This window comes from Bombyx mandarina, chromosome 24, assembly GCF_030267445.1.
Source record: "Bombyx mandarina strain Sakado chromosome 24, ASM3026744v2".
Lineage (NCBI taxonomy): Eukaryota > Metazoa > Arthropoda > Insecta > Lepidoptera > Bombycidae > Bombyx > Bombyx mandarina.
The window spans coordinates 7,992,791-8,064,879 of NC_143230.1; the positions used below are offsets into that span (position 1 = coordinate 7,992,791).

At 39.1% G+C, this 72,089-nt stretch overlaps 2 protein-coding genes across 5 annotated transcripts; one reads left to right on the forward strand and one right to left on the reverse strand.

Annotated features, from left to right (window-relative positions):
- Positions 1-7,448: 7,448 nt before the first annotated feature.
- Positions 7,449-31,425, reverse strand: LOC114247116 (uncharacterized). Of its 3 annotated transcripts, none has more exons than XM_028179977.2 (10): positions 30,957-31,425; positions 27,299-27,414; positions 25,011-25,129; positions 21,957-22,123; positions 19,599-19,817; positions 18,133-18,252; positions 17,316-17,480; positions 16,118-16,198; positions 14,991-15,122; positions 7,449-13,707 (listed from the first exon to the last, which is right to left on the reverse strand). In XM_028179977.2, the coding sequence occupies exons 1-10, from the start codon at positions 31,209-31,211 to the stop codon at positions 13,609-13,611; spliced, it is 1,473 nt and encodes a 490-aa protein (XP_028035778.2). In that variant the 5' UTR covers positions 31,212-31,425; the 3' UTR covers positions 7,449-13,608. The 3 variants fall into 3 exon arrangements, with proteins under 3 accessions (XP_028035778.2, XP_089594079.1, XP_089594078.1); XM_089737953.1 differs by lacking the exon at positions 30,957-31,425 and adding an exon at positions 29,353-29,605; XM_089737952.1 differs by lacking the exon at positions 30,957-31,425 and adding an exon at positions 29,273-29,362.
- Positions 31,426-34,112: 2,687 nt separating this feature from the next.
- On the forward strand, positions 34,113-58,076 carry eRF1 (eukaryotic release factor 1). Of its 2 annotated transcripts, XR_016325306.1 has the most exons (10): positions 34,113-34,963; positions 36,646-36,821; positions 37,478-37,716; positions 38,581-38,811; positions 40,399-40,554; positions 41,579-41,679; positions 42,747-42,840; positions 43,809-43,956; positions 47,848-55,555; positions 56,608-58,076. XR_016325306.1 is itself a non-coding variant. In XM_028179980.2 (9 exons), exons 1-9 carry the CDS (start codon positions 34,881-34,883, stop codon positions 56,691-56,693), a joined length of 1,314 nt encoding a protein of 437 aa, XP_028035781.1. In that variant the 5' UTR covers positions 34,113-34,880; the 3' UTR covers positions 56,694-58,076. The 2 variants fall into 2 exon arrangements, 1 of the variants encoding a protein (XP_028035781.1); XM_028179980.2 differs by lacking the exon at positions 47,848-55,555.
- The last annotated feature ends 14,013 nt before the right edge of the window (positions 58,077-72,089 follow it).

Here is a 72,089-nt window from a genome sequence, read left to right on the forward strand (position 1 = left end):
ATCGTGACTAGACTTGCGCAAAACATCACTTCCCAATGTAATGTAGACTTGCGCAAAACATCACTTGCCAATGTAATGTGATATGACATCACTTTTACAGACAGGTGATATTACTCGAAAACATTACACATCACTCTTAACATTACTCGGTGCGTTCAATAGATACTGTGACGACGAGTACATTGTATCTATACACCCGAATCATTACTTAAGTGATGTGTTCATACACATCACTTAGGTAATGATTCGGGTGTGTCATTACAGTAGTGTATTACAATACAAAGTATGAACTTTGTATTGTAATACACTGTTAAATTACTTGACAGAGATTGACTTACTTAATAATATAATAATTTTATTTTTTACTTAATATTATTTATTGCGGGATGAACGGATTTCATATGGCGACTTAGACTGCAAATTGAGCTCGACAATAATGTTAATATACGAGAGCAGTAGATGCATTGTTTCGGCGCGGTCTCCTCAAAGTGCATCCAAAGAGGACTGTACTTTCATTTAGACGCCGTTCTTTCTTTCACTTATTAAACACGCATTAAAACAAATAATAAAACTATTTTCAAACAAGTGCTTAAGTAATTCAAACACAAAAATTAATATGAAATATTACTAAACAATTACGAGCGACTAGCGATTTTACAAAAGTTGCGAATTAAAAATTAAGTAACTACTTGCGGGGAACTACTGGCTGGCCGCATGAAAAATATAAACACAAATACCTATATTAAAATTCAGACGTACCATAGGTATAAAAATGTACCTAGCGGCCAGGGCATACGGTTCAAAATCACTAGGAATAATTCCGTGTCGCTTGCTCATTTATTTTGGTCGATCGGTCTGTCTCGCTCGCTCGGTTCCGTTCGTGTAATATGCAACATTATACGACAAAGAAAGAAACATGTTGGGTGATATAGTCGGATTTTTTATTAGACGAAGTAAACTGACGTTTACTGTGTTGTCAGTTTTTGATGAAATAAAAATAGTGTTGTGACAAAGTGAACGATTGAAAAAACTCCTGAATTAATGAAATTGCCTCGATTGTCTAGTGAATAGTTAGTGTGCCGAACTGCCGATATCGGGCACGGGGTTCGAATTTTAGCCGTGTTTTGTACATACCAACGAGTTTTCGACGAAACATTATGTTCCTATGGTATCTACCTGTACTAAATACCGAGTGTTTTAAACATTAAGAAAAACATTGCGAGGAAGTTTGTAAGACTGTCCTATTTCCAATGCATCATATAGTTGAAACTATAGATGTATAAAATATAACAATTATAGGTACATAGATAATGAAAATAAAAAAAACTGATTGTAGTTACATACTACTAGTAACATATTATTATATTGGATCACTTTAATACAATTTTATTGTAAAATATAAATAATATTCTTTTATAGTTTGAAATTAATGATTAACTCTTCACACTCATTGTTCATTTATGTGATTGAACGAGAACTGAACGCATCACTATTACTTTAAATATAGCAACATTATTTCACAAAGTGACATTAGCTACTGTCAGCTGGCTTCGTCTAATTAAAAATCCGACTATAGTGTGATGTTTGTTTCCTTCGCGTAATGTGTGATGTTGCATTACATCGTAGAGTAATATTACCGGAGTAATATCACTCGCATTACTTACACATGTCTAATCGTGACCCATTCGTATAGTGATCGGGTCATAAAAATTCGATCTTTTCAATCATTTCGGTCACAGTTCGTAATAGTTCGTATGTATCTATTTAAAATAAAAATGACCGACGGATTGCGCGATCGATCTCGTTCTCACGTTAGAACGAGAATAAGGAGTAATAAGGACTATGCGTAAGACTCCAAAAAGGACAGTTTTTATTTTTATTCGTAATCTGTATTGCTATAAAAAAGTAACAATACAATTATTATTTTTAAGATTTATTATCGTCACTTAAAATATTTTAGTAAAAGTACTAACATACACAAACAACATACTAGGTACCGGGAATATACCGAAACGCTATCGCAAGTCAGTACTCAGAGTCACCAATGCAATGATTAATTCATTCATTCTCAAAATTAAAATTCACTCCCGCGATTGACAAGTCGCGTGCGACCCGAAACATCCCGCGCAATCCGGTTTATTTTGGATACAATCATGCACTGCGTGAACAGGATTGTATGTATGTACTTAAACGAAAGAGATAGAAGATATTTTAATAGCTACGTCATTTCGTGATTGAATGCACGGAATAATCGATTAATTAAGCAACAAGCTACGGTAATGCTCCACAAATAAAGTCCAATTTCGTTTGTGATGTCACCTGGTGATCGAATCTCTGGAAGACCGAATCTTTCAAACACCGACGACCCGTTCACTTACGTATGGGTCGAGATCGGGTCAAAAAGATTCTGTCAATCGCGATCGACACAGGACTACTAAAACCCCTTTTTTTGAAGTTAGCATTTTACAATGCTAACGAACTCGCGCGTCAGCGCGACCAAGTTTATGAGTTTCTACGCGACAATCTCATCGACATCCTTCTGGTGCAGGAGACCTTCCTAAAGCCCTCGCGTCGCGACCCCAAAGTCGCGAATTACGTCATGGTTAGGAATGACAGACTCTCCGCCCCCAAGGGCGGGACTGTCATTTGCTATAGGAGGGCCCTGCACTGCGTCCCTCTCGATACTCCCTCGCTCTTACATATCGAGGCGTCAGTGTGCCGCATCGCGCTGACGGGACACCAGCTGATCGTCATCGCATCCGTCTATCCCCCCCTGACAAACCCCTCCTGAGCAGTGACCTCGAGACACTGCTCGGTATGGGGGACGCGGTCATTCTGGCAGGCGATCTAAATTGCCACCACACTAGGTGGAACTGCCATCGCACGAATGTGAACGGTAGGCGTCTCGACGCGTTCATAGACGACCTCACATTTGAGATATTCAACCCCCCGACCCCCACGTGCTATCCGTACAACGCCGCGCGTCGTCCGAGCACAATAGATCTGGCACTGCTGAGGAACGTAGCTCTGCGCTTGCGCTCCATCGAGGCAATGTCAGAACTCGACTCAGACCACCGACCTGTCGTCATGCAGCTCGGTCGCCCACTTAACCGCGAACCAGATACGAGGGCCATGGTGGATTGGAAGAAGCTGGGCACGTGCTTAGCTGACACCGCTCCACCAATCCTCCTCTGCGGCCCGGATTCAACTCCATCCCCCGAGGACACAGTCGAATCCATAAACATCTTCACTGATCACGTCTCGACGGCGATCATAAGATCTTCAAAACAAGTCGATGTGGAGGACTGCTTCCACCGCATTAGACTTTCCCCCGATCTTAGGGACCTCGTAAGAATCAGAAACGCGGAAATCCGGGCCTACGATCGATATCCCACGGATTCAAACCGGACTCGGATGCGTCGCTTACAGCGGGAGGTCAAATCCCGCTTAATAATAATAATAATAATAATAATAATTTATTTATTTCTCTCTTAAAGGTACAAGGTACATACAAATTCAAATGGAAAATAAATTAACCTTATAATTTATTTTGTAAGCCTTTGAAAGAGCTGAAGTCTGTACTAGGTTCAAAGACCTGTATTACTGATCTCCAGGCTCCCTCCTTCTTAAGATAGATTAGGTTAGGTTAAGTCGTGAACAGATGATGCGGACTAGTGTTGAGAGATCATTAGGTGTTATATTTTAAGAAGGTCATTTTACGTGTGTGTGCGTGTGTGAATGTGTGTGTATTTGGGTGTGTGAGTGTGTGTGTGTGTGTGTGTGTGAGTGAGTGTGAGTGTGTGTATATATGAGCGTGTGCGCGCATGCATGTTGTATTGTGTATGTGTGAGTATCTGCATCTATGCGTGTTTATTATTACTATTACATAGGTATAAATAATATAAATATAATAATATAAATAATTATTTGCTTAATTGGGCTCGAAAACAAAAAGCAGATTACTTCACAGTCTGGAGTAAGTTCTCTGTTTGCTCGTAGTCTAGGTCGTGAAGCCAATTTGTTAGTGCATGTTTGCATTGGGTCTGTGTCATGGGGTATATATTTATGAGCTTATTGATTTTATTGTATATGAAGCTACTTAGGAAGCCATAAAAGCGTTGAGCTAACGATGTAGAAACAAGTGTTGTGGGACGCACACCATACCCGCGCCGCTGACTTACGAGCAATGTCGGATCGTATGGAGTTTTCGAGTGTGTAGTCATAATAAGATTAAGAATAAATAATTTACGGACAGAAAGGACTTTGCAGGTTTTGTAAAGATCATTTGTAGGAAACCTATAAGGGAGCCGCCATCCAACTTTTAAAATTAAGCGACGCCCGAAACTAAAATTGGGATAGTTATTTAAAAGAACTCGCGCCCACTCACCAAGCATACTGGCGACTAGCTAGGACCCTCAAGTCCGAAACTATCGCCACTATGCCGCCTCTCGTACGCCCCTCAGGCCAACCACCGGCTTACGATGACGATGACAAGGCGGAGTTGCTGGCCGATGCACTGCAAGAGCAGTGCACCACCAGCACTCAATACGCGGCCCCGAACACACCGAGTTGGTCGACAGGGAGGTCGAGCGCAGAGCTTCCCTGCCGCCCTCGGACGCGTTACTCCCCATTACCACTTCCGAGGTTAAGGAGGCGATCGATAGCCTACAACCACGGAAAGCTCCCGGCTCCGACGGCATCCGCAACCGCGCGCTAAAATTGTTACCAGCCCAACTAATAACGATGTTGGCCACCATTTTAAATGCTGCTATGACGAACTGCATCTTTCCCGCGGCGTGGAAAGAAGCTGACGTTATCGGCATACACAAGCCGGGCAAACCGAAGAACGAAACCGCGAGTTACGCCCCATCAGTCTCCTCCCGGCGATAGGCAAACTATACGAACGGCTCCTTCGTAAACGCCTCTGGGACTTCGTTACCGCGAATAAGATTCTTATAGACGAGCAGTTTGGGTTCCGCGCCAGACACTCGTGCGTCCATCAAGTGCACCGTCTCACGGAGCACATCTTACTAGGGCTGAATAGGCGGAAACCCATCCGACAGGAGCCCTCTTCTTCGATATAGCGAAGGCGTTCGACAAAGTCTGGCACAACGGTTTGATATACAAACTGTATAACATGGGAATGCCAGACAGACTCGTGCTCATCATACGAGACTACTTGTCGAACCGTTCGTTCCGATATCGAGTCGAGGGAACGCGTTCCCGCCCTCGTCACGTCACAGCCGGAGTCCCGCAAGGCTCCGCCCTCTCCCCGTTACTATTCAGTTTGTATATCAATAATATACCCCGGTCGCCGGAGACCCATCTGGCGCTCTTCGCCGATGACACCGCCATCTACTACTCGTGTAGGAAGAAGGCGTTGCTTCATCGGCGACTTCACTTGGGACAGTGGTTCCGGAAGTGGCGCATCGACATCAACCCCACGAAAAGCACAGCGGTGTTCTTCAAAAGGGGTCGCCCTCCGAACACCACGTTGAGCATCCCTCTCCCGTCTAGGCGCGTCGACACCTCCGCCTCCACCATTCGCCCAATCACGATGTTCGACCAGCCCATACCGTGGGCCCCGAAGGTCAAATATTTAGGCGTCGCCCTCGACAGAAGGATGACATTCCGCCCTCATATTAAGATGGTACGCGATCGTGCCGCCTTCATTTTAGGACGTCTCTACCCGATGATATGCAGGCGAAGTAAAATGTCCCTTAGAAATAAGGTGACACTACAAAACTTGCATACGCCCCGTCATGACCTATGCAAGTGTAGTGTTCGCTCACGCGGTCCGCACTCACTTAAAATCCTTCCAAGTTATTCAATCCCGTTTTTGCAGGATAGCCGTCGGAGCCCCGTGGTTCGTCAGGAACGTCGACCTCCATGACGACCTGGACTTAGAGTCCACCAGTAAGTATATGCAGTCGGCGTCGATGCGCCACTTCGATAAAGCGGCACGACACGAGAACCCTCTCATCATGGCCGCCGGTAACTTAATTCCCGATCCTGCGGACTGAATGGAAAGCAATCGACGTCGCCCAAAACACGTCATCTCGGATCCTCCCGATCCACTAACGGCACTTCTAGGTACTTCAAGCACCGGTCACCGTTCTTGTCGAATCCGTCGCTTGCGACGAAGGGCTCGACGAGTAAATTAACTCCCAGACGCCAGATCTTCTCAGTGGCTCGCGTTTCCGATCCGGTGGTAGATTCTGCGAAGCACGACTCTTGCTAGGGTTCGTGTTAGCATCGTCATCAGGTTTGAGCCCCGTGAGTTCACCTACTAGTTACGGTTACGCTGGAATAGCCTCTCAAGGCTACCAGCTTAGGTAGGAAAAAAAAAAGAAAAAAACTGTGCACCAGACAAACAACCCGCTACGTTTAGCGGTTCTTGTAGCATCTTACAAACTTATGGGGTCCCAAGTTCCAACCCAACACTCTGCTGATTGTCGTTTTCACGGCATAGGCATTCCCCCCTGCAAATCACTGCTGATAAGTACAGTGCAGGGGGGTCGCCCTTCGGCGAGTTAAGATAAGTCCCGGGGACGTCCCCCGGGCACCCCATACAAAATGACGGACGAGGACACCGCGATTTTTTTCCTATTCGTCCGGGAATAATGGGAATATTGCCCGGACATAATGACGCGATTCCAGGCCTACAAACCCAGTCCTACAAGCCCAGTCTAGTACCGTACCCGCACGCACTGATCGCCGCCGCGCGAAGGTCCCTCTGGTACTCCCCGAGTCGCCGCTTTCCCCCCCACCCCCGCGCCCGCAGTATCGATCGCGTCCTCTGAGGCCGCTAGCTCCGGCTCCGACACCGAGTCGGAAATGGAGCACGAGTCCGCAACCCGGAACCTCGGATGGTTTCATAACCGTCGCACGCGGTAAGAATCGCGCCCGCGCTGTGGAATCGTCCACAGCATCCAAACAACCGAAGGCCGCGACGCGCTCGCTCGCTTCGTCAAACAGAGCGCGTACTTAGCGCTGCGTTTTAACGTCGCGCTCTTTTCATGTCACACAAATTGACTAGATGAGCCCAACGCTCCTTGACGCAACGCCTTCGCCAAATCATAGTGCCTTTCGATACCAAAATTTGAAATGTGAAAATTTAAAAGTATTAAGATGTCGAGTGATTCAGATTTTTTTTTCCCTACCTAAGTTGATAGCCTTGAGAGGCTATATCAACGTCGCCTTAACTAGTAGGTGAGGTCACGGGGCTCAAACCTGACGACGTTGCTAACATGAACCCTAGCAAGAGCCGTGCTTCGCAGAATCTACCACCGGATCGGAAACGCGACCGGACAATTTACTCTCGATTTTTTTTCATGAACGAGATCCTAAGCAAATTGATAAAAACAAAAAATAAGTCATAAAAACGCTAAACGGAACGTCCACGAGCCAATACCATCTTTTAATTTCCTCTTCAAATAAAACACAAATTAACTTTTAAAATCGTATATTACTTACAATTTCATTTCATAACAAATACACTACATTATTTACATTACATACTATTTATGTATAAACAAAATCGCTTAAATATAATTTAAAAAATACATACTTATACACTTTTTTTACATCTCTATTTGTTTGTTACCAAATATAAGAAAAAAAAAACGAACTTATCTGCCGTCATTATAAAATAATGTCGAGGTTCTACGTATTTGATTTAAGCGCCATTTATCTTTGTAATTAAAGGTCCAATTTGTTTGGTATTAGCGACCCGCCCTCGCTTCGCTTCGGAAACTGTAATTTATTATTGAATTCTCCACTATTTAATGGATGATATTACACATATAAACCTTCCTCTTCAATCACTCTATCTATTAAAAAAAACCGCATCAAAATCCGTCGCGTAGTTTTAAAGATTTTAAAGATTTAAAGCTTCGTCAAACAGAAGCGCCATAGCGCTGGCGCTCTGTTTGACGGTATGTTACCATAGTAGTACAACACATCTCGGCGTCATAGCGCTGTCAGTTTAGCGCTCTGACGCGCGCTAATTACGCGTTCTGTTTCACGAAGCCTTTAAGCATACATAGGGACAGAGAAAGCGACTTTGTTTTATACTATGTAGTGATTAGCAACAACAGTTCCATGTTTTTAATCGAACTTTAATTCATTTTACTCCATTAAAAGATCTGAGCAAGCTTTTGGGTTACATTTTTTTTTTCCAAATTTTATTCTTTAAATGGCTCTCCTGTAAAGTTGCAAAAGTGTCGCTTAAACCAAAATAACCTTTCACCCTTCGATATATATATATATAACTAGTCAGGTCATAAGTATTGTCACACAGTAAAAACTTTTCTTTTAGAATGCTGGCCACAAAAAAGTTTATTGAATTCGAATTTCGAATTGTTCATGAAAATAAAAATGTATACTTTTAGAATTTTCACTCATTTTTAAATATGGAGTGGACGCCTAAAGAAGACCGTGTTGCAGTTATTGCGTTGCATCGTTGCGGTTACGCGCCAATTCAAATTTTTAACATACTGAAAAATTTGAATGTAACCAAAAGATTCGTTTATCGTACCATCAAACGATACAATGAAGACTCTAGTGTAGATGACAGGTCAAGAAGTGGTCGCCCTCGGTCTGTTAGGACTCCAGCAGGGATAAAAGCTGTGAAGGCGCGAATTCAAAGAAATCCCAAACGTAAGCAGAAACTGTTGGCCCTTCAGATGGGGTTAAGCAGAACCACGGTGAAAAGGGTGTTAAATGAAGACTTAGGGCTTCGGGCATATCGAAGAAAAACAGGACATCGTTTGAATGCTCGTCTAATGGACCTGAGACTGAAGAGATGCCGCGCTTTGTTGAAGCGGTACGCGGGAAAAAAATATCGGGAAATTCTTTTTTTGGATGAAAAAATTTTTACCGTAGAAGAGAGCTACAACAAACAAAATGATAAGGTGTACGCACACAGTAGTGAAGAAGCGAGCAACTGTATTCCGCGTGTCCAACGAGGTCATTTTCCATCCTCGCTCATGGTATGGTTGGGAGTTTCTTATTGGGGCTTAACAGAGGTACATTTTTGTGAGAAAGGTGTAAAAACGAATGCAGTTGTGTATCAAAATACAGTCCTGACGAACCTTGTGGAACCTGTTTCTCATACCATGTTCAATAACAGGCACTGGGTATTCCAACAAGATTCGGGCCAGCTCATAGAGCGAAGAGCACACAAGACTGGCTGGCGGCGCGTGAAATCGACTTCATCCGGCACGAAGACTGGCCCTCCTCCAGTCCAGATTTGAATCCGTTAGATTACAAGATATGGCAACACTTGGAGGAAAAGGCGTGCTCAAAGCCTCATCCCAATTTGGAGTCACTCAAGACACCCTTGATTAAGGCAGCCGCCGATATTGACGTGGACCTTGTTCGTGCTGCGATAGACGACTGGCCGCGCAGATTGAAGGCCTGTATTTAAAATCACGGAGGTCATTTTGAATAAACTTTAGTGTCATAAGAATCTATGTTTTGTTAAGTTCATTTTGGTATATGAATGGTTACATAATGAATAAACTTGTTTCAATTATTTTACATTAAACATGTGACAGAATTTATGACCTGACTAGGTATATTTCAGTGTTTCGATACAACTTGAAACTGTCGATAGAACACTGGACCTATTGTATAAAATTATCGTATAATCATCGTATCGCATCGTATGATGCCCATACACATAAATTAGTTATAGACCAGCAACTCAAACACTCAACAAAAATGTTTACGGGCGTCGGCCACTAGATGACTTCGCTTCGATTAGTTTCTCATTGCTCCTGTAGATGGCAGTAACATATTACCTATCTTATCTTTTATTTTTTTATGAAGAATTTTGTAAATTTTCAGAAATCAGAAATCGATATAAATTTATCAATTTGTCTATAACAAATAAATACTTGTATGATTTATTATTAATATTTAATGTTCTGTGTTTTGTTATACGATAATTATTAAATGCCTTAACTTTAACAACCTATAAGTTTAGGGGCATCCGCTACAAGATGTCGCTAGTTTCCATACAAAAAAAAATGTCTTAAAGTATTGTAGTTTCAGGGCCATCGGACATCTTTAGTATAGTAAAAACTACGTCAACAGATTTGCATACGTTATAGCGATTCATTACAATTCTAAACTAAGTATCTAATAATTATAATATATCAACAATCTATAACATTAAAACAATATTTTTTTACTTCATTTATTACATCGTTACAAAAACGGTATATATGTAAAAAAAAACATATTTATGTTCGTTTCTTTTAGTTTTCAATAATAATCTACCTCCCCGGTCGTATTAATATTGTGCGAGGTATTCTCAAAGTCTTTGTGCATTAAAAATTAGTAATTATTTATTATGGCTATATGTATATTAGAAGTGTTTGTCTGATTTATTTTTGATTCAATAATTGATTTTTATTTATTGTTTAAATGGGTGGACGAGCTCACGGCCCACCAGGTATTAAGTGGTTACCGGAGCCCATAGACATCTACAACGTAAATACTCACCTCGAGACATGAGTTCTAAGTGACAGTTTTACAGTACAACGGCTGGCTCACCCTTCAAACCGAAACGCATTACTGCTTCACGGCAGAAATAGATAGGGTAATGGTACCTAACCCCTGGGGACTCACAAGACGTCCCACCACTAGTATAAGAGAGTCCATATCAATTTAAATAATATTCTATGCAAACGAACCTGTACCTTTCATAGAATCATACATCTTTGGATGTGGTGTGACGTGCATCGATCCTCAAGGGAAACAAAAGAAGACAAAGACAGCGTTATCTTAACTATTATATTTTTGTAAAACTTCATTCATATTCTGAGACTTCTTGAAACATTTGTTCCTTCGATCCATCATGACTATTAGACAGCTCAAATTTCACGAAAGATAAAAGACGAAGAAGTAAATGTATTCGTATAGTATGTAAATAAGAATTTAAAAAATGTGTCGGTACCTACTCTCGCCCGCGTACCATAATACCAACGATTAAAATTAATATTTCCATTCAATTTTCATTCAAATTCATTTTTCAATAAACATTTACATACATACAAATATTATTTGGTATTTCTTTATTTAATTATTACAAATATAATAACGTACATACTTAATGTGTAGTTTAACTGAAATAACTCAATTATGTTCATAATTAATTTATGATAACGAAATATTTGATATAGATAATGTTAACATATCAAATAAACATAAAAAAATACATGTCGTTTTTGTGTACCTTTTAAAGGGAGTATTCGTCTCACCACTCCGTCTCGCCAGTCTCACGAAATCATTCTTAATGACGTGACGTCATACGATAACGAATTTTTATGCTACACTTTTTTGGGCAACGAATTGATGACGAACACGCGCTTCCGCTATTACGATGACGTCACTGGCAGAATAAGCTCCACGTCGCAATACACGTACAGGCATGAGCTATCCGTAGAGGGTTCAGCTGTTGTTCACGAATTAATAGTCTATTAGATATTAGCCAATTAAATCTGACGGAATTTCGTCACAAAAAAAAACACAAGCGAATTAAAGCCTTAACTACTCAAATCTGTTCTTAGAACGATTCAATATCGATCGAGTTCTTTCTGCTAAATTATTTTAAATACTAACAACCGTTTCTTAGAAGGAAAACATTTCTTATATCTATCTATGTACTATGTACATATTTGTCTAACTGTAACTCTAACATTTCAATCAAGAATACGTTACGTTACATCTATTTTATATCAGTTTATTGGTTTTATCGTCTTCGTAAAGCTCGTGTATGCCTAGACGACACACGATTTTTACACAAATTCATAATCGTATTATGAATAAATTTTTTTTTCTTTTTCTTTTATACAAAAAAAAACATATTCAGATATTATAGCCCATCGAATAACAATGAATTCCAGATGATTAAATAAATTATTATTGTTCTAATTACCAAAAATTTTTTTTAAGAATTTTGCGCTGATCATGTTGAATCGTAATATCGTCATATTTTTATAAATGCGGGTTTGCGAGGACGGGTAATTCTTAGTCTTTCACGCAAAAACCACTACACGGATTTTAAATCACACATACATATATGTATAGTTATAGTAGCCCAGTAATTAAAACAACTAAAGAAGCAAGACAAAAAAGTCTCTCTCTATGACGCGTTGCAATGGATCTGCTACTCTGGGCTTAGTGCGAGTTTTTTAACATCAACATCATCGACATCTACAATGTAGACGTTAGTTTTATCGTACACCGAGTGCTCTAACGCATTATCTACTGCTTCGCGGCAGAATTAGGCAGGGGGTTGGTGCTTACCCGCGCGGACTCACAAGACGCGCCAGTAACAAACTTTAACTTTTGTCGTCGTGGCCTAAAGGATAAGACGTCCGGTGCATTCGTGTTGAAGCGATGCACCGGTGTTCGAATCCCGTAGGCGGGTACCAATTTTTCTAATGAAATATGTACTCAACACATGTTCACGATTGACTTCCACGGTGAAGGAATAACATCGTGTAATAAAAATCAAACCCGCAAAATTATAATTTGCGTAATTACTGGTGGGTAGGACCTCTTGTGAGTCCGCGCGGATAGGTACCACCGCCCTGCTTATTTCTGCCGTGAAGCAGTAATGCGTTTCGGTTTGAAGGGTGGGGTAGCCGTTGTAACTATACTGAGATTTTAGAACTTGTATCTCAAGGAGGGTGGCGCGTCTACGTTGTAGATGTCTATGGGCTCCAGTAACCACTTAACATCAGGTGGGCTGTGAGCTCGTCCACCCATCTACGCAATAAAAAAAAATAAAAAAAAAAACTTGTAACAGCACATGACCCGCCATTCCACGGGGTTGGCCAATTTTTTTTTTTTGGTAATCAAAACATCTGTGGCGTGACGTTTGAAGCAAATAAATTTTATTTACCAAAATCAATTGTTTTATCGCTTATAATTAATTATTGACTATGTATGATCATCCTCGTGGATCACTGCCGTCTAAACGACAAAAACATTTAAAAAAAAATTGGTATTATATCGCACCTTTCAAATTATAGAGACCCAACCCAAAAAATGTGTTTTATTGAAAAACATCGAATTTTTTTATTGCTTAGATGGATGGACGAGCTCACAGCCCATCTGGTGTTAAGTGGTTACTGGAGCCCATAGACATCTACAACGTAAATGCGCCACCCACCTTCATATATAAGTTCTAAGATCTCAGTATAGTTACAACGGCTGCCCCACCCTTCAGACCGAAACGCATTACTGCTTCACGGTAGAAATAGGCAGGGCGGTCGTAGGCAGATGTAGAGGAAGGGGACGGAATGAAAGAGACCGACAGATAAGTTTGTCTCTTTACAAGCCACTTTTGGTCATTTGATTATTAAGAGTCACTGAAAGGGGTCGTTATAGGTCCATTTTTTTAAAATTAAAGTCGAAACACAAAAAATTCCGAAATTGATCTCTTTAATTCTAAAGGTGCGATATATTAATTAGGTATTACATAATAATATTATAATTTGAGAGCCACTGGTCAAATCGATTTTAAACGAAAATCGTTTCTATTTTCGCGTCTATAAAGTCGGAATTTTTTTGCTCTATTATTTAATTTAACTAAACGAAGTAGTACAGGGGATATAGATAGCGCCACCAGCTAACAGATGTCTCGTCATCCGACCGATCGCCATCTTGTTCCGTGGATGTTTGCACGGCCTATAATTTAAAACCTTTAATTTCAATTCCATTAAATACCATCGAAAGTATAAAATACCAACACATCGTTACAAAGAGTGGCAAGCATCAACATGTATTGAAGATTGTTTTTCCAACGGTACAATTAGTAGGACTAGCCGTCTCTGTCCCTGGGCATTACTTATGAGCAACGGTGACCATTCACCATCAGATGGGCCGTATGTTCGTCTGCCTACAATGGCAATAAATTTCGTATTAAAATTCAATTTTTTTTTTGTTTTGCCAACCGTAGTGTTTTACATACAAAATAGTTGGAATATGAGAGAATTATGGAATCACTGAACTAGTCTCGAACTGGCCCTACACTCCAACGCACTGCCTCTAGTAAAATATATCGAGAGGTGAAAGGCTTTTTTGTCTAATTGACATTTTTGCAACTTTACACGAGAGCCATTTAAAGTTTGAAATTTGGAAAAAATATCATATCAACAAAAAACTTCTTCACCTCTTTGAATGGAGTAAATTTAATTGAAGTCCAATTAAAAACATCGAACTATTGATGCTGATACCAAATAAAACGGACCTTTAATTACAAAGATAAATGTCGTTTAAACCCACCTAACCTTTCACCCTCGATATTGAAGTTAATACTACCGTAGCCGCTTAACACCAGACGGACCGTAAGCTTGTCGAAAAGTCCATGCAAAAAGACAATAATAGGTGTTGGTGTATTAGACAAGTATTCAGTGGTAAAAAAATATGTTGTGTAGTACTTGCGATTTAGTATGTTTTTTTTATTGCTTAGAAGAGTCTACGAGCTCACAGCCCATCTGGTGTGAAGTGGTTACTGGAGCCCATAGACATATACGACGTAAAAGCGCCACCCACCTTGAGATATAAGTTCTAATGTCTCAAGTATAGTTACAACGGCTGCCCCACCCTTCAAACCGAAACGCATTACTGCTTCACGGCAGAAATAGGCAGGGCGGTGGTACCTACCCGTGCGGACTCACAAGAGGTCCTACCACCAGTAATTACGCAGTAATTTTGCGAGTTTGATTTTTATTACACGATGTTACTCCTTCACCGTGTAAGCCAATCGTGAACATTTGTTGAGTACGTATTTCATTAGAAAAATTGGTATCCGCCTGAGATTCGAACACCGGCGCATCGCTTCAACACGAATGCACCCGACTTCTTATCCTTTAGGCCACGACGACTTCATAATCAGTAGTATGTATAAAGAATTATCAGTAGTGTCCTATAGACATCAATCGTTTTAAACATTAAAATTTATCGCTCACCTTACTAACACGAGGTCCACTCGGCTTGTCCGCATTAATTCTCGACTTAGCATCGGGTGGGTCGGTCTGTGTGCTCTGATCTCGGGTTTTCGTCTCCTTGTTTCCATTCAATTCTGGACCTTGTTTCGATGACTATAAGGAATACACAATTTCGTTTTGTTTATTATCTCCTGGCTAAACCATTACAAGCAGTTTGAAGGTTCTCGTGGCTTAATGGTGGTAGGATCTCTTGTGAGGCCGCGCTGGTAGGTACCCTAAGTATTTCTGTCGTGAAGCAGTAATGCGTTTCGGTTTGAAGGGTGGGGCAGCCGTTGTCAAGGTGTGTGGCGCATTTACGTTGTAAGTGTCTATGGACTCCAGTAACCACTTAACACCAAGTGGGCCGTGAGCTCGTCCGTACATATAAGCAATAAATAAATAATAGTTTAAAAAAACTAACAAAATACGCTTTTATAGAAAATCCAACTAAAAAATAGAAAACAAATTTTAATAAATTTGAATTAAATTTAGTAAAAAAAATGATTTTATTGTAAAAAAGCGTGGGGTGCTTTTCAGGATATTATCAAAATAACCCTTCTACTCATATCTGTTCATAAAATATTTATAACTACTGATACCATGCACCCCACGCTTTTTTTACAATAAAATATTTTTTTCTTACACTATTTTTAATTCAAATTTACTAAAATTTATTTTCTATTATATTTTTTTTAGTTAGTTTTTCTATAAAAGGATAAAAGGTTTGATTTTTTTTAAAAATATTATTGATTTTTCATATTTTAGTTGAATTTAAATTTTTTCAATATATTTTTTTCATTTTTTTAATATCGAATTTTCATCGGGTCCTTAATAAGTATACCAGATTTCGAGTTAATCCGACGTTTTGATGGGGGTCAAAATCATGTTCAAAGATTCCGTTACATACTAACATACATACGTCTCAAGCTAATAAAAGCGTATTAAAAAATATATTAGTGTATTGTCATCGGTCCTCGATAAATCTACAAAGTTTGAATGAAATCTGGCCGCTTAAAGTGGGTCAAAATCACGTCTAAAGGAGTCGGTTACAAAGATACAAACATACATACAAGTGAAGCTAATATAAAGCGTGTAAAAAAAAACCTAACCTCCATGTCTTCTTCGTTGACTTGAGGCTCCTTCTCGACGATTACGTTCGAGACTTTGCCCGGAACGAAGTCCGGGAGATCCTGAAAAGAAAAATTTCCTTACTCGAAGCCCCCGGTGGAAGGAGGCTTCCCGTGACTGCAGACAGTCCCACCGATTGGAAATTCCATATCCCGACCAGACCGTCGGGGCTCGATCAATCATTGCTCGGTGCTGCTAAAGGTCATGTCTTCAGGGTGGCAGACGAGCTCACAGCCCACCTGGTGTTAAGTGGTTACTGGGGCCCATAGGCATCTACGACGTAAATGCCGTCACCCACCTTGAGATATAAGTTCTAGGGTCTCAAGTATAGTTACAACGGCTGCCCCACCCTTCAAATCGAAACGCATTACTGCTTCACGGCAGAAATAGGCAGCGCAGTGGTACCTATCCGCGCGAACTCACTAGAGGTCCTACCACCAATTGAAGGCATGGATGCTTTTTATTTAAAGGGTTTTATGACCTGGTAACCTTTAAGTCAAGTCTTATTTTAATTTTAATGAAAACTGCACTATCACTTTATTTCAATATTAAATTATTTTTATACCGTTTTTAATATATTTATATTCCGGTTTGCATGAATGCGATGGAGCACCAGACCAATAGAGAGACAACAACATCAGAGTGTTAATTGACTTTCAACCTCACAATCATTTATCTGAATATTCGAATACAGCAAGCACCCAGCAATATCACATATCGTTCTTTAGAAAGAGACAATCGGCTATTCTCGGCTTCGTATAGCGTCATCTCTGTCGCACGAAACACTAACAGCCAACAGTAACAACGTCAAGTTTGAGCCCCGCGAGCTCACCTACTCGCCCGATTACGCTGACATAGCCTCTCAAGCCTATCAGCTTAGGTAGGATAAAACAAGAACTGACAAATTGAACTTGAACGAAATCACTTTTTTTTTCCTACCTAAGCTGGTGGTAGCCTTGAGAGGCTATTCCAGCGTAACCTTAACTAGTAGGTGAGCTCACGGGGCTCAAACCTGACGACGTTGCTAACACGAACCCTAGCAAGAGTAGTGCTTCGCAGAATCTACCACCGGATCGGAAACGCGACCCACTGAGAAGATCCGGCGAGAAACTCAGTGGGCTGTGTCTGTGGGAGCTAAGTCTAGCACATATGGAGTTCATCTATCAATGTTTACCGTACCTGCTGATCCTCCACGGCGGTGCGCTCTCTGTAATTCATCGCGGCCGTCCTCATCCTCTGCAGGTATGCGGGAGCCGCCCGCCCCGTGGCCCACGTCGCCACCCCTGTGGGCAACCCGCCCACAGCTGGCTCGTCATAATACGTCAACACAAACTCCATCCCTGTCTGCGGTCAACATAACAAATCAAGCCTTCGTGTACGAGGAATACTGTACACATCGAGGGGTGAAAGGTTATTTGGTTCAAGCGACTTCGATGTGTGGACGAGTTCACGGTCTATATAGTGTTAAGTGGTTACTGGAGCCCACAGACATCTATTTTTTTTTCTACCTATGCTGATAGCCTTGAGAGGCTATTTCAGTTTCACCCTAACGTTTGTAGGTGAGCTCGCGGGGCTCAACCGGAGAGTTGCTAACACTGACCTTAGCAAGAGCAGTGCTTCGCAGAATCTGGCACCGGATTGGAAACGCGACCCACTGAGAAGATCCGGCGAGAAACTCAGTGGGCGTGTCTATGGGTTAATTCGCTCGTCGCCCTTCGTCGCAAGCGACGGGTTCGACGAGGACGGTGACCGGTGCTTGTGGTGCCTAAAAGCACCGTTAATGGATCATGACATCTATAACGTAAATGCCACCAACCAAGTTGAGATATAAATTCTAAGGTCTCAGTACAGTTAAAACAGCTGCCACAAACTTCAAACCGAAACGCATTACTGCTTCACGGCGGAAATAGGCGGGGAGGTGGTACCTACCCGCGCGGACTCACAAGAGGTCCTACCACCAGTTACATATGTCATATTTTTACCGGACAAGACTTACCTGGTCGACTCCGTTCAGTGTCTTGATGACCATGTGACTCCAGTACTCGGAGACCCTGATGGCATTCTTGGTTTCCGGTACGTTGGGATGCTCGCAGGACTTCGACACTATTATGTAGACCTGATCAAGAATTGGGGAGGCATTTTCAATGAATGTGTTAATGAAGGAATTAGAAAATTTTTGTTGCTTTTATCACTCAGGCTCACGGTCCCCCTGCTGGTTTATAGAGTCCTTTGGCATCACCAACATAATGCCATCACCCGCCTTGAGACGCGAGTACCAAGTCTCAATTGTATAGCAGAACGGTTGCCTCACACTTTAAACCGGACGGATTGATGGTGCCTACCCGTGCGGGCGCATTAGACGCTCTCCACTAGTAAATAATCAATATCTACTGCTTCAGGAACTCAAGATTTTGTTTTGTATTGCTTAGTTGGGTGGACGAGTTCGCGGCCCACCTGGTGTTGAGTGGTTACCGGAGCCCATAGACATCTACAACGTAAATGCCGCCACTCACCTTGAGACATGAGTTCTAAACCTCAGTTTTTACACCACAACCCACCCGTTCAAACCGAAACGCGTTACTGTTTCACGGCAGAAATAGGCAGGGCGGTGGTACCTACCCGCGTGAACTCACATGACGTCCTACCACCAGTGTTCTCACATCAGCGCTTTACTTTTTTTCAACAAGATCCCACAAAACGTTCAATTACTACCTGTTCATAGATTTAAGAAAACTGTCAAGGAACGTTTGTGCAACAAGACATATTATAAAGTTAAGGATTATTTACTAGATGGCACTACGTGGGAATGAGGCGTTCGCTCCTGGCCTTTTCATTTTTCATTATTACTATTATTATTATTTTAATTGTATTTTTTGACTTGTTTTTTCGTATATTGTAAATATTTTAGTTAATTAAAAAAAAAATTTTTTTTTGAGAAAAAACAACAAAAAACCCGCTGAGTTTGTTTCGCCGGTTATTCTCAGGACATTCAACAAGTGTGTTACTCATATACTGATATCTAAGTTGAAATAAATGATTTTGAATTATGTATTACAGTTTTGAAGTTATACTTCTTTAGGCGCGTTATGAAAATTTGATGAGAGTGAAATGTTACGATGCGCGCGCACCGTGACACAAAATTAACAGAATGAAGTTGCCCACTAAATCGCTCATTACAATACGACCGACGTAACTTGGCGAGTCTGAATATAGCCGCAAGAACTTTCGCGCATGTACACTCGTAAAAAAAAGTGTTATTAGCATTAATTTTTTAGTAATATAAAAATGACAAAATTATTATTTAATATAATTCATACTAAATATTATTAAATTATTAACGTTAAATATTTATTATTAATTATTTAATATCAAAAAAAGAAAGAAATAAATTTAATAAAAATAAAGTATAACTTCTTACACGCACCCTTTTTTTTCAAAGACCACCATCCTAAAACGACATACCTTATTGTTTTCGATCCTGGGTTTCGTTCTAGTCACGAATTTCTCGGCCTCCAGCGCCCTCCTCTTGGCGTTCGAGTGGACGCTCGTCCTTTCATCACTGGACAGTCTCTTCTTAATCTCCTCGTTAAATATAACTTCTTTATGAGGATCACTTTTCGATTTAACATCGAACTCCTTGTGCCTACGTATGTATACGTAATCACGATTCGCGAACAATCTCTGTGGAATTCGGATAATTGAATAACGTTTCTGAAGGGAGACTAGGGTCGCGCAGTCCCCGTGTGCGGAGTGTGCGGTGCCAAAACAAAAAAGTGTGTGTGTGCAAGTCACACACGATAGAACTGAAACTTTACTGGCGGTAGGACCTCTTGTGAGTCCGCGCGGGTAGGTACCACTACCCTGCTTATTTCTGCCGTGAAGAAGTAATGCGTTTCGGTTTGAAGGGTGGGGTAGCCGTTGTAACTATACTGAGACCTTAGAACTGATATCTCAAGGTGGGTGGCACATTTACGTCGTAGATGTCTATGGGCTCCACTAACCACTTAACACCAGGTGGGCTGTGAGTAGACATGTGTAAGTAATGCGAGTGATATTACTCCGGTAATATTACTCTACGATGTAATGCAACATCACACATTACGCGAAGGAAACAAACATCACACTATCACCCAACATGTTTCTTTCTTTGTCGTGTAATGTTGCATATTACACGAACGGAACCGAGCGAGCGAGACAGACCGATCGACCAAAATAAATGAGCAAGCGACACGGAATTATTCCTAGTGATTTTGAACCGTATGCCCTGGCCGCTAGGTACATTTTTATACCTATGGTACGTCTGAATTTTAATATAGGTATTTGTGTTTATATTTTTCATGCGGCCAGCCAGTAGTTCCCCGCAAGTAGTTACTTAATTTTTAATTCGCAACTTTTGTAAAATCGCTAGTCGCTCGTAATTGTTTAGTAATATTTCATATTAATTTTTGTGTTTGAATTACTTAAGCACTTGTTTGAAAATAGTTTTATTATTTGTTTTAATGCGTGTTTAATAAGTGAAAGAAAGAACGGCGTCTAAATGAAAGTACAGTCCTCTTTGGATGCACTTTGAGGAGACCGCACCGAAACAATGCATCTACTGCTCTCGTATATTAACATTATTGTCGAGCTCAATTTGCAATCTAAGTCGCCATATGAAATCCGTTCATCCCGCAATAAATTATATTAAGTAAAAAATAAAATTATTATATTATTAAGTAAGTCAATCTCTGTCAAGTAATTTAACAGTGTATTACAATACAATACAATACAATACAAAGTTCATACTTTGTATTGTAATACACTACTGTAATGACACACCCGAATCATTACTTAACTAATGTGATGTGTATGAACACATCACTTAAGTAATGATTCGGGTGTATAGATTACTATAGATACAATGTATTCGTCGTCACAGTATCTATTGAACGCACCGAGTAATGTTAAGAGTGATGTGTAATGTTTTCGAGTAATATCACCTGTCTGTAAAAGTGATGTCATATCACATTACATTGGCAAGTGATGTTTTGCGCAAGTCTAGCTGTGAGCTCGTCCACCTAATCTAAGCAATATCAAAAAATAAACTTTTAAGAAAAAACATCGTAGGGGTCAACCACTCCGCAGTGCAATGGAGCAGCCTCACCCTGCGGGAATCGCCTGCATGGTCACGGTATCCCTACACCAGGTAAGAGTGATTGGCAAGAGAAATACGAGAACATCTATCAACTGTGTAACATCTCGTCACCGCGATTCAGGAATTGTTGAATTTACGTGCAGCAGAAATAATTGTACATCATCTTTTATAGTATGAGGTAGCGCCCTCTGTGAATTGATATTTTAACTTCACGTATAATGTATTCTATCTCATTCTCTCGCCGGCTGAATCCTATACATTTATGTGTTCGTGTCTCTATGGACTTATTTTTTCGTTTCATCCAGTTTGCAATCGTTATAGAAGTTTCACTTCAGAAATACATTGAAACATGAAGATTCGTAAAAGTAAGGGGCGTTTCATGGGTCTCGCACACAGGGTCTGCGCGAGCCTGCGGGAGATGACCGGCAGATAGTAAGTTAGAATTTTTTTTATTGCTTAGATGTGTGGACGAGCTCACAGGTTACCTGGTGTTAAGTGGTTACTGAGATATAAGTTGAGATATAAGTTCTAAGGTCTCAAGTATAGTTACAACGGCTGCCCCACCCTTCAAACCGAAACGCATTACTGCTTCACGGCAGAAATAAGCGGGGTGGTGGTACCTACCCGCGCGAACACACAAGAGGTCCTACCACCAGTAAAGTATAGTATAGTAGTATTGCACTGACCGGCCACAGGACCTCCCAGTGGAGCACGGCCTGGCCGGGGACTCCGTTCGCGTCCCTCTCGACCACCGACAGCGACGCGACGGCCGTGTCCCAGACTGTCCGGTAGGCGCCGTCGACTTGAACGGCAGCGAAGTCCTCGGCCCTCACTTCCCTGTACCTGCCGTACACTGCAATGGAGCAACTCTTCAAGCAGAGCGGTAAGACGAAAAAACACCCAGACTTACATCGTCTTCTCGCATTAAAACTGTATAATCTCAAAACTTACTAATTTTACAGGAGTGTTTTAAAGGTTTAAAATGTGATATCTATACTACTATATAAATCTACAGTGGTTTTTACGGATGTTCCGTTATAACTACTGAACCATGCATCCGATTGACTTGAAACTTGGTATCCATGTAGAAAATACATACATGTGCATAATGAATAGACTAATATTTATATGAGTGTTGGACTCCCTACACCAGTTGCTGGGGCGTTAATGATGAGAATCTTTGTTGGGGTGAGAAATAATAATGTTAACTAGAGGTCCCGCAGTAGTCGAAATTCGACTATAATCAATTGGAATTGTAAGTTTGTACACTATTATGATTGTATTTTATACTTCTATAATCACAAATTTCGCCAAGACTACACTATAAAAAAATCTTAACAAAGACAGACAATATTTAATCTCAATTTGACAACAGACGTCAAGAACAAAAGTTTGACAATAAATAGTATGCATACGTGTGTGCGTCAAATACATGGTGTGTAGTGTGTGTAATGTTTTCTTTATTGATTTAATGTATCTTTTATACATTATTTAAAAAAAATATTAGCATTGTGCACTTCTTCTCTATATTCTCTATAAGTGTGGAAAATTTCATACTCCTCCGTCCGCGCAATTTTCGTAAAAAGGGATACAAAGTTTTTGCTTCACGTATTAATATATAGATTTTAAATGACCAGCGAAACGGACGGGTACAGCTAGTTTTTAATATTATCATCTTTGCAACATTTCTTTTTTTATACCAGTTACATTATCTGTATTTTAAAGTAAGATAAAATTATGACGTATTAATTATGTTAATAGTAGTCAAAATACAGGTAAACTAAAAAAAACTAAAAGTAAACTACGCTCTTTTGACAGTATTTATGAGAAAAATACTGGTGATACCAAATGTTTACACATATTAACTAAATTTCGAATATTTTTGGAAATTGTACACTTTTAATGCGAAAAGACGATATCTCATTTCAAGTATGTGTTCTTATCTTATCCGTTACCAAGGAAAATATTATTATGTTCATTAATACATTTTTTATTGCATAAATGAACGGATGAGCTCACAGCCCACCTGGTGTGCTTACCGGAGCCCATAGACATCTACAATGTAAATGCCGCCACCCACCTTGAGAAATGAGTTCCAAACCTCAGTTTTTACACCACAACCCACCCGTTCAAACCGAAACGCGTTACTGCTTCACGACAGAAATAGGCAGGGCGGTGGTACCTACTGCAGTAGTATTTTTAAAGGAGTTTCAGCCAGTGCATAAGAGGCCTTTTCGATGCAAGATTGGACTTCTTTACAGTGCGTTAGAGACCTCATAGACCTTAAAGAAAACGACCGTTTTTATATATAACAAGTCTATACACAGCTTCGAATACGTCGCTTGCGACGAAGGGCTCGACAGGTAAATTGACCCACAGACACATCCCACTGAGTTTCTCGCCGGATCTTCCCAGTGGGTCGCGTTTCCGATCCGGTGCTATATTCTGCGAAGCACGGCTCTTGCTAGGGCTCGTGTTAGCAATAACGTCAGGTTTGAGCCCCGCGAGCTCACCTACTCGCCCGGTTACGCTAACATAGCCTCTCAAGGCTATCAGCTTCGGTAGGAAAAAAAGATGTGTAAATGGTAAAAAAACGGATCCTTTATATCATATCGCGTAATAACTTTTTAAGAGATCCGTTTTCGTCTCGAAAAAGATAACGGTGAGATTGTTTATTAAATCTGACTCATCACACGCGATACCTACATAATATAAGTGTTATAGAAAATTAAAAATCATCATGTTGCAAAGTTCGAATTCAGAGTTAAGGTTTAATAACCTTAATATATGATATATGATTGGGTTTTTGATAAGCGCGCAGTTAAATGCAAACAATGAAGCAGCCGACGGGTCAACGAACTCGGAGGGGCACAGCTGCTTCGCTTTACATTGCGGGCTTACGAAACATGAACTCGCTAAAACTAAATTAATTGTTAATTTTAGTAAATAAATATGGGTGTTATTTAAATGGTTAGCATAGTATTTGTATTTCTGTGCGTAGAATATTATAATCTGTGAGCAGAAATAGCTAATTGATCAGCAATTCATGGCCAGCAAACATTTCAAAATCAGTCAGCAATTTATGTCATTCTGGATGGCTGTAATCGTTTTTGTACAGCATATTAAATTATATAAGCTGCAAAGATCTGCTCCTGTTTAATAAAATTTGGTGCCTGATTTTTTTTATTGCAAACAAAATCTTTGTATACCGACCAAAAAACAGCAATGAAATAATCATTGCTGTTTTTTGGTGGCTCACCTAATTTTATAATTGCTAAACATTTAATTACTTCTCAATAAATATGTGCCGCCGTCTTTAGGCTTTTCATGTTTTGGTAATCAGTGGTCTCCTCACACAGTGTAAGCTTATTAATGCCGTGAAGTAGTAACACGTTCCAGTCTGAACGGTAAGGCACAGGTTTTGTACTATACTGGTGGTAGGACCACTTGTGAGTCCGCGCGGGTAGGTACCACCGTCCTGCCTATTTCAGCCGTGAAGCAGTAATGCGTTTCGGTTTAAAGGGCTGGGCAGCCGTTGTAACTATACTTGAGACCTTAGAACTTGTATCTCAAGGTGGGTGGCGCATTTACGTCGTAGATGTCTATGGGCTCCAGTAACCGCTTAACACCAGATGGGATGTGAGCTCGTCCACCCATCTAAGCCATAAAAAACACAACGACGTCCACAAGGCCACTGGCCCTCTACGTGTATAATCCATAAGACGCTTTATCGAATGTACCTTTGTACGCGTATAGTCCTTGGCCGGGCTTGTACTCCTTACGCCAGATGATGACGTCATCGGCCTCCATAAACGGGCTCCAGCCGTCCGACTCGAGGCTCGTCTGAGCATCCTTGCAACTGCAATGTTCGAACGATGCTTATTTACAATTAGAGAACTAACTGCTTTTACGGTTTAATCTCAATGAAATTAAGCGCGAAATTCTAGAAATAATCTTTATAGAAAAATAGAGGGTAGTCTATTTGGTTTTAGCGAAATTTCGCTTAATATCCGACATTTATCTTTATAATTACACTAGCGGCTCACTCCGAGTCCGCTTGGGTCTTTAACAAAAATTTCAACGACAGTTGACGTTGTTTTATTTTTCAAAATAAAATAACTCTTATTGCGGCATAACTATAATAGTTAGACATATGCTGTCGTGACACTTTTTGTAAATAATAATGTGTTCTACAAAGTCCTAGTACATTATTTTATTCTATCATCAATAGTTTTCGCAGGGCACGCGATTTAAAGAATATTTTGCGTAATTTTTTTACACCTTGGGTTACATTATTGGAGTTTTATTAATAAGGATCCCTAATTTTTTCAAAAAAGATTAAAACCATTATCAGCTGTAAAGAATTTTTCAAATCGCTTCAGTAGTTTCGGAGCCTATTCAATACAAACAAACAAACAAATCTTTCCTCTTTATAATATTAGTATAGATTTTTAAATATTTAAAAGGTGCGTTTCCTTTGGTATTAGCATCAACAGTGTAATGTTTTTAATTGAACTTCAATTAAGTGTATTCTACTCAAATAGCTGAAGAACTTTTTTGCTATGATACCTTTTCCGATTTTTAAACTTTAAATAGTTGTCCTGTAAAGTTGCAAAAAATGTCGTTTAAACCAAATAGATTTTCATACCTCGATATAACCATGCCTAGACCATGGTTTATATTATACCAGTAGTCGACAGCCTTATCAACCAAAACAGCCAAATATAGATAAAGCTCAATTGAAATTTATTCAGAGACCCCTTTTCTTAAACATATATGAGGCCATCAGCGCAAAAGTGGTCTAACCCACAATTTTTCATAATCATGCTTATAATTATGTATATTGCAATTTATTTAAAATTTAATAAATTTTGATGTAAAACCTGCCAATCCATAGTTTCACCCATAGATAACAGAGGGCTTTGCAAACATTATTTTTGAGCGTATTGTTTTTTTGCCTACTCAAATTCAAATTCATTAAAACTTAAACCTGATTGCTCCATAAAACTATAAGCTTAGGCCACTTTTGCGCCGACGCGACGGCCTCATATTTTTGTAGCCTTGTGTTTTAAAAATTTTTACTCGTCTCTGACAAGGTTAGATAATAGGTAATATTCCGTGCCTTAACTAAACATTTTGCGGAAGTAAAGTCTAGTTGCGAACTGTCAAAAGCCTACTGAGTTTCTCGCCAGATCATCTCAGTGGATCGCGTTTCTGATCCGGTGGTACATTCTGGGGAACAGGGGTCTTGCTAGGGTTCGTGTTAGCAACGTGATCAGGTTTGAGCCCCGTGAGCTCACCCACTAATTCGGCTAACCTAGAATAACACTTCGAGGTTACTAGAATAGGCAGGGAAAAAAAAAGAACTGTCAAAAAGCCGCGTTTTGCAAACACTTGGTTTTTTAATACGCTTTTATTAACTTCAGATGTATGTACGTATGTATGTTAGTATGTAACGGAATCTTTGAACATGATTTTGAACCCCTACAAAACGTCGACTTAACTAGAAATTTGGTATACTTATTAAGGACCCGATGACAACTCAACAACAATAAAGAATTGAAAAAAAAATTTTGAAAAATTGGAATTCAACTAAAAAATGAAAAATAAATAATAGTTTAAAAAAACTAACAAAATTTCGCTTTTATAGTTTTTTTTTATTACCCTTGTAGGCAGACGAGCATACGGCCCACGTGATAGTGAGTGGTTACCGTCGCCCATGGACTTCAGCAATGCCAGGGGCAGAGCCAAGCCGCTACCTACCGATAGAAAATCCAACTAAAGAATAGAAAATGCTTTTCAGGATATTATCAAAATAACCCTTCTACTCATATCTGTTCATAAAATATTTATAACTACTGATACCATGCACCCCACGCTTTTTTACAATAAAATAATATTTTTTTACACTATTTTTAATTCAAATTTATTAAGATTTATTTTCCTTTTTTTAGTTGGATTTTCTATAAAAACATAATATTTTGTGAGTTTTTTTTTAAACTATAAATTTTTACTGTTAATCACTCACACGCAATACTGAATGCCCGGGTGTTTCTTGTCGATGACAAGACGACAGCCGCAGCCGACGCAGAACAACGTCCTCCGCGAGAGCTCCTCGATTCCGTCCAGTTCAGTTATTAATGCCTGCACAGATTATTCTCATTTTGATTTCATCCAACGCTTTTATGCACAACTAGGCGTACTCGCCCACATCGCTACGCATTTAAAGTTAACATTATTATTTATTGTCATTACTAGCTGACCCGGCAGACTTCGTAGCGCCTCAATCGATAAATAAAAGACCTAAACTTTTGTATAATATAAACTTAAAACAAACAAAAGGAATCCGTCCCACGGGGGGCACATCAAAGGAAAAAAAAGTTATTTATATTTAATTCCGAGCATTTTGATATTTATCTACCTTTAAAACCTTTTTTGGACTTTCACAAATAATTCAAGACCAAAATTAGCCAAATCGGTCCAGCCGTTCTCGAGTTTTAGAGAGACTAACGAACAGCAATTAATTTTATATATACCTAGTCAGGTCATAAATTCTGTCACATGTTTAATGTAAAATAATTGAAACAAGTTTATTCATTATGTAACCATTCATATACCAAAATGAACTTAACAAAACATAGATTCTTATGACACTAAAATTTATTCAAAATGACCTCCGTGATTTTGAATACAGGCCTTCAATCTGTGCGGCCAGTCGTCTATCGCAGCACGAACGAGCTCCATGTCAATATCGGCGGCTGCCTTAATCAAGGATGTCTTGAGTGACTCCAAATTGGGATGAGGCTTTGAGCACGCCTTTTCCTCCAAGTGTTGCCATATCTTGTAATCTAACGGATTCAAATCTGGACTGGAGGAGGGCCAGTCTTCGTGCCGGATGAAGTCGATTTCACGCGCCGCCAACCAGTCTTGTGTGCTCTTCGCTCTATGAGCTGGTGCCGAATCTTGTTGGAATACCCAGTGCCTGTTATTGAACATGGTATGAGAAACAGGTTTCACAAGGTTCGTCAGGACTCTATTTTGATACACAACTGCATTCGTTTTTACACCTTTCTCACAAAAATGTACCTCTGTTAAGCCCCAATAAGAAACTCCCAACCATACCATGAGCGAGGATGGAAAATGACCTCGTTGGACACGCGGAATACGGTTGCTCGCTTCTTCACTACTGTGTGCGTACACCTTATCATTTTATTTGTTGTAGCTCTCTTCTACGGTAAAAATTTTTTCATCCGAAAAAAGAATTTCCCGCGTACCGCTTCAACAAAGCGCGGCATCTCTTCAGTCTCAGGTCCATTAGACGAGCATTCAAACGATGTCCTGTTTTTCTTCGATATGCCCGAAGCCCTAAGTCTTCATTTAACACCCTTTTCACCGTGGTTCTGCTTAACCCCATCTGAAGGGCCAACAGTTTCTGCTTACGTTTGGGATTTCTTTGAATTCGCGCCTTCACAGCTTTTATCACTGCTGGAGTCCTAACAGACCGAGGGCGACCACTTCTTGACCTGTCATCTACACTAGAGTCTTCATTGTATCGTTTGATGGTACGATAAACAAATCTTTTGGTTATATTCAAAAATTTTCAGTATGTTAAAAATTTGAATTGGCGCGTAACCGCAACGATGCAACGCAATAACTGCAACACGGTCTTCTTTAAGCGTCCACTCCATATTTAAAAATGAGTAAAATTCTAAAAGTATACATTTTTATTTTCATGAACAATTCGAAATTCGAATCCAATAAACTTTTTTGTGGCCAGCATTCTAAAAGAAAAGTTTTTACTGTGTGACAATACTTATGACGTGACTAGTTATAGATAGATTATTAGGGAGTCCAACACTCATATAAATATTAGCCTATCCATTAAGTGCGTGTTCTACATGGATACCAAGTTTTCAGTCAATCAGATGCATGGTTCAGTAGTTATAATGGAACATCCATAAAGACCACTGTAGATTTAAATATTAGTATAGATAGCACATACCATACACATCAATGAGTTATAAAACAAATCTTAACACATTGAGCCCTTTTCGACTCACCAATGGGCCTAGCGTACTATACCATTAGGGCCAAGCCAAAATCAGGGAATCAGTCATTTTTATCAACTTGAAATTTTTATTCTAAAATTTAGATAATGCGATAATTTGCACGGAAGAAAAAAAATAGCCACTTTTACTGTCAATTTTTAAGATATTTTAAAAGGCTAGGATATTTATTTTTATTTTATTCCTTGATAAAAACTACAAGTTTCTATTGGATATGAAAATCACACTATTCACAAACGTAAACAGCACTGATTTCCAGACACTCTTGCATTGATGATGTGCTGTGATTGTAGAGTATGCAGTCTTATCTGGTCACAAAGCTGGTCAAGGTGAACAAAGCTATTCAGTTGTAATGATGTCAATGGACTTATGTTAACAATGACCATTTTACCTGATCGAGGTCGTGAGCTTATCTGCCAATCCTCATATTATGATAAAAATTCCTTTGTCTCAAAAATAAGTTTAAAACAAGATGCCCTTGAAGTTTATTACAATGTCCCTGAATGTGTGGCAAAGATTAAGCAGATTCAAAGTAAACCTCATTATCAGCTTGTGCATAAACATTTCTTGCTGTATTTAAGTTGATTCATGAGTTGTTGATTGCATGGGAGTGGCCACTGTTCTACTAGGTGGCTTCTCCAGTGGGTTACTATTGTGGCTGCCAGTATAACAATATGCATTAATTACTCCCTGGATGGTTCTCAAAGACCTCTCATCCACATGTACAATAGTAAGTTTTCACAGAACATATTTTTTTCTAGCCTACAGATATGCACTGCTGGACATAGGCCTCTCCAAGGTTCGCTACAATAACTGGCCCTGCACAGCCTCGTGGGAGACATTACCACCCTACTTTTAGCAATGCACAGCCGCCACCTTATTTAAAGTTAGCAGGGAAACTCAGAGCAGTAGATCCTTCTCTATTGCTTATTGAATGACTTTGAGCCATCTGATAAGGTCCATTATCAGAGACCACATCTCATGTTATCACTGGCACATGCTGGTCCAGACTTTCGCCTAACAACAATGCCGTATTTGGGACCAAGCTATCAATGAGTATTTGCATGATTATGAATTTATGTATAATATATACAATTTTTTATAATAACAGAGGTAATCTTGTTATAATTTTTATTTTATTTTTTATAACACAAACTTTAGCTTAATGTTATTAATGTAATTCATAACCTTCTTATAAAATTCATAATCATCATAATCTAATAAATAATTTTATAATTATCTTATAAGAATATACAACCAAATCTAAGACTCAATATAATAACAGTCCCCTGTAAAACTGTGTCCCTAAGCCTAGTTCATTTTGTATGTGGATGGCAGAGATCTTCCAAGCATCAACTTGCTTCCTAGAGGAAGTCAGCCAGTTGCCTCATGGAGAAACATCAGGAACCCAATCTCAGTGTCAAGATGCCTCAACGTTACTACCATAACGATAACATGTAATGAAATGATAATTATATGTTACAATTTGGGTTTGCGTTCAGAATACTATTATGTTTTATTTATATAAATAATTGTTTACCCTATATTTACCAACGACTTTTTCGCCCTTGACATTTACAAGATGGGTATTATTATCGAATTGTTATTCAATAAAGTTACCTCCAAATCTTCATCGGATATGCTGTTCTCGCAACTATCTGGTGTCTCGTCGTCTCCTCGATGGTATGCAGCCGTGGCAGAGAGGAGCAAGGTCCTTCGTGGCCTCAAGAATGTTTGACGAAAACATTGAAGAACATCTCTCACACTTCGATCCCGCCGACACCGCTTAACCATATGACTCAAAAAATAGCTACGAGTCCACACATTCCACAATCTATACACACCAATGTCTTTAAATATCCTGAAACGGGACATATTTTCAGGTACACAAAACCTTTTAATGAGAAAATTGTCCTGCCCGCGGCAGACGCATCTTTTGAAAATAGATTGTGATGTTATAACGTATTGACAGATATCGGACTTCGTTCTGCATCGATTTAGTTATTCTCATGTGTTTGATATTACTACATAACATCCCGTGAGCGATTGCGAAACCTTTATCATTTTATAACCTAAATTTAATGTCAGAAGTACGATTAATTTGACATTTCAGTTCACTGTCATGTAATGTCAATGTCAAGATCGGAATTTTTTTTGTTCAGCACAAGAGCTCGATCGATACTACTCGATACGAAGCAAGATGTCTAACACGATAGTCAAGATCAGACATAATAGTACCAGCTGTACTCTATTTCATTACTTTAAATTACTGAAAATTACGATTCATTTTTCATAACCGATAAGAAAATGACTGAGCAAAAATAGGTTGCTAAGTTTATGAAAAATAAGTTATATCCCCAAACTAAATAACTACCATAAACTTCAATCAATAATGATTGCTTACTGAAGTTTTTAGGGATTACTCCTTTATATCAACGATATGTCCACTGGTAAACTTGTTTTTGCTCTTCATATTATTATATGCTTCGTATAAAAGGTGATAGACATACGACCAAGTATGCGTTTGTCTATACTTTTTTCGTCTATAGCCTTAAGTATGTCTATTTTAAAACCGCCATGCAAATCGTTGGCGATCCGGCTGGTTTCAAAGTTTGTTCATAGCTCAACTCAGTTCGTACGTGTGGTAACCTTCTGAGTCTTCTACAGTTTCTCCAGCCCTGTCTGTGGATATACTTAGTCTGGCCATAAATACTGTTACAATTAAAAAAAAAATCTATTGCAAATAACATTACTTTTACACTGTGTTAGTTCAATACATAAATATAAAACAATTTAAAGTATAAAAAGCTTATTCGAAGTGGTCTCCATTGGCTGCAATACAGTCCTTTAAACGTTGGGGCCAGTTATCAATAGAAGCAGGTACTCTTTCCATGGGAAAATTTTTCACTGCCAATCGTACGGATTGTTTTAGGGACTCCAAATTATCATGGCGTTTAGAGCAAGACGTACTCTCTAAAACTGATCATAATCCAGCGGATTAAGATCTGGACTAGACGACGGCCAGTCTTCAGCTCTGATGAAGTCCGAAACGTTCGTTACCAAACAAGACTGCGTAGACCGAGCTTTATGACCTGGCGCCGAGTCTTGCTGGAAGGACCATTCTTGATTTTTGAACATGGTGTTGTTAAGGGGCTTCACTACCTTCTCAAGAATGGTATATTGATACACTTGTGCCGATGTTTTGATACCTTCATCACAAAAGTATGGCCCAGTCACTCCTTCATAGCTAATACCCCACCAAACCATCACTGAAGTCGGATAGGGCCCACGTTGCACTCTGTCGACTAATTGCGAAACTTCCTGAGAGCTTTGAGCATAAATACGGTCATTTGGTTTGTTAAAATGTTGCTCAATTGTAAAAATTTTCTCACCCGTAAACAAAATTTTTCTATGACCTTCCTTTGCGTACCGCTTCAGTAGTTGTTTCGATTTTACCACCCTATTCTCTTTTAAATTATCAGTTAAGAAATGACCAGTACGTCTCTTATAGGCTGCAAGTCCTTAGTCATCTTGAATGTTCTTGAATTTGGTTCGGTGAGAAAATTTCTCATCATTTGATTCAGAAAAAAATTAAAATGCATGATTTTTTGAACTCATTCGCATGAGCTGCCACGATTACAAAGACAAAAATTTCAAGTTTCAAGCATACAATAATGTCCTTTATTACACTGTAATTCTTAAATAACACAACGTTTTTTATTTATTACTTAGATGGGTGGACGAGCTCACAGCCCACCTAGTGTTAAGTGGTTACTGGAGCCCATAGACATCCACAACGTAAATGCGCCACCCACCTTGAGATATAAATTCTAAGGTCTCAAGTATAGTTACAACGGCTGCCCCACCCTTCAAACCACGCATTACTGCTTTACGGCAGAAACAGGCAATGTGGTGGTACCCACCCGCGCGGAGTTACAATAGGTCCTACCACCAGTAATTACGCAAATTATAATTTTGCGGGTTTCATTTTTATTACACGATGTTATTCCTTCACCGTGGAAGTCAATCGTGAACATTTGTTGAGTACGTATTTCATTAGAAAAATTAGTACCCTCCGGAGATTCGAACACCGGTGCATCACTCAACACGAATGCGCCGGACGTCTTATCCGTTAGGCCACGACGACTTCTTTTGTTGACGACTTCGTTATACAGCGTGAACAAGCTGTTTACCCATTATAAGCAATAAATAAAAAAAATGTCACTGACGTAAAGTTCATATAAGTTCGTGATTTTAAAATCGCTTACTTAAATTTCGTACATTATCAACCACTTGATAGTCACCATAAGCTTTTGTATTTCAATATTCCAATTAAATTCGAATATAATAGAATATAAAATATTTTTAATTTTTTGAGAACAGATTTATGAACGTTATCTCTTTATGCATAGCATGACCATACCACGATAACCTACGACTCTTCAACTTGTTCAACAGCGCTATTTTTAGACTAATTCCTTATTCCCCTATATTAATTTCTGATTTTAACTATTTAGGTTTGATGCTCCACACATCTATCTCAACATTAGCATTTCTGCTGCAAGCATTGTTCTTTTGTCCATCAGTTTGGTAGCACAGCCTTCTGATTCACATAATACAATAGGTCTCATAGCTGACCTGGATTTTTTCCTTTAAATTTAAGGGGTAATGTCGGTACAAGTTTATTCCCGAGACCTAACGCCATTTCATCCATCCACCATTTATTGGACTAATCTTGCCGTCACTTTGCAAGACAGACTCACGTATCTAAATTCGGAGCAGATTGACAGGCAAATATTATCTAAGGCAACTGAAGTAAAAATGAAGGAACGATCAAAGTTATTGAAAGTCACAAAAACTCACTGTCCAATACAATTAAAGTATTGAAATTTCTAAATTTATGTAATTTTTAATAATAGGACATAAAAGCTGGGACAGTAGAAAAAAAAATTAGCCATACTCACTCAAGTAACCTTACGTCCTTAAAAAATGTTTACAAAAGCAATATTCAACGAACATTTTGAAGTAGGTAGGTGAGTTCCTAAAATTCCAACAACAACAGTGATCCCGATTGATTGAATTTAATACCATAATAATATGTCTGTAGTATCTTGATGTCCGAGGTATCCTAGTATCTGATAATATCGTCATGATACATCTCTATTTTCTTTCATTTTTCCGTCGGACGGCGAGGCGTTCGTTCGATTGGTTGTTCAACGTCATCTTTTATTCCTGTAATGTCTGAATTTTGTGTTCCACATGCTTAGGGGTAACCGAAATAAGAAAAAATCCAAGAATCCCCGCACAAGAAGAAAAGTCCGAGCAACCGCAGACGTAAATGTAAACTAGAAAGTGTGATCGGAGTCGCGAGGTGTCTCGTCCGTCCGGTTCAAACTAGATTAGGGCAGTTTGAAACTGGAATTCGGGCTCCCTTTCCATAGTATTCGTTTATTTAAAGTTTTGGTGTTGTGCAAAGACATTATTTTAGTTATTTATACAAATATAGTGTTTGTGGTTAATTAGTTAAATAAAAAGCGAAACAAAATGTCTGAAGAATCGTCGGCCGATCGAAATGTCGAAATATGGAAGATAAAGAAACTTATAAAGAGTTTGGAAATGGCCAGAGGGTAAGTTTTGTTCTGTTTTAGTCTCTCTTCAGTTCACAGAAAATGTTCAGTGATCTTTGTTATTGCCACATGACGGAATGTAATTGCCAACGAGGCTGCGTCATTGTCGACATGCGCTGGTGCGCGAGGCATAACCTTGCAAACACGCTACGGTCAGGAATGCGCATTCTACAATGATGCTGACCCTAAAGAAAGCTTCCAACGCCTACATTACGACCATAATAACATGATTCATTTCAAAACGGAAGTGTTATTCAGTTTTCGTAGCTCATTTACACATCTCTAGTAATTTTCCCTAAATATGTAACAGAGTTTGATTTATGAGTTCATCGTTAGTAACGATCGATCATCATGCCTTGTACGTGGAAATTTAGCGGTTTTTTTTCTCGATTCATTCGTATATTTAGCAGTTCTTTGTTGTAAGGATTTTCGTAACCTATTACGAAATAATTTCGAAATGCATATAATTTTTTTTTTCATATCCTAAAGTGGTAAATGTCGCAGTCCACGACTTAAATGTAGAAACTGACGTTTTGCATTATCATAACGAACCATAAATTCCAAAAAAAAACTCAGAACTGTTTTCAGATTTTCATAATCACATAACTTCAACCTTTTTACTTTTTTTTTTTTTAAAACTCAATTAACATAATAAATCACTGCTTAGTTTTCTGTTGTATATCAAGCAGTCTCATTTGTATTTCTGCTTACCGTCTTACAAACAGGAATATATCGACGCTTGAAAGGCAAACGTGACTAAGCGACAATGCGTGAACTTTACATAGACTAATTTAAATTTGAAATACCTGAAAACAAAATTTATTTTAACGAATCTAGCTGTAGTAGAATTTAGCTAGTAGCTGTAGGATTGAAATGATTTTAATAGATCTAGAAATATATTTTTTTTGCGCATCGAATATGGTTATTGCCTATCATTTATGTACAAAGCAGTTATTGTTGTTTAGTCATGTTTGCCTTTCAAGCGTCAATATGATTTCTTTGTAGCATAAGTACAATAGTGGTACTTGACTGGACAGACCTGTTTAACATCACATATTGATTTATTTTCATTTATATATTTTAAATGCAACCGTTTTAATTTATCTCAGACAAATAAATAGATTAATATTTTCCTTTTGGAGTGCATTCTATTTCTTGCATCACTTATAAGTTGGTACTACTTTTGCTTTCACAAATTCCTTACGATTACTTACAAAAGTTCATATACAGTGCTTACATGGACTGTATGCTTGTCTGCCCACAAAGAAAGTATATGCCATATCTTACAACATTAATTCATGATCAAAATGATTTTTGTGACCTATGTTCTCATAGCTTGTAATGAAATTTTATAATGCCTTGATTTTGCAAAATAATCTGCAACAGCATGGCTCTGCCCCTGTCATTGCTGACGTTGATGGGCGTATGTATGATTGTATAGTGGTTACGACATGAAAGCATAACAAAAAAAATTTCACCGTACATATTATAATAATTACTTAATTAGTTTTACTCATTAATTAATTAATGAAATAATTAACAATCATTTATTTTTTTTATAATTGTTAATTCTTCAGTTGTTTGTTCTTATTGTTTGAATTGTGCACACCTGAAAGTCTTAAACCATTTACAGTATAATAGGTCAGAATTTTCAATTAACGAATGCATTGTTCACTTTTCAGAAATGGAACATCGATGATATCCCTGATCATTCCACCTAAGGATCAAATCTCGAGAGTATCAAAGATGTTGGCTGATGAATTTGGTACAGCTTCCAATATCAAGTCACGTGTGAATCGTCTCTCAGTGCTTGGCGCAATTACTTCTGTACAGCACCGACTCAAGCTGTATACTAAAGGTTTGTGATTTAAAACACTTTTAAATAGCTTTGGTTGAACAAACCTATCGGTCACAGTATCATTCAAATATTAATTGTCACAGCTGAGTGTAATACGGCTTCAGTAATAACCTAATTCTGTTCATATATTTGAATCTATGAATTATACATCAAATTATGTGTATGATTTTTGCAACTGAAACTAGATTAAATATAAAAATCTACAATGTTTGACAGTATTTTTTTTTTATTGCTTAGATGGGTGGACGAGCTCACAGCCCACCTGGTGTTAAGTGGTTACCGGAGCCCATAGACATTTACAACGCAAATGCGCCACACACCTTGAGATATCAGTTCTAAGGTCTCAGTATAGTTACAACGGCTGCCCCACCCTCCAAGCCGAAACGCATTACTGCTTCACGGCAGAAATAGGCGGAGTGGTGGTACCTACCCGTGCGGACTCACATGAGGTCCTACTACCAGATTTTGTATGAATGATGCGATAAGTCAGGATCTGTTAGGTTTTTTTTTTGCTATCCAAATATTGCTATCCAAGGCTTAGAGAGAGAAAGAGAGTGTATTCTTTATTGTATACCAAAAAAAAACAATGTGAAACATTAAACACATAAAAAAGTACAATTGACGATTGGTATTTTTAATCATTTGTGTAATTTCAGTGCCACCAAACGGCCTAGTTATATACTGTGGTACTATCGTGACAGAAGAAGGTAAGGAGAAGAAAGTGAACATTGATTTTGAGCCGTTCAAGCCTATCAACACATCTCTTTATCTTTGCGACAACAAGTTCCACACCGAGGCTCTAACGGCACTGCTGGCTGATGATAACAAGTTTGGTTTCATTGTTATGGATGGTAACGGTGCATTATTCGGTACCCTTCAAGGAAACACTAGAGAGGTATGTCAATGTGATGTGATGTAACACGTATATTGGAACATACTTTCACACACTTGTGTTGTAAATTAACTTATAAATATTTAGTAACATGTGCATAGTTATAAATTATCATAAAAAGTAAATAATTCTAACTAAACTACTATATGAGTCGACTATTATCAAAGGCGGCAATCTGACTTTTGGACAATGATTGGTAAATCAGAAAAACGAATTATTGACTTTGTATTCCATTGGCAGTCACAAAACTCTTCGGAACGACATCTTAAATAAATAACAGGTTAACTATTAACCTTTATTTAATGCAGGTTTTGAACCGTATTCTTTGAAGGAGACGATTATATTCAAATAAATCTGTATTGACATATCAATAAAAATTTTTTGTCCAAATGTACAGATTGCCGCCTTTGATAATAGACGACTCATATATAGTCCATGAAACTAGATTGATGATCAACATACTGAATAAAGTTTTTGAATAAGAACAGTAGTGCAGATGAAACAATTTCATAGTGTATAACTAATTGTATCAAGGTTATTTTAATGCTGCCCTATCCGTTTTAACTAATAGAATTAGGTATAGATCTGAAACTAACTTTGCATTAGCTAATATTGGAGCACATAATTATGTTATTGTGACTGTTTCGCCTTTATGAATGAGAGAGAGAGAGAGTATTCTTTATTGCACACCAAAATATAAACAATGTGATACATTAAATAAATAAATAAAAGTACAATTGACGGTCTTATCGCTAAGAGCGATCTCTTCCAGACAACCATGGACAAGAATCATTTGGAAACGAATTATAATATGAATTCTCGATTGACAATTGAAATTTTATCCAAGATATTCAATGTATGTTGCAGGTACTCCACAAGTTTACTGTCGATCTCCCTAAGAAGCACGGTCGCGGTGGTCAGTCAGCGCTGCGTTTCGCTCGTCTCCGTATGGAGAAACGTCACAATTACGTCCGTAAGGTTGCCGAGGTAGCCACCCAGCTGTTCATCAGTGCTGACCGGCCGAACGTTGCTGGCCTCATCCTTGCGGGTTCTGCTGATTTTAAGACTGAACTGTCCCAGTCCGATATGTTTGATCCGGTGAGTGTTAGCTATAATAAATAAAAGTTTATATATATAAAAATGAATTGCTGTTTGTTAGTCTTGCTAAAACTCGAGAATGGTTGGACTGATTTGGCTAATTTTGGTCTTGAATTATTTGTAGAAGTCCAGAGAAGATTTAAAAGGTAGATAAATATGAAAATGATCAGAATTCAATAAAAATAACAATTCTATTTTTCCTTTGATATGTCCCCCGTCGACGGATTTCTTTTGTTTCAAGTTTATTTTATACAAAAATTTAGGTCTTTTATTTATCGATTGAGGCACTACGAAGTCTGCTGGGTCAGCTAGTATAAAAAAAACTAACAAAATACGCTTTTATAGAAAATCCAACTAAAAACTAGAAAATAAATTGTAATAAATTGAATTAAAAATAGTGTAAGAAAAAATTTTTTTATTGTAAAAAAGCGTGGGGTGCTTTTCAGGGTATTATCAAAATAACACTTCTACTCTCATATCTGTTTATAAAATAAAATATTTATAACTACTGATACCTACTGATTTTACACCTGATTTAAAAAATATTTTTAAATTTCAATGATTTCCAGATGTGTGTCATCCAAAGAACGCCCCCAAAAAGTATCAAATGTTGCAAATACTAACATTCCCACCTGCCTTCATTTTCAATACAGCATGTATTTATTCCAATAATTTTATTTTCTCTAATACTTAACCTACCAACAGTTTTTGTATACCTATTTTTAGTATGTTCACTAAAATGTTCTTCCAGTGAGATTGAAATCCTTTAAAATGGAAATTGTAATTCAGTGAAATAAAGCATTCTCTTTTATTATCTTATACTAGATTTTATTTCGTTATGCGCTTCTTGTGAATATAAAAAATTTACAATGGGCGAACTAAGCCTTGTGAGTATACCCGAGTCTCATCCAAACTATAATAATATATGTTTGAATTTGATTTAGCTTAAAATATGATAAGACGCACGGTGCATTAGTTTTAAGTGATGCGACTGCTGGTGTTTGAATCCCACAGGCACGTACCAATTTTTCTAATGACAAACATTTAAGACAAATGTCCACGATTGACTTCCATGATGAAAGAATAACATCATGTAATAAAAATCAAACCCTCAAATTATAATTTCTGTGAGTCAGAACGGGTAGGTATGTGCCATCACCCAGCCTTTTTCTGCCGTGAAGCAGTAATGAGTTTTGGTTTGAGGGTGGGGCAGCAGATTGTACTGTAAACACGGAAACCTTAGGCCCCATGTATTGAAGTGGGTTGCGTCATTTACCTTTTTCGTTTTAGATCTATATGAGTTCCGGTAACCACTTGACGCCAGGTGAGCCGTGAGTTCGTCTACCCATCTAAGAAAAAAAATTTGCACCAAACTGTTACAAGTCAAAATTTAATATCTCTTGCTGCGACTAGTGTTAGCAATTGTATCAAGTTGAATCCATGAGCTCACCTACCGGTCCGTGAGTATCTTGAATAGCCCTGAGGTATCTAAAATTAGATAGTAAAAAAGTTATAAATGCGAAAGTGCAACCCAAGCAAAGCAAATGTGTAAAAGCTAGTTGAATAAATAAATTTGTATTTTTTCAGCGTCTCCAAGCCAAGATCATAAAACTGGTGGACGTATCATATGGAGGCGAAAACGGTTTCAATCAGGCTATAGAGCTGGCTGCGGAATCCTTGCAGAATGTCAAGTTTATACAGGAGAAGAAACTAATTGGACGCTACTTTGATGAGATCTCACAGGTTTGTTCCAGTTGCAACTACTGAATATCCTTTAAAAAAGTAAGAAAAATGACTTAACTAAATTGAAAGCCAAAGTAAAAATAAAAGCTTTTTATTCTTGGTGAAGAAGTCAGACTAAAGTGTTATATTGTCATAGATTCTTTATATTTGTGAAAATTTTCAAGTTAGCCTGATATCTCATAGTTGGTAAAAATTACATTGAAAGATTCTGCGTCACAGATAGTATATAGGAAAATAAACTGAACTGGTGATAGGAGCTCTTGGGAGTCCGCGTGAATAGGTACCACCACCCTGCCTATTTCTGCCGTGAAGCAGTAATGCGTTTCGGTTTGAAGGGTGGGGCAGCCGTTGTAATTATACTTGAGACTTTAGAACTTATATCTCAAGGTGGGTGGCGCATTTACGTTGTAGATGTCTATGGGCTCCAGTAACCACTTTACACCATGTACGCCGTGAACTCGTCCACACATCGAAAAAAAAAATTCAGATAAAGTGGATAAATGTTTAAAAAAAAGATTACTCAATGTTCTAAAATGTTTTATTTAATGAGATCGGCTGATTTTCTCAACTTTTTTTTATTGCTTAGATTTGTGGACGAGCTCACAGCCCACCTGGTTTTAAGTGGTTACTGGAGCCCACAGACATCTACGACGTAAATGCGCGACCCACCTTGAGATATCAGTTCTAAGGTCTTAAGTATAGTTACAACGGCTACCCCGTCCTTCAGACCGAAACGCATTACTGCTTCACGGCAGAAATAGGCAGGACGGTGGTACCTACCCGTGCGGACTCACAAGACGTCCTATCACCAGGAATTGCGCAATTATAATTTTGCGGGTTGAATTTTTATTACACAGTGTTATTTTTCACTATGGAAGTGAATCGTGAAAATTGGTTAACTACGTATTTCATTAAAAAAATTGGTACCCGCCTGTGGGATTCGAACACTGGTGCATCTCTGGATACGAATGCACCGGACGTCTTATCCCTTAGGCCACGACGACTTATTGTACTTATTTTATAGGACACAGGAAAGTATTGCTTCGGTGTCGACGATACACTGCGCGCTCTCGAACTCGGATCCGTCGAGACGTTGATCTGCTGGGAGAACCTCGACATACAAAGGTTTGGCTGAAATTTTGATTTTTTGACTCTCATCATCATTCTTCTGCCCTTCCCCCAGTCACCTGGGGTCGGGGCAACATGTTTTCTCCTTCTATACTCCTCTATCATATACCATTTCTTCGCTCACTCCCCTCTTACCCATATCGTCTTTCACGCAATCCATCCATTTCTTCTTAGGTCTACCTCTTCCTCTATATCCTTCCACATTCATAGTTAACACTCCCTTACCATCCTCATTTTCATTTATGATTTTTTAAATCTACTTGGGTCCTGTTCTGTTAATGTTTACTCTACAATTCTTTTCATCCTTTAGTTGTGTTTTTTTTTTATATCGATACGGAGACGAGCTCTCACGCTCATCCGGTGTTAAGTGTTCATCAAATGGGAACTCTAACTGGTAGTGTCAGTTTAATATAGCGCTGACCCATTTCTCAATGTTTGAGTCCTTACGAATAAAGGAATCACATGTAACGTCACTGTTTAACATGGTACAGAACATGGTGTACCCACCCCCTCTGTTTCTGCTATGAAGCAGTTATTCCTTTCAGTTTGAAGGGTTAAGTAGCCCTTGGACCATACATACCACTGTTGACAAATAGATGGCCGTTAAGACTAAGGGGGAATTAGGCCTTATCGTCTAAAATGGTATAAAATACCCACTGAGTTTCTTGCTGGATCTTCCCAGTGGTTCTGCGAAGCACTGCTCTTGCTAGGGCTAGTGTAAGCAAATACTCTCTAATCGAGCCCGTGAGCTCACCTACCCGTCCACGCGTAGCTGAAATAGCCTCTTAGGGTGCCTGTCCACTGGACCGGAGCGGAGAAATGGAGAAATATTAACCAATAAGATTGCACAAAATCATTTTTCAATCTTATTGTTTTGATTTTGTGCAATCTTGTTGGTTAATATTTCTCTGTTTCTCCGCTCCGGTGGACAGGCACACTTAGGCTACCAGCTAATAGGTAGGGAAAAAAAGGTATAAAATAAATTATATTTATTGGTTTGAAATGAAAAATTAAATATTACTTAATTTTTTATGAGATATATTATTTGATGATTATAATTACAGATACGTATTGAAGTCGCATGCCACCAACCAGGAAACAATTCTCCACCTGACACCTGAACAAGAGAAGGACAAATCACATTTCACCGACAAAGAGGTTAACTTTTGAATTTTAAGAGCTGATTCCAAATCTTACATTACTCAATAACTATTATGTGAGATGACTAAAAATCAGTATTGTTGGATGCACTCACTGCAGACAGCTTATCTCAAAAAACGGTCACCGTTCTCGTCGAACCCGTCGCTTGCGACGAAGGGCTCGGTGAGTAAATTAACCCTCAGACACAGCCCACTGAGTTTCTCACTGGATCTTCTCAGTGGGTTGCGTTTCTGATCCACTGATGAATAATTTTAAGTGGTTTTAAGTTAGTCCAGTGCTAGTGACACTCCGGTTTGAGCCCCGTGAGCTCACCTACTAAGGTGAAGCTAAAATAGTCTCAAGGCTATCAGCATAGGTAGGGGAAAAAAAAAGACGGCATCAGCTGAGCTAATAATTTTCTTTATTTTTTGTTTTTAAATGCGATGATTTTTTCTTTAAAAAGTAAAAAATCTATACTAATATATAAATCTACAGTCGTTTTTATGGATGTTCCATTATAACTACTGAACCATGCATCCGAATGACTTGAAACTTGGTATCGATGTAGAAAATACGGGTACTTAATGAATAGGCTAATATGTATATGAGTGTTGGACTCCCTACACCAGTTGCGGGGGTGTTAATGATGAGAATCTTTGTGGGGGTGAGAAATAATAATGTTAATATTAAACGCCCAGCGAAGCTGTACCCACAGCTACGGTACAGGTATGGCTTGTGAGTCCGCACGGGTAGGTACCACCGCCCTGCCTATTTCTGCCAAGAAGCAGTAACGCGTTTCGTTTGAAGGGTGGGGCAGCCGTTGTAACTATACTGAGACCTTAGAACTTATATCTCAAGGTGGGTGGCGCATTTACGTTGTAGATGTCCATGGGCTCCAGTAACCACTTAACACCAGGTGGGCTGTGAGCTCGTCCACCCACGACCACGTCCAACCGAATCTTGATGTCGATTATTATTTTCATCAGAGCGGAGTGGAGCTGGAGCTTGTGGAGTGCCAGCCGCTGTTGGAGTGGCTGGCCAACAACTACAAGTCGTTTGGTGCCACCTTAGAGATCATCACGGACAAGAGCCAGGAGGGAAGCCAGTTCGTTCGCGGCTTCGGAGGGATCGGCGGTCAGTATACCATGATTTATTAATGTTTTGCAATGCACATTGGATATTTATGAAATTATCTTCATAGTAGACATATATAAGCTTATATGGAAGCTGAGAAGTGCGCGTTTGGGATGGTATGGACATGTGATGAGACGAGATGAAAATGAGGTTGGTAAGAGAGTGTTGACTATGAATGTGGAAGGATATAGAGGAAGAGGTAGACCTAAGAAGAAATGGATGGATTGCGTGAATGACGATATGTGTAAGAGGGGAGTGAGCGAAGAAATGGTATATGATAGAAGAGTATGGAAGGAGAAAACATGTTGCCCTGACCTCAGGTGACTGGGAGAAGGGCAGGATAATGATGATGATGATGATGAGTAGACATATATCTTCTTCTCGCATTAAAACTGTATAATCTCAAAACTTACTAATTTTACAGGAGAGTGTAAAGTTTTAACATAAAATATGATATTTCTAATATTAATCGTCTTTGCAACATTTATTATTTTATCAGTTACATTATCTGTCTTTTAAAATAAGATAAAATTGTGTATTAATTTTGTTAATAATAGTCAAACTATAGGTAAACTAAAAAACAAAAAAAGTAAACTACGCTCTTTTGACAGTATTTATGAGAAAAATACTGGATAGATACCAAATGATTCCCGCATATTAACTCAATTTCGAATATTTTTGGAAATTGTACACTTTTAATGCGCAAAGACGATGTGTCGCCTAATGGAAAATTAGGCGTATAATTTTGTTCTTTTATGAAGATGTAGAAATGTGACATGTTAGTCGAGTTGTAAAATAATATAAGAATACAATATCTTTACGAGGATTTTAACAAATCAACAGATAGGTTTGTAGTTTGAATTTAAGTAAAGCCTAATTAACAATGTTTTAGAGTTTATTGCAAATCAGTTAGGTACCACTGCCGATTTCTATGGGGAGCCATTATAGTAATAACCCAGGGACAAGTCACATACGATAATTTAGTCTCGAATTAGGCTCTCCTGTACTATAGGAATAGGAGACTGATGCACATATTCATATAATAACATATCTAAATGTATCATCATCATCATTCTCACCTCATCATCACCTCTGCTGGGGTGTAGGGCTCGCATCAAATCTAAATGTATATATGTGTAGATATTAAACAAATAAATCTGTTCATAACACGTATGATTTCGCGATGCGGGTATCGAACCCACGACCCTCGGCTCAGCAGTCAGAGGCGGTAATTAACCACCGCCGAATCAGTGTTTCTTAATGCCGTTAGCTTTGATAGGACAACTTCTGTAGCAACTAGTGTCTGTCTTGCGATATTCATACTTTAGTATCCTTTTCCTTGCATCGTGCTCCTCAGTCCTTGAGGGTCGTGACATTTAGGGAGCATTTTAAGTCGGACTATGTTCCTGCATTCTCTCCTGGCCTCTGCGCAGTATATAGAGACATTGATGCTGGAGTCCGATGTCGTCTTAATTTGATTGAACCCAGCGCATGGGACTACGCCCCCTTGGCCTCTTTCCTTCCACTTTGCCTTCAGTTACATGAAAGTATATATATATATACAACCGAAAAAATATAATGCTATAACAAAGTGTATAAAAGTTTATATTTTTCTAAATTAATATCTCGTGAACCGGCAATGAAAAGCGAACTGCCACCCGATGTTTGTGTTACATTGCGCACTGTCTCTAGATTAGTAAAATACGATTTTTGTATCATGTCTTTTTGTCTGTTGTCGTCTGTCGAGCCATCAGCACTATCAGTCTTCGGTTCGGCAAAGGCTTATAGTGCACTCTGTTTAAATAAACTTACGTATGCAACATCAACTATAGTGCGCGCGGAACCAGTTGGCCGCGCCTTAGGTATGTGAGGGGTGGGACGGAGGGGCGGGGGCGCTTGCTGTCATTACTGATATAACTTTTTTTTTCTCCTTTATTGATACACAAAACAAATTATATGATTATTTATAATTATTTGATACTATGATAGTCGAAATCATTATAAACTTACAAGATGATTCTGAATCAAGTTCAGAGTTCAGAATCAAGTGATTCAGAGGATAGAGGTAGGCAGCGGCTTGGCTCTGCCCCTGGCATTGCTGAAGTCCATGGGCGACGGTAACCACTCAACATCAGGTGGGCCGTATGCTCGTCTGCCTACAAGGGCACTTTAAGTTAATCTATGAAAAATCATTAGCTAGGTCTAGTCTTACTAAGTCTTACTGAAACTAAGTTAAATGTTCTCTTAAATTATCGCGGTAATCTACATTACAGCACTTTAAGTTAATCTATCAAAAATCATTAGCTAGGTCTATTCTTTGAAACTTAATTAAATGTTTTCTTAAATTATCGCGGTAATCTACATTAAAAACACTATTCTTGAACGGGTTCTTACCACATTTTCACGTTAAGTTCCCGACATATAAGTTTTTGCAAACTACCATGATTGTGTGTAGACTAAAATCTGCGGGTAGGATTTTAGGAGCAGACAAATAAGTTTACCATATTTAAACAACAAATATCACGAAAACGCGTAATGTTAACATCTTGGTACAGAAGAAAACTCTCAATAATAGTTTGTGTAATGTTAATGTCGTTTGTCTGATTTACGAATAATGCACAACGTTCCCATGAGTCTGTTAACAGTAGGCTTGCACTGATTGATTATTTTTTTCAGTAGTGATCATTACTATGCTTGCTCCAATGATGTCCTGTCGCGGCCTTAGGCTTATGGCAGGGGTAGATGTAATTTAAATTTAAAATACATTTGCGGTTGAATTTGATGTAAAATTTGACGGTAGTCAGCGATTATCAAGCACGTTTCTAATTAGAGATGAAACGGATAGTGGTTTGGCCGGATACCGGATACCGAATATTCGGCAAATTGCGAGGCCGCACCGCCGGATCTTCGGCCCTTTCGGAAATATTCGTTCGGGTGTTGTCGCACTTGAGCGGAGATCGCGACGACTCGGTACGACGACAATTTGGTTTTAATTCACCACAATTTGCCACTTGTTCATTTCGAGAATTAAAAAAACTAATTAATAAAGCAATCACTTCTGACGCGCGATTATAAAAATAAAAGTTGTCCATAACCTATTTTACTATCCGAAATCCAGCCGGATAGGCCGGATACCGGATTGTTACCGGATATCCATTTCATCTCTATTTCTTACACCGGCCCTAGCAAGAGCGGTGCTTCGCTGAATCTACCACCGGATCGGAATCGCGACCCGTTGAGGAGATCCGGCGAGAAGCTCAGTGAAACCGTAAATGTAGTTTTAGATGTGTTTATAAGTTTTATTTATTTGTTTATTTAAAAGTGTAGATTTCTCTAGAATCCATTTTTTTTTGGTACTTTGGTCGGTGTTTGCACATATGCCTTTTTATTTTACATATATTTTTCTGTACACATATTTTTCATTTGAGAATATTAATATAAAGAATAATTTAATTTTTTTATATGGGTTTGATCGTTAATGCTCCGCGAATTCTATATGTTAATAATTGAAATGATAATAATGGTAACGATTGGCACGGTTTATGTCTTATGCCGCCATAGCTTTAGGTGACTTAGGCTTTGACTCTGGTATTGTTGGTGTCCATGCGACGATGACCACCATCAGGCATGATCAGCTGCCGTCCGATGTTTTAAATCGCCCGTTTGAAGTTAGCTGCTTCAGTAAATTGGCTTTGCCCCGAGGCCCCGAGTGTCGATGGGAACACAACACTAATTGCGTCATCAGCTCGTGGGCTTTGGGCGGAAAAAAAAAACATTTTTTTTTCCTGAAAATTCTTTGAACTAACCTACAAATTTCTTTTCACTGCTGCTCTGATCGCGACGCGGATTGATGGGTAAAAAATTTTGAAAAAAATTTTAAAACGTATCTAGGAATTCTTCGATACAAAGTTGATTTTCAGTCACTTCAATTGGACGAGCCCCTCGACGACGTAGATCTAGATGATTATTAATAATAATATAAAAAATAATAATAATAATAACAAAAAAAAACGAAAAAGCAACAAATGCTATTTAGAAGTTAAGCTTGCTTTCATTGTTTGAATTGTGCTGTCGGTTGCAGGCGGGCGTTTGAAATGATGACGTTAAGTTTAAAAAAAAGTGCTTTTGTTGCTTAATGAATCATATCGATCAATACACGACATTTATCTTTGCAATTAAAGGTGCGTTTTATTTGGTATTAGCACAAAAGTTTGATGTTAATTGAACTTCAAATAAGTTTACTCTAGTCAAATAGCTGTAGAAGTTTTTTTGTTATGATATTTTGTCCAAATTTTAAACTTCTGTAAAGTTCTAAAAATATCGCTTAAACCTAATAAAAATAGCTTTTCCTTCCTCTATATTATAATTGGTCGATATACAAAATGCATTAAGATTTATTTTTCGGGGAGAAAATTTCCGAGAACTCTTAATTCGTCGCTACCGTGCCCATTTCTGCTGTGAAGCAATCGTGTGTTTCACGGCCATGTCTAATTGCAATCGAAGCCCCGATCCGATGTCTGGATCTTGCCTCAGGGAAGTTCTCGTGCCGATGTCTGGGCCTAATGAAGAGTCCTTATTGTAGATTAACGAAAATGTGCTACTACGCTTGTTATATTAAAGTTTGCACTATGAAAATATTTAACACCTTATCCGTTGTCAATTTTACTGAACATATCTTTCATTATACTTCATTATTGGCAAAAGTGCAGCTGCGTCAGAAACGCGACTTTTTAAACGCTCGTTTGCGGCCGACGAACAGTCGCTTACGCAATTTCCTAGATTAAGAGCCCCAATACGATATGATTTCTTAAAATTTATAGATTTATTTATCCTTTTTCCTCCTTCTCACGCTTCATTTTTAATGTGTTTCCCGACAGCCCTAAGAATGTTGCTATATATTAAAAAAAACGAATAAATGTCGCCAGTGTGCCACCCCTAAGCTTAATTGTGTAGCAGTAGCAAGTAATTTATTTACGAATTAATGTGTTTTCTAAGTGATGTATCTGATTTTGTGCAATTTATTTTTAATATTAAGTTTGTAGTCGAATGTCGACTTTTAGGTGTGTGTGTTTTGCGAATATTTCTTGTAAATGGCGGGTAAATGAAAAAAATTATATTAAAAGAACGGATTATTTTCCTTACGTCTGCCGTACACGATCAAGTTTGGGATTTAAACAGATTTTAAGATTGATAGATTAAACTATAGGGGAGATTGTCTTTAGTTTGTATATAATTAAAAAAAAAGAAATCGTTCAGAAATTACCTTGGTTGTCTTTTAAATCTAGTTCTGAGTTGTTTTTTTTTAATATGACAAGAAAAGGATGTATTGCAATCGCGGACGTTATTCGCCAAGTGTGAAAGGGATGGCAAGACTTTTCGTAATCCCCCCTCTTATCGCTTCCCTGGTCCGGGCGGCTTTGTACACGATTCTGCCTCAGATGCAGTATGTTTGGACTATGGGGGCCAGAGGTAAGGAGAACCGTCTCATATGGGAGAAGCTTGAAAAGGTGTCTCACTTTCGGCACTAAATAACAGTTCAAAAATCCTCCAGAATGGGGCTAGCATAGGCACAGGGTATGATATGAATTGAGCAGTTGTTAACTGATTGAAGTATGCCAAGTTAGGAAATTTATAATATATTTAATGACTAGAGTAGTTAGTGACAGTGTAATATACAAGACCTCACATGTTTACGTAGTCCAAACTAATTTCGTCAATATAATCTAAAATTATTGCTGTGGTAAAACGTGGAGACATCGATTGCATTTTCTTATCAGCTTTAAATAAAGTACTTTTGTGATTTTGTAGTGCTTACAGTTCTTTCGTACTTTTTTATTTCTCGATCTTATTCTAATAACTTTCAGCGCCTTTTTTAAAATTTACCCGGTTGCTACTGTAGCGCCACCCTTATTTAGCAGATTTTAACGGACACTTTTTCACACACAGAGACTGTTCTCCTTACCCTCCATAATTTGGACTGACTTGCTTTATACACGTACTTTTAAAAAAAATGCTAATTGTTTGGATTCTGTTAGTCGAGTGTTACCAGTAACAATAGTAAAGTTATCTTCGATGACAGTCATGTGTCAAGATTTATCCTTATTGGTTTACGTGTCAAATGTGATTAGGGACGAGAGATTTGAATTGACATCCGATCATTAGTGTTGTCATCGATGACGTTTGACGTTGGCTCGGAATTTGACAGTTTACTTGATCGTGTATGCGGGGAGATACTTTTTTTTCCGGATTGTCTTTGAAACGAATTAAATAAATTTTATGTGGTTTACTGCGTTAGTAATACGAAATGCTTTTTTGATTCTCCATATACCGTAGCATTAGATATCAGTGCGTTAGAATTTTTGTTGTTGTTGAGTTTTTTTAGTAGGATTGACAAAAAAATATTGTGTACTGTGGGGGGAAGCCGTGAGGGAACCGTACTTGTAGTTTGAATGTTTAAAATATAATTTGGAATCTTTTTAAATAATACTTATTTAAAATCGAGCTATTTAGTGGTAATGTTTGTCGCGAAGCAATAGAAAGCGTACAAAACACTGGGGTCGGTGACCTCGCTAGCACCACACTATTGTGCGCGCGGAACTAGTTGGCCGCGCCTTACGGCCTGGCCACGGGGATCGGCGGTGCGAACAGCGAAGCGGTGGACGAGGCGACCATTCGCGCAGCACCGTTTGCAGGCCACGGGTACTCACGTTCGCCGCCGCGACTAGTAAGGAAGTCCGACAGCGAAATGTCTATATCGAAATTATCTCGATATTGCTTACAAATTAATAGTTTTTTGGTTCAGGACCTATTATTTGGAAAAGATTGTGAAGTACATGATTTGAATAAGAATCGGAGTATACCTATAGATGGAGAATTCCACAAGAAGTACGAGAAATACTTTGGGTGGCTAGACTTTCAAATAGCTGGTCTAGCTAGTATTTCAGCTATTTTTTTTTTTATTGCTTAGATGGGTGGACGAGCTCACAGCCCACCTTGTGTTAAGTGGTTACTGGAGCCCATAGACATCCACAACGTAAATGCGCCACCCACCTTGAGATATAAGTTCTAAGGTCTCAAGTATAGTTATAATGGCTGCCTCACCCTTCAAACCGAAACGCATTATTACTTCACGGCAGAAATAGGCAGGGTGGTAGTACCCACCCGTGTGGACTCACAAGAGGTCCTACCACCAGTAATTACGCAAATTATAATTTTGAGGATTTCATTTTTATTACACGATGTTATTCCTTCACCGTGGAAATCAATCGTGAACATTTGTTGAGTACGTATTTCATTACAAAAATTGGTACCCGCCTGATATTCGAACACCGGTGCATCGCTCAACACGATTGCACCGGACGTCCGTTAGGCCACGACGACTTTAAAAATATAAAATAAAAAATAAATAAAAAATATAAAAATTTCGGCGTTAATTTTTCGCGGCGAAAACAACTAAAGTTATTTAATCACTGTACTATTCGCCGCGACTACCGCTCGACTCCGTGGCTCGCGCCGTCCGTATTCATGCATTTGTTTTGCTCGCCCGCCGCATCGCGCGATTCGCTCGGTACATTTCGCCGGTCGCCGGTGCGCGTGGCTTGTTAGGTACATTTCTATGCGCTTATTTTAGTCGCTAGACGCTTCGCCGTTCGCACCGCGCGAATATTCGTATCGGCGAATGTCCCGTGGCCAGGCTGTTAGGTATCGGAGCGGTGGGACAGAGGGGCGGGGGTGCTTGCTGTCATTATTGATGTGAGATTTGATACTATGATGGACGAAATCATTATTAGTTACAAGATGATTCTGAATCAAGTGATTCAGAGGATATGTCAGATTTATTTCATATATCATTAAAATATGTCAGAATAATTTCATATACTCAATTTGTTTTTTGTTTATTTTACTTTTAATTACAATATAATTAGACCAGGTACCGCACAAACTTCTAAAAGTTCAGTTGTTTTTTATTTATTTATTTTATTTAGTCATCATTGTCTAATCTCATGTGCGTTACGATCAGTAGGCAACCCGCCCCCTCACCCCTGTCGCCACCTAAGGCGTGGCCAACTAGTTCCGCGACCACTATAGCATCAATAGTGTCCTGCCAATGGTAATTTTGCATCAATACCAAAAAGCTTGGACAGGATTTTGCTTATCGATTTATAGTTAAAATATAAGATCTAATAATACCTACTTGATACAAACTGAGAATCTATATTCATTCTTTAATGTAATTCTGGTTACGTATACGCTGATCGCTATACTAGGCGGTGTTGGTTCGATTATTGGGTATTTAAGACCTGCATCTGCTTGAGCTGTAAATTCTTCTCGGCAGAGGCTTGGGTAATGTTTAATTTAGAACCTGATTAGATAAATCGATTAGACCACTAATCGATTTAAGCCAATAAGTCTTTGGTGAGCATCGCTTCGTATAGAGCAGGGGCTCCCAAATTTATTTTGTTTACTGCCCACTTTGAGAATAAATATTTTTTTAGCGCTCCCATTTTTTCACCTACTTAATAACCACTATAGCGAGAGCTCAGACGGTGTCTAAGATTCCTCCTAGATGAAATTACAAATCGCCTCCCAAGCCTCTACACAACGCCCCATTTTTTTGGGTCTGTTACCGCCCCCCTTTAGGCCTGCGGCGCCCACTTTGGGAAAGACTGGTATAGATAATTGGCTCGGGCATTTTAATTATAATCGGTAACACATCACGCAAGGAACCCCAAATTACGGTTTCCTATGTTATACGAACTAGATACTTACATATACTAGTGGTCCTGCAGTAGTCGAAATTCGACTTTAATTAATTGAAATTATAAATTTGAACATTATTATGGTTCTATTGATTGACAAAGATATAAACTTCTTCATTTCACCAAGACTACACTACAGACAAATAATATTAAAGACAAACAATACATATTAATCTATTCGCAATTTGACTACAGACTTTAAATAATAAAAGTTTGACAATAAACAAAGTATACATGTATTTGTGTGTTTGTCAATTAGATGGTAGTGTGTGTAATGTTTTTTTTTTATTCATTCAAAGCGTTTTATATGCATAATTTAAAAATATATTAACATTCTGCACTCCTCTATATTCTCTATAAGTGTGGAAAATTTCATGCTGCTCCGTCCGCGCAATTTTCGTAAAAAGGGGTACAAAGTTTTTGCTTTACGTATTAATATATAGATAGACTTGTATACGTGTATATCTATACTTATGTTCACGATAGACTTCCACGATGGAGGAATAACATCGTGTAATAAAAATCAAACCCGCAAAATTGTAATTTGCGTAATCACTGGTGGAAGGATCTCTTGGGAGTCCGCACGGGTAGGTACCACCACCCCGCCTATTTCCGCCGTGAAGCAGTAATGCGTTTCGGTTCGAAGGGTGGGGTAGCCGTCGTAACTATACTGAGACCTTAGAACTTATATCTCGAGGTGGGTGGCGCATTTACGTTGTAGATGTCTATGGGCTCCAGTAACCACTTAACATTAGGTGGGCTGTGAGCTCGTCCATCCAACTAAGCAATAAAAAAAAAACATAGATAATAAACATTCCGACAAAAATCAAACAAACCTGTTCATCGCACGAATCTTTGCCCGATATGGGAACCCACGACCAGTCAGGCGCGCTAACTATTGCACCACCGAGCCAGATGTTAAAATGAAATGAATGTGTTTTGATCGCGAAAATTATATTTCATTCCGAGAATGGTTCCCTCACAACTTTCACACTCAAATTATTAGCAAATAAAAATTCGTTGCCACGTTTGCTTAAAGACAAAATTTTGTTTAAAAAATTATATATACGGTCCGATGTTATAATAAAATATATGAACGCCACGATTAATATTAGTCCCATGGCTTTTCAGTAGTAAATAGTGTTTTGTTTTTCGATGTCTATCCGAAAAGCAATTGAAACATATACAGGAATATTATGAATAAATATATGCCGGTCTGATGGATGATACCTAAGTATTGTTTTTTTTTTTTGCACACCGTACCCTTTAGGGATGCGTCATGACGTAGCTGACTGCGCAATAAAAGTGAATATTAATATTCAATGTACTGTGTTAACCCGTCAAATTAAATGCGAGTTTTTGAAGAAGGAATTAATTTTTTCACATAATATTTTAAGGCAACCGCGCTTATTAAAAGATCACATTTGACTGATTAATTTGATGATTTTTTGAGGCAATTCTATTTTTTTTATTGCTTGTGTGGGTAGAAGAGCTCACAGTCCACCTGATGTTAAGTGGTTACCGGAGCCCATAGACATCTACAGTAAATAAACAGTCGACGTCGCCCTAAACACGTAATTTCGGATCCTTCCGATCCACTAACGGTGCCTCAAGCACCGGTCATCGTTCTCGTCGAACCCGTCGCTTGCGACGAAAAACTATGAGTAAATGAACCCACAGACACAGCTTACTGAGTTTCTCGCCGGATCTTCTCAGTGGGTCGCGTTTTCGATCCGGTGGTAGATTTTAGCGAAGCACAGCTCTTGCTAGAGTTAATGTTCGCAACAACATCGTCAGGTTTGAGCCCCGTGAGTTCACCTACTTGTTAGGTTACGCTGACATAGCCTCTCAAGGCTATATCTATTAGTTGGGTAGGGAAAAAAAAGTTGATAGTGTTATGTGCTTACGGGAGTCAATAACATGGCGTCATGCATGAGACGCGAGCTCTCAGTTTTACAATACAACGGCTGCCCCACCCTTCAAACTGGAATGTAATACAGCTTACAGCTTCGCTATAGAAAGGGACTGGGTGGTGGTCCTACCCGTGCGGACTCACAAGGCGCCCTACCGGCGTGCGAGGCATACGATGTGTGGCTTGGGACTTGATATCAACTTAAGAATAGATGAGTGGCGAGACTTTCCACCCATCGAAACCACATTACCGTTATGAAAAGATTTATCTGCAACCAGTACAAAATAATATATTTGTCATGAGCTGACCCGGCAAGTCTGAAGTCTCGTAGTGCCTCAATCGATAAATAAAAGACCTAAACTTTTGTATAAAATAAACTCAAAACGAACAAAAGGAATCCGTCCGACGGGGGGGGGGGCATCAAAGGAAAAACAAAATTGTTTGTTTTTATATAATTCCGAGCATTTTCATATTTATTCACCATTTAAACCTTCTCTGGGCTACTACAAATAATTCAAGACCAAAATTAGACAAATCTGTCTAGCCGTTCTCGAGTTTTAGTGAGACTAACGGACAGCAATTAATTTTTATATAAATAGAAGATTATTGACTCTTTTTCGATATATGCGTGGGCTATACTCGCGTTCTGAACAATGAGCGCTTGATGCTATGGTATTACTGTCTCTTTAGAACGGAGACAAGCTAATATGCTCACGAGTGCTCAAGTAGGAGTATAACTACGTTTCTCAATAGAATTCAAACGACCTTTCATGATATGATTATATATAGCAGTATGTACTAGATACATACCAAATGCCAATGCCGAACAACTTATGATCGAAATTGACTGTTTGTTTTGCTGATTTACCGTTGTTAATTTCACTAATATCATCGTTCTTAATTTACATGCTAACGAATCGGAGATGAGGTAATGTAATAAAGAACCATTTATGTTTTCTTTATTAGTTTAGTGAATATTTGTTTTATATTTGCGATATGAGAATAATTTATTTATCCTCGTAATTTTGTGGTTACATCCGTAGTGCTCTATGATTTTTGCGTTTGATACTTTTTGTGTACGATGAGTAAAAGTTTGTCCGTGTCTCACACAAAATCATAGACGTTCTAGACGAACCAGAAAGTACTTGAATTTGTTTCATTATTTACCACAAATATTTGGGTTTTTGTTGGGATTTTTTCATCGTTAATAGGGTCCAAAAAAGAATAATTTTGGTCTTTGTTTTTTTTTTGTTTTTAATTTTAAAGTATGTGTTATTTTAATTATAAATAAATACCGGACACGGAACAATGATCTGTAATATTTTATTTTATTGGTAACGTATCTGTGAATGCTTCGAGAGCTTGTCTTTGTATGTACTGTGTGCTTAATGTGAGTTCTTTAACTTCTCGACCACTTAAAAGTTAACTCAAATTTGTATGCAGTTGGTACAAAGCCACTACTTTTGCCATTAGGGGCGGTGTTCCAATTCCATATAAATTTGAGTTCACTTTGACATTTGAGTCGGTCATGACGGCGCTTAAATTAGTCCGCGTTACGATAATAATTAACATGACATGGCTTCCGTATTGATTGTTAGTAACGGGCGCTAGTTTGGTCAATCGAATAGTTTACTAATGAAAGAGCTTGGCATAGATTAAGGTACTGTACACGATCGACGGGCCGTAATAAAACCTTAAAGATTAAAATAAACTGCCTTATTAGAGCGTGGTTCGTTCGCGCAGTGTCAATCCGCCTGAATAATGAAAGCGCGTAGTTGCACAAGTACTCTGTGTTTCGAGTTACAATCTAATATGAGTATTAAAAAAATAATGAGATTTACAGATCAATGTTTCGTTTGTAGATTTGAAGTCATTTTTTTGTAGTCAATTTATTTTTAAGTAAAGAGTAAAACTTGTGTATCTGTGATGGCAATTTCGATGATCACTAAAAATGATGGTCAATTCTTTCGATTCCCTCAGGTCTCCTCCGTTACAAAGTGGACTTCCAATCGATGCAGCTCGACGACGAGGAAATCGACAATCTATACGACATCGACGACTATTAGCTGGCAACACTGAAGAAACGAGACAAATGCACGCGTCTTCAAAAGCGCCACTCCATTGCTGTACCGTGTTGCTTTTGTCTAATCTGACGTGGCCCAACAGAAAATGCCTCTATCCAAAATAGTGTGTATGTGTTCGGAATGAAAATGGATCGTACAGAGATTATCAAATAAGTTTTCATTTTTTTTAATGAATTGTGATCTTTGATAGGCTGAGTGTTTTCTGTTGGATACCGTCCCGTTTTATGATGTTGTAAACGGAAATTTGTTATGAAATAAACGATGCGCAATCGAGAAGCAGTTACTATCTCACCTGCAATGTTTTAGTGTACACAAAAACCCTGTAAGCTTTGGAGAATAATTATTTTTAATACCGGACGGACAATATCAATTTCAAGGTTTGCGCTAAGAGGGCTATTAAGTAAAGCTAGGATGCTCTTGGTAACAGGAGCCGAGCTGTCCTCAATCTTGAGGTTTTGAAAGAGTCAACATCCTAAAGAAACTGTTATATATGGATGGTTCGCGGCAGAAATAGGTAGGGTTCTGTTAATAACTTTTGCAGACTCAAAATGCGTTTTAAGACCAGTAAGTTTTGAGTTGTTTATCCTAAAACTTGAGGACTTAATATAATGGAGCTTCGTAATACCATTAGGCGAAATAAAAACTTAATTGGGCTATTCTATCGTATTGAGATATTACCCATAGATATTTTATAAAGTCTGGCATTAGGCTGCTCCGTGATAAAGCAGAGTTTTAGCAGGGTTTAGAGATGAACGACTAGTGTTTTGTTTGGGTGCACTTTTGAGATTGGCAATGGCGTTAAATTGTTGGGGTTGTCCTGCGTATCGACAGGGGACCCTACAATGGTGCCCTTTCGTTTGCAGATGACTGCCCCCTATTTAGAAGGAATGGAGCACGTTATGTCGCAACGCAGTAATGAAAATCGACCATTTGAAATATTAATGTAAATTATTGAAATGTTACGAAGAAGGTCGGTAGTTACATGAAAATCTTTCAAAGCTAAGAAAATTAGGAGGTAGGGAATGTCGCGGGGAATCAACTATTTATTTTTTGTGTATTTTACTATTTGGCAACGTTCTCGTCTTTGTGTGTACTAGAATAATGCGGGTTACCCATCAAAAATGGTGCACAATGAAATTGTAAAGTCGCATTGGAGAATAAAAATCAACAAAATTGGTTCTGTTTGAAAAAATATTAATAAATACAAATTGGAGATTGTGGTGCCTTGTCTCAAATCGGCCCAAAATCGTCCATCACAGATTACTTGTTGAAAGAACTCCCTATCTATATATTTATAAATAAATTTTGTGTTTCGATAGAATAATGTACTACTAAACTGCTAAAGAAATAAAGAAATTTCAGAAATAATGTTTTTTTGTTTGTTAAATAAAAATAATAGTACAAGTAACCTATGCAAGTTTTTTTTGAAACCTTTTTTTTATACCTATATTACGTTGCAAAATAGAAAATAGAACAGCGAATATATACCACCCTGAAATAAGCAATATTAATTGTAGGCGTCATGATAATCTTATTGTTTGCCGCCGCTGACTACTAAACTCCTGGCCACGCAGGAGCCAGTCGGCGTCGGCGCCTCAAACAAGTCCTTATGAATCCACCAGATCCTATAACTCTTGCATTAGACGCCTTTAGCTCTAACAGTAAGAAAAAGCTCGACACGACACTCGACGAGCAACCCAACCCATACATCAGCCTGCTGAGTTTCTCACCGGATCTCAGCAGGTCGCGATTCCGATCCGGTAGTAGATTCAGTTGCTAAGCAACTGGCCTTGAGTTGTTAGATCTCCTTCGGAGGCGCTCGGACGGACAGCTGTTAGCATATCCCTTTTCTCCTGGCCGAGCCTTTGCTCGCTCACATATCCTGGTGAAACCTAAAAAGAACACCGGGCCACCAATAATTCTTAGTTTCTCAATATAGGTACTCGTATCAAGCAAGGCGACTTTGGCGTTCAAATCTAGCAGACAAGTATTATAATAGTACCCGGTATTCTAAGGAAAACAGTACTAAACACATGTTCTTGGATGGATTGAACGATGAAGGGATGACGTGTAATAATCTCTTGGTCAACGGAGAGATTTCGGTTCTACGTGTCCCATGGGAAGTGCTCTGAGCAATTGTTTGTGATGCCATTGTTGTCCATCTCTTATGGCTGCCAGGTGAAGCACAAGTCCGGTCCCGCGTGAAGTACTGCTTCCATCTCTGGACCGGGACTCCCGAATGTAAGTAACTGGTATTTATTTGGGCTCCCGGAGTAGGGCCCATCCATACCATCTAGATCCACTGTGGGTTTCCAGAGACCTTTTTTTGCCACGTACCATCCGGCTTTGGAATGAGCTCCCCTCTATGGTGTTTTCCGAGCGCTATGACATGTCCTTCTTCAAACAAGGCTGGTAGATAGTATAATTATAACGCTAGGCAGTGGCTTAATACTACCTCTGGTATTACTGATGTCCATGGACGACGGTAACCACTCACCATCCGGTGGGGCGTATGCTCGTCTGGCTTCAAGGGTAAGTCAAAAAAAACCTGTTTCCCACACCCCGTATAAAATAATACTCGTTGGAGAAAGATTGTGCAGAGACTTCGTTTGCAATGTGCAATGCAATGCATAGAGACTCACGGAAAGTAGAATTTATGAAAAAAAAAATGTGAGCCGTCACGGGACGCCTGGCAGATGTGAAACATCGACATTATTTCGTAAAAGTAATATGCAGAGAAGAACAGATTGTGATAGGAACTAAATATGTCATAGGTAATAATAAAATAAAATATTAGGAAAAAATAATTTGTTTTCAAGTAAAACACAGGTTATGAGTACTGTAGTAAACAACACTGTATACACTATAGGTATCCGAGCTCAGTGTAGCGAGAGAGATGGCTTAACACCGGATCGAGTGGGAGAGAATCGCACAGTCGATTGCGCATGGCGACGCGTCGCGTCGCTACGCCAGAAATCGGTTTTACGTGCGGGGCTATAGATGTTTCACATAAAAAAAAGTGTCCAGTGTGCTTATTGCGATTTTACGCTATCGCGAACGTTAAAAAACTCGCACTAAACACACAGCACCGGGGTACGTGAGGAATGTATATCTTCACGACGATTTGGAATTAGAACCGTTAAGTAAGTATCTGAAGGCAGCGCCTGAAAGCTTTTCATCGTGGCCGCCGCTAATTTATGTAGTCGTAAGGATAAGACGCCCGGTGCATTCGTATCGAGCGATGCAACGATGTTCGAAACCCGCAGGCGGTTACCAATTTTTCTGATGAAATACGTAGGTACTTAACAAATATTCACGAATGACTTCCACGGTGAAGGAATAACACCGTGTAATAAAAATCAAACCCGCAAAATTATAATTTGCGTAATTACTGATGGTAGGACCTCTTGTGAGTCCGCGCGGGTAGGTACCACCACCCTGCCTATTTCTGCCGTGAAGCAGTGATACGTTTCGGTTTGAAGGGTAGGGCAGCCGTTGTAATTATACTTGAGACCTTAGAACTTATATCTCAATATGGGTGGCGCATTTACGTCGTGGATGTCTATGGGCTCCGGTAACCACTTAACGCCAGGTGGGCTCTGAGCTCGTCCACCCATCTAAGCAAAAAAAAAACATACAAAGTTCGTGTACTACAATATTCGTTGATGTTTCAATAAACTGTTATCAAACCTTGGTTTTATAAGTTCAAAACAAAAAATTCAACACGTAAATAACTAGAGTAAAAAAAATTGTTTAGAGTATCTTTTTTTCTTCACTAGTGGTTTACCACCTAGGACCCTGAGGTCTACCTGCATTCCTTTAGTGATTAGTGCTTCGGTACAGCACCAGTGTGACGCACCCGGCGAGAATTTGTCAAAATGTACTTCCAAATGTATGTACTGAATCCTTTATTAGAGATACATTAAAGACAGAAAAATTGAGTTTTAATTGTGTTTCTCTCATAAAAATTGTAACTCATTAAACCTTTTTTGGATAGTCAATGAAACGCAAGCAAGTTGTTTTTTTTATTATTATTAAGCGAGCATACGCCCCACCTGATGGTGAGTGGTTACCGTCGCCCATGGACTTCAGCAATGCCAGGGGCAGAGCCAAGCCGCTGCCTACCGTTAAGTACTCTCAACAAGCCTCGTTTGAAGGAGGACAAGTCAGTTTCGCTAGAAGCTTGTGCTTTCGCTTAAATAGTATTTTTTTGACTGCATAACTTGATTTACTTATATAAATAACGAAAAATAATGCAATAAATACCATAAGGCAATACAGGCAATACCGTCTTTACCATAAGGGCGCACGGGGCCCGTGCCCAGGACCCCCATTCTCAGGGGGCCCCGAAAGACCGACAGTTTCTCTCACACGTTTATTCTCAAAACATTTTTGTCGGGCACATTACACTTTTTTCACGAACCAGTAATCGGAAGGTATTATTTACAAGGCATATACTATGCCTATAATAGAAGATTTTGCTCAACAGAAATCCCGAAAGAAACCGTTATCGAAATCGTAACCAAAAAACCAGCAGCATTATAATATCATTAATGACATATTATATCATACTGTATTTGATTACCCATAATAAATGGTCTCATACGCAATAAAAAAATGTTATTATAATTCGCTTTTTTAACTTTCCAAAAGGGCCTCAAATTCTTGTGTGCCCAAGGGCCCCATCCTAGTTTAAGACGTCCCTGATTACAGGCCGTAGTAGGCACTTCGAAACGTTTTGGTATATTTTATTAATTACTAGCTGACCCGGCAGACTTCGTAGTGCCTCAATCGATAAATAAAAGACCTAAACTTTTGTATAAAATAAACTTAAAACAAACAAAAGTAATCCGTCCGACGGGGGACACATCAAAGGAAAAAACAAAATTGTTATTTTTATTTAATTGCGAGTATTTTCATATTTATCTACCTTTTAAACCTTCTCTGGACTTCCACAAATAATTCAAGATCAAAATTAGCCAAATCGGTCCAGCTGTTCCCGAGTTTTAGCGAGACTAACGAACAGCAATTCATTTTTATATATATGGATAGATGTGTTTGTTAATAACTCCTAATAAAAAAATAATAGCAGAAATTCGATCAAACAGTTTTTTATATTAAACATCTAATATACGGTGTTTAACTCTTTGACTGCCGTGTAGGTCACTGGTGCCCTACGCGGCGCATTGAAGTAATTATGTCGATTTCTGTTACTAAGCGCCTGAATTGTCTAGCTTTGTCTTCTATTGTTTTTAAAGTATGTTTTAGTCTTTCAGGTCTCTTAGAAATAGATTCCCAGAGTGTACTAGGTATTCCGGCGCCTTAGTAAGAAGATCGAAGAAAGAAATCAACATAATTACATCAGGGCGTAGCGTAGGGCACCAGTGACCTATATGGCAGTCAACGTGCTAAAAAAATGCTATTTCTTACTTATCTCAATGATTTTTTTTATTTTTATTCTTATTTTATTGCTTAGATGAGTGGACGAGCTCACAGCCCACCTGGTGTTAAGTGGTTACTGGAGCCCATAGACATCTACAATCTAAATGCGCCACCCACCTCGAGATAAGTTTTAAGGTCTCAATATAGTTACAACGGCTGCCCCGCCCTTCACACCGAAACTGCTTTACGGCAGAAATAGGCAGGCTGGTGGTACCTACCCCTGCGGACTCACAAGAAGTCCTACCACCAGTAATTACGCAAATTATAATCTTACGGGTTTGATTTTTATTACTCGATGGAATAACCTTCACGATGGAAGTCAATCGTAACATTTGTTGAGTACGTATTTCATTAGAAAAATTGGTACCCACCTGCGGGATTCGAACACCGGTGCATCGCTACATATGAATGCACCGGACTTCTTATTCGTTAAGCCTTGTTCGGACTAGGCGAGTATTTTAGTCGCATACCGAGTAATTTAATGGCTAAACTACTCGCTACTCGCCCGAATAAATAGAACAAAATGGATTGACTTGACTAAATTATTTACTAACCTACTCGACTAAATTTTTGGTGCTCAGACACATTTAGCTACTAAATTACTCGGTACTCGACTAAAATACTCGCTTAGTCCGAACAAGGCTTTAGGCCACGACGACTATTAGCTAATGAAATTCAGCGATACATTGAGGGGTCTAAATTTGTATGTTTTTTGCTCTTCTGTCTCATCCTGGCCGGAACAGTGTGAATGGAATGGGATCGTTTGCCTACATTTGCTCCTAAGGGCGCTGTTCCAACTGTATACAAAATTTGGCTAACTTTTACGCTATCGAGAACGTTAAAAAACTCGCACTAAGCACACGGAGATAATTACCAATAACCGTGTACAATGAGTGTTTTCAAACTTGATGCAAAAAGAAATTCAACATCTACATGTCTGGATTGAACGCGCTAGAGCCACTAAATTCAAAAACCCTCAAAAACAGAACAGAGCAACACGATTGACTGGAACCAGCCTTGCTAAAATTATTTATCACTAGCTGAGTCCCGCGGTGTTATTGTCGTACCGCGGATGACGCCGCGGGGCGAATCTAGTCTATAAAAAGTAGCCTAAGTTACTCCTTATATCATCAACTACCTATCAGTGAAAATCCCGTCAAAATCGATCCAGCCGTTTCAGAGATTAGCCGGAACTAACAGACAGACAGGCAAAAATTGTAAGAAATGTTATTTTGTTGTATGTACTGTATATATCTATACTTCTATGCTAAGCTATAGTAATATATAAACCTACAGTGGTTTTTACGGATGTTCCGTTATAACTACTAAACCATGCATCCGATTGACTTGAAACTTGGTATCCATGTAGAAAATACATGTACTTAATGGATAGGCTAATATTTGAGAATTAATAATGGATAGGCTATATATGAGTGTTGGATTCCCTAATAATAATGACAATAATTAATAATGTTAATTTTAAATGCCCAGCGAAGCGGGCGAATACGGCTAGTATATCCATATGCATGTAGTAAAAAGCGGTTATTTCAATACTACAAACAGACTCCAATTTTATTTGTATGTATAGATAAACAGTGTTCACCCCATTTGTTTTTTAGTTTAATTTATTTTTTCTATTTGCAGAGGCGAACAACGATTCTGTATTCCTAATGACATTCTAATAACTTCTAATTCTTCACTCCTAGCTTCGAGTTCACACAATCGCCTTATCGAAATAGAACAATACGCGATAAGACGGTCAATAACTGTAGTCACAATTATTTTTTTTGAACTAAATTTTTTTTCCTACTTATTCTATATGGCCTTGAGAGGCTATTTCAGCTTCACTCTAACATGTAGGTGAGCTCACGGGACTCAAACCTGACGACGTTGCTAACACTGGCCGTAGCAAGAGCCGTGCTTCGCAGAATCTACCGCCGGATCGGAAACGCGACCCACCGAGAAGATCCGGCGAGAAACTCAGTGGGCTGTGTCTGTGGGTTAATTCGCTCGTCGAGCCCTTCGTCGCAAGCGACGGGTTCGACGAGGACGGTGACCGGTGCTTGTGGTACCTAAAAGCACCGTTAATGGATCGGTGTTAATATAGTTATCTCGTGTTGCGTACAACGAAACATAAATAAACAAAGTTATACTCTATTCCAATTACGAAATCCCTTTTGACACTTCTTAGAACGTAACTCTTCACGCTTCGAATACTTTGAAATAATAATCAGTTTTTTGTTCATGGACGCAAATATCATTTCAAAAATACACAATCATTCTAAATCATTATGCATTTTTTACTGGTGGTAGGACCTCTTGTGAGTCCGCGCGGGTAGGTACCACCGTCCTGCCTATTTCTGGCGTGAAGCAGTAATGCGTTTCGGTTTGAAGGGTGGGGCAGCCGTTGTAACTATACTGATATCTTAGAACTTATATATCAAGGTGGGTGGCGCATTTACGTTGTAGATGTCCATGGGCTCCAGTAACCACTTAACACCAGGTGGGCTGTGAGCTCGTCCACCCATCTAAGCAATAAAAAAAATTTAAAAAAATACACAATTACATATTAATAACATCTGTCAAATGGGACTTCGTAATTGGAATAGAATATAGGTTAGGGAACGCGAAGAGTGAAGTTGTGTGATTTGTTTTATTTTGTCTATTTAGTGTTTCTTCAGGTCTAAATGTGTAATAACGGTCGTTTATTAACTTTTTAGTATCTGTGAAAGTGCACAAATGTGGGAAAATAAAACAAAGCCGCTGGACGTAACTTCTCGGGATCCTTCAAAAAGTCCACTGAAAAAGTCTCAGTAAATAACCACCATTTTACTGAGATTATATTTCATCGCATATCATATCATCTCATTTCATTTAATTTCATCTCAGTTGATTAATGTCTCAAATTAATCAGCTTCATTTATTTCCCTCCATATTATCATTTTTAATAAAAATAAGAATATATATTAAAATAAGACGACCTAAAGGTTTTAGTTACCAGGTCATGAAATACCTTAAAAAAAGAATATAGGTTATTTTCGTCAGCTGTCACTAAAAACATTTCATTTTGTAACAAGTAATTAATTGGCCAAATAAGGAAAAATTAATCGTCTGGTTAAAAAATATACGTATATATTTCTTATCGTTAAGTATTGCTTCACTCAAAATATTTTGTAGAAACGGCCGGTATAAAAAAAGCCAAGTACTTTTCGGTTCGACCTTAATTCATGTCGTGGTTAAGTTGGAGACATACCGGGAGAATTATTTATGTACACTATTACTGATTTTATATAAAGGGTTGTCGCGATTCGCTTAGTCGATATTTAAGTAGGTATGTTACTAGTATTTTTATTTTTTTCTAAAGTTGTTGTGATTCTATTACTACATAGCAAAATATTTGGTGTTGTGGACAATTTAATAAATTTCAGATATCTATTTAAGCTTAGAATACCACTTCAATATTTCTAGCACACAGATATCTTTTCAATTATGCTCTATAACTTTTCTCCTCTTTGTTAAGCGTTTTTTGTTTGTTTAGTTACTTAGTATTGCATCAATACATGTAATAAATAAAGAAAAAAAAAACTTATTTTCTCAAAAAAGATATAACAATAAAGTATTGTTCCGTCGGTAAGAGCAACGCCATCTATCGTCGAATAGCAGAAGCGCATACCAAAACTACCCCCAGCGCGTAACAGTATGATTTTATCAACGGTTTCGCAACAGTTTTTTTGGAACGAAGTTCCTTATGGGACAATGCGGAGGGATGCCCTAACCGGGAAAAAACGTCCGTAACGTAAGATTTTTATTAGTAATGCACACAGTGTACGACTTAACTTTGTAATAACGTACAAATTAGTAATGCAGACAGTGTACGACTCACCTTTGTAATAACGTAAAAAAATTAAATTTTTTATCATTCATTGACCACGATCTCAGACCGTTCGTTTGCGCAATACACTAACTCTTATGCAAGCAACCGTGAATGAAGTGTACCACAATAAGTTCGCACGTTACCGAATGACCGTGGGCTGTTGCGAAACCTCCAGTTTTATTTTCTTTATACCTCGAATAGAACTTAAAATTAATATTTTTATATTAAGGAACTTCGTTCCTATCCGGTGTCCCGCGACACCACACATCTTTTTACCTGCACAAGTGCCAGTGCCAGTAGCCACGAGAGGCTATTCTTGCTTCAATTTGCCTGGAGGGTGAGCTCACGGGGTTCAGCCAGAGAGAATTTTGCTAACATCAGCCCTAGCAAGAGTAGAACTTCACTGAATTAATTTCGCTACAATTATTATCATTAAAAATAATATTATCCAAAATAGTGCAATTTTTTTTTATATTAGAGAATAAAACAAAAGACAAAAGCTAGTACATATCGAGGGGTCAAAGTATATTTGATAATTTTTTTGGTCAGGAGGAAATCGCCGGACATCCGCCCGCCATCCTCAGTGGAGGGAGGGCTGTACATCGTAAACAACTGTATATCGAAGGTTGAAAGGCTATTTAGATTAAGCGACGTTTTTGAAACTTTGCAGGAGGGGAGCCATTTATTCAATATTTAAAATTTGAAAAACATATCTCAACAAAAAAACTTCTTCAGCTTTCTGAATGGAGTAAACTTAATTGAAGTTCAATTAAAAACATTGAATTGTTGATGCTACTACCAAATAAAACGCTAGTTTAATCACAAAAATAAATGTCGCGAAAAATCCTTTGATATCACGTATTGTTTGAAAATCTCGGTAATAAACGTATCTATTGATCATCACAGAAAATAAACGTTATATTGAATGCTGAATTAGGTTTTTTTTTGTCAGGAGTAAATCGCCGGACTCCCTCCCTCCACTGGGGTTGGCGGGCGGGGCATGTCGGAGTCGAGCCGACTAAAACCTCCTGTCGCTCAACAACCCACGTCCGAACCTCGCATGAGACAGAACTCGTGAAAAGGCAAAAGGGGGGAAGCGTTTAGTGCGGAGCACTTCTCTCCCGTCACCCTTCCCCTCAGGACGCCGAACCGGCGGTCGTCGCCTAAAAGCACCGAGAGTGAATCCGGGGGATCCGACAAGACGTGTGTGATATTGAATGATAACGTCTAAATGCATAGACGTAGTCGCGTAATGCGTCTTTATAGCGACAGCGACAATATTTTTATACACGTACCTAATGTTTTATTATATAACGCCATTTTTATATAAGTTTAAGTTGAACAGTCCTCTGTACATCATGTCGAGCAAAATCGAGGGACTGCTACTTGCCTTTGCATATGGAAAAAAATCTAAAAAAAACTAATTATAATAAATAGTGCGATACCTACTAATGGTTTAGTTTTTAAGTCACTAACTTAGATTATAAGTGATACTAACAAAAAGTTTTTTTTTAATTGCCCTTGTAGGCAGACGAGCATACGACTCAGCTGATGGTGAGTGGTTACCGTCGCCCATGGACTTCAGCAATCCCAGGGGCAGAGCCAAGCCGCTGCCTACCGCTTAATACTCTCCACAAGCCTCTTTTAAAGAAGGACATGTCATAGCGCTCAGGAAACACCGTGGAGGGGAGCTCATTCCATAGCCGGATGGTACGTGGCAAAAAAGACCTCTGGAAACGCACTGTCGATGAACGCAGCGGTTCCAGGTGATATGGATGAACTCTGCTCCGATGGCGGGAGGTGCCATGATAAAAAGGAGATGAGGGCATCATCTCAAACAGTTCCAGAGCACTCCCCATGGAACATACGGTACAAAATACAGAGGGAACCGAAGTCCCTCCGCAGACTCCGAAATTGGACATCACTCGAAATGTCGACCCCAAGAATCCCGATACTCACGGAAGGCTGAAGGGATACTCTTTGGAATTGCAGTGCAAAGGGGTCCTTCTTCGCAGTGAACGCGCAAACTTGTGTCTTCAACGGGTTGAATTGAACTAAGTTCGATTCGCCCCACTCGGAGACTCGCCCCAGAGAGTTCTCCACTTCAGACACAAGTTTAGATCGTCTATCTTGCACCACACTCCGAGGGAGACTCTGATGGCCGATATATCGCGCATACCCCGTGCTGTCATCCGCATAGCAATGCATGCCATCAATAGACAGCGTGTCATTAATATACGGGTATTGTTTTTACTGAAATAAAGATATACGTACGTATATTAATAACTAGTGGTTAATGACTCTTAGTTGGAATTTGTGAGATGGTAGTCCAGGCAAATCCAGGAAATTTAAAAACTCTGCCCGATAGTTGACTACGTCATCCTGGTTTGAAACTGTCAATTGATCAGTAAGAAAATAACTCTCCTGGAAGAAATATCTGCTGGTCGCATTGAGATTATCGACGTTTTATTTCTGGCCGCTAATATTGCTCGTTCACTCTACCTTTTAGCTGAAATAGCCTCTTAGGCTGTCAGCGAGTAGGTAGGGGGGAAAAAGCTGTCAATTATGGTTTCTAAATTTGTAATCCGTAAAAACACGATAAATAAGCTCCTTTTTTATTGCTTACGTGGGTGGACGAGCTCACAGCCCACCTGGTGTCAAGTGGTTAATGGAGCCCATAGACATCTACAACGTAAATGGGCCACCCATCTTGAGATATAATTCTAAGGTCTCGGTATAGTTACAACGGCTGCCCCACCCTTCAAACCGAAACGCATTACTGCTTCACGGCAGATATAGGCAGGGCGGTGGTACCTACCCGTGCGGACTCACAAGAGGTCCTACCACCAATAATTACGCAAATTAAGTATTATATAATTTTGCGCGTTTGATTTTTACTACACGATGTTATTCCTTCACCGTGGAAGTCAATCGCGAACATTTGTGAAGTACATATTTCATTAGAAAAATTGGTACCCGCCAGCGGGATTCGAACACCGATGCATCGCAAGATACGAATGCACCGGACGTCTTATCCTTTAGGCCACGACGACTTACAAACTCTTCTTCTTCTTTGGAGTCGGTAAAGTGTTGAAAATGTGTGGGTAGTTAATCCGGTCGAGATGTCAACTGCGACCTTACCATTTCCAATATCAAATAACTGCTTCGACAACATAATCGCAGTCTGATCTTATTGCAAAAGCACGTTGTTAATTGAAGTGTCTTTACATGCCTCCACAAATGCCTTTATTTCGTCAGCAACAGTTGATTAGGGAATGATTGGAAGAGTCTGACGAATATCACCTGACAACAGAATCATGGCTCCACCAAAAAATATCTTTAACGTTCTGTCCAGTGCCTGCTGTTACCTGCCACCTCGTACCTACATTTATTTTGGTGATGTTGCTAACTAGATGGCGCTAATACAACCCCACACAAATAAAGTTAACATTAACATTAAAAAAAACATTAACACGGACTGAGTTACTACTCGGAATGAATTATCGACTGAATTAAAATAAATAATAGTTTAAAAAAACTAACAAAATATGCTTTTATAGAAAATCCAACTAAAAAATAGAAAATATCATATCTGTTCATAAAATATTTATAACTACTGATACCATGCACCCCACGCTTTTTTTACAATAAAATCATTTTTTCTTACATTATTTTTAATTCAAATTCATTTTGAATATATTATATTATATTATTTTATTTATTAAATGTATTTTGTTAGCTTTTTTAACTATTATTTATTTTTCATTTTTTAGTTGTATTTCAATTTTTTCAATATATTTTTTAAATATTGAATTGTCATCGGTCCTTAATAAGTACACCAAATTTCGAGTTAATCCGACGTTTCGAAGGGCGTCAAAATCATGTTCAAAGATTCCGTTACAAACATACGTACGTCTGAAGCTAATAAAAGCGTATTAAAAACTGGCACTAAGCACAGTGACATTAACAATTACCAGACTAATTATAAATATCGTTAGAAATTTAATTTGAACGCCTTAAAGAAAAAACGCTGCGTGATACCAATATACGAATATCACTGTGAATAAACGTCCTGCGATTCGAGTAACTTGTGTCCACTCGCACTCAGAGTTCTTCACTTTTCACCGTGAAGAACGTACACTCGATTCCAGCCATTCGATTCGATTTATGAAACTCGCACTAAAGACACTGGTGCTTCGTTGATTCGCAGGTTTAGTCATAATTTCAAAGCAGAATGTGCAGTTTGTCCCCCTTCTACCTTTTTTTTTCCTACCTAAGCTGAGAGCCTTGAGAGGCTATATCAGCATAACCTTAACTAGTAGGTGAGCTCACGGGGCTCAAACCTGACGACGTTGCTAACACGAACCCTAGCAAGAGCCATGCTTCGCAGAATCTACCACCGGATCGGAATCGCGACCCACTGAGAAGATCCGGCGAGAAACTCAGTGGGCTGTGTCTGAGGGTCCTTCTACCAATGTTGCAGCTATTCCTGATGAAGCCAACGCTAGTGCTTCATGTCGCGATATCATCTTTGCCACCGATAATGAAATTAGGAACGTTTTTCCATGCCCCCCGGGAGCATCAAGGAACTAAATTCCACTAGACGTAACGCATGTCTTCTTCTTCTTGGCCTTTTAAAGCATAATAACAGTAAATAAAACTTTCGCGTACTGATAAATTAATGAAACGAAATGAAACAAAACTGTTTTGAAAAAGAAAAAAAAGGTATTCAACACTCACCAAAGTTATCGAACCTCATAACTACAGCTATGAGACAAACAAGTTTCTGAACGTACGTAAGTATAAATATAATTTATAATTATTTGAGAACCAAATAATAAAAGAAAGAATTCAAATGCTTCACGCGGATATCGCACCGTCTCCTTCGAGGTGGCGCGTGTGTTGGCGAGGACGCCGCCATGGGAGCTGGAGGCGGAGTCGCTCGCGGCCGACTAGCTATCGGTGGCGCAGCGAGCTGCGTGCTCTGGGCGTGGCGCGTCCCGCCAAAAGTGAGCTGCGGGCGCGGAAGGCCCACTCTCGGCGGTCCGTGCTCGAATCGTGGTCGAGGCGGTTGGTCAACCCCACGTGGGGTCTACGGACTGTCGAGGCGGCTTACCCGGTTTTTGATGATTGGGTGAATCATGGCGCAGGACGCCTCACCTTTCGTCTGGTGCAGGTACTGACCGGGCACGGATGCTTCGGAAAGTACTTGCACCGGATAGGAGTTGAGCTGACGACGAGGTTCCACCATTGTGGACACGACCTGGACACGGCTGAGCATACGCTCGCTGTCTGCCCCGCTTGAGAGGTGCAGTGCCGTGTCCTGGTCGCAAAGATAGGACCGGACTTGTCCCTGCCTGGCGTCGTGGCGTCGATGCTTGGCGGCGACGAGTCCTGGAAAGCTATGCTCGACTTCTGCGAGTGCACCATCTCGCAGAAGGAGGAGGCGGGGCGGGTGAGGCAAAGCTCTCCTCACTACGCAGAAACCCGCCGCCGCCGAGCAGGGGTTCGGGACCGGGACCGTGACCCGGCCCCCTAAGATCTTTGGGCTCCACCCGCTTTATGCGGGGAGGGGTGGTTTACACCACGCCCGTAATAGGAAGCCGGGTGATGGTAAGCCGCGTTCCCCCGACCGCTCTGGGGGAAGGTGCAGCGTGGCGCCATCAAGGTGGGCTCCCGCCCGTCGACCATGGGACGGCAGGATGGATGTAATATGCTCTGCGTCAACCCTGTCCCGCCGTCTCACCAGCCCCGACTGGGCTCCGGTCCGGTCTGGGGTGTTGCGCCGGCTGTGACCGGCAGGACTTTTCAGTGAGGTTCAACTCCCACATACACCACCCGCTGCGCGGATGGGGATCCGGCGATTTTCTGATGTGAAAAAAAAAACAGTATGTTTTGGCGATTTTTGATGGTTGGCGAAAATTAAATTGTCGTTTTTAGTATTTTCCTATAATTGTTATTTATGTTTCGCACCGCTTAAATCTTCCCTGGACATCAATAAATATTACAAGATCATGATTATGCAAACCATTTTGGTCACTCATTCTTGAGTTTTAGAGAGA

Bases quoted from the DNA above. Each gene is read 5' to 3' on its own strand.
- eRF1 (XM_028179980.2), top strand. From the start codon at position 34,881: ATGTCTGAAGAATCGTCGGCCGATCGAAATGTCGAAATATGGAAGATA. The intron at 37,717-38,580 runs GTATGTCAATGT...TGTATGTTGCAG, and splicing joins TTCAAGGAAACACTAGAGAG to GTACTCCACAAGTTTACTGT. The intron at 43,957-56,607 runs GTCAGTATACCA...CGATTCCCTCAG, and splicing joins CGGCTTCGGAGGGATCGGCG to GTCTCCTCCGTTACAAAGTG.
- LOC114247116 (XM_028179977.2), bottom strand. From the start codon at position 31,211: ATGTCCCGTTTCAGGATATTTAAAGACATTGGTGTGTATAGATTGTGG. The intron at 27,415-30,956 runs GTAACTTTATTG...TAATCTGTGCAG, and splicing joins TATCCGATGAAGATTTGGAG to GCATTAATAACTGAACTGGA. The intron at 17,481-18,132 runs GTAAGTCTTGTC...TGTTGACCGCAG, and splicing joins CACTGAACGGAGTCGACCAG to ACAGGGATGGAGTTTGTGTT.